The sequence below is a fragment of the Nannobrachium achirus genome (genome assembly GCF_963921795.1).
Source record: "Nannobrachium achirus genome assembly, chromosome: 18".
Taxonomy (NCBI): Eukaryota; Metazoa; Chordata; class Actinopteri; order Myctophiformes; family Myctophidae; genus Nannobrachium; species Nannobrachium achirus.
In genome coordinates this window covers 50,191,959-50,264,047 of record NC_137825.1, presented here as the reverse complement: position 1 = coordinate 50,264,047, position 72,089 = coordinate 50,191,959, and the positions used below count along the sequence as shown (strand labels likewise).

At 42.0% G+C, this 72,089-nt stretch overlaps 5 protein-coding genes across 5 annotated transcripts in view; 1 reads left to right on the top strand and 4 right to left on the bottom strand.

Moving 5' to 3' along the window:
• Window positions 1–10,353, top strand: part of LOC308303628 (troponin T, slow skeletal muscle-like) — a gene marked incomplete at its 3' end in the record, with an annotated part of 18,310 nt that extends 7,957 nt beyond the window's left edge. The window contains exons 4-8 of the mRNA XM_080748060.1: window positions 1–11; window positions 4,710–4,819; window positions 9,791–9,877; window positions 10,056–10,096; window positions 10,308–10,353. The exon at window positions 1–11 is cut by the window's left edge and continues 107 nt beyond it. Coding sequence (XP_080604186.1) covers window positions 1–11; window positions 4,710–4,819; window positions 9,791–9,877; window positions 10,056–10,096; window positions 10,308–10,353 — 295 coding nt within the window. The remainder of the gene's footprint in view (window positions 12–4,709; window positions 4,820–9,790; window positions 9,878–10,055; window positions 10,097–10,307) is intronic.
• Window positions 10,354–12,192: 1,839 nt separating this feature from the next.
• dnaaf3l (dynein axonemal assembly factor 3 like) lies at window positions 12,193–29,413 on the bottom strand (the record flags this gene model as incomplete). Its single annotated transcript, XM_080747494.1, has 11 exons — window positions 12,193–12,337; window positions 17,030–17,104; window positions 18,744–18,858; window positions 19,692–19,851; window positions 20,449–20,571; window positions 21,261–21,383; window positions 22,849–23,058; window positions 24,615–24,769; window positions 26,643–26,736; window positions 28,294–28,400; window positions 29,332–29,413. The coding sequence occupies 11 exons, from the start codon at window positions 29,411–29,413 to the stop codon at window positions 12,193–12,195; spliced, it is 1,389 nt and encodes a 462-aa protein (XP_080603620.1).
• LOC308303814 (nuclear factor 7, ovary-like) lies at window positions 14,493–15,899 on the bottom strand (the record flags this gene model as incomplete). Its single annotated transcript, XM_080748313.1, has 1 exon — window positions 14,493–15,899. One exon carries the CDS (start codon window positions 15,897–15,899, stop codon window positions 14,493–14,495), a length of 1,407 nt encoding a protein of 468 aa, XP_080604439.1.
• A 2,789-nt stretch (window positions 29,414–32,202) lies between the features above and the next one.
• On the bottom strand, window positions 32,203–48,840 carry LOC308303446 (synaptotagmin-1-like; the record flags this gene model as incomplete). Its single annotated transcript, XM_080747824.1, has 8 exons — window positions 32,203–32,412; window positions 34,376–34,509; window positions 35,162–35,276; window positions 36,440–36,607; window positions 37,978–38,145; window positions 42,256–42,357; window positions 43,376–43,551; window positions 48,801–48,840. The coding sequence occupies 8 exons, from the start codon at window positions 48,838–48,840 to the stop codon at window positions 32,203–32,205; spliced, it is 1,113 nt and encodes a 370-aa protein (XP_080603950.1).
• Window positions 48,841–57,898: 9,058 nt separating this feature from the next.
• LOC308303447 (ferritin, lower subunit) lies at window positions 57,899–62,932 on the bottom strand. The gene is made up of 5 exons (XM_080747825.1): window positions 62,767–62,932; window positions 62,164–62,270; window positions 60,331–60,477; window positions 58,880–59,005; window positions 57,899–58,254 (listed from the first exon to the last, which is right to left on the bottom strand). Exons 2-5 carry the CDS (start codon window positions 62,263–62,265, stop codon window positions 58,105–58,107), a joined length of 525 nt encoding a protein of 174 aa, XP_080603951.1. The 5' UTR covers window positions 62,266–62,270; window positions 62,767–62,932; the 3' UTR covers window positions 57,899–58,104.
• Window positions 62,933–72,089: the final 9,157 nt, after the last annotated feature.

The window sequence follows — 72,089 nt, the reverse complement described above, 5'->3', positions numbered from 1 at the left end:
GGCTAAGGTCAGTGTTGCCGTACACTCATACAGAGGTGGCCAAGACATTTGACTATAGCCATTTGACTAGAGTTTAATTTCTACATACTTTCACTAATATTGAACATGTTTTTCACGCTTGGTCGCCTAATAGAATATCAAAATTGTTTTTGTTATAGATTAAAGGGATATTACACTTTCAAAGTCATTTTATCGTCTAATCAGGCTTTTATGAACACCCTGAACAGTTTTTAATTTGCTTGATTCAATATTTAGATATTTGATGTAAATGTTACCAGGCCCGACACGCCCAGGCCCTCTCCACATACACACCCATTGTAACTTCAAACTCCATTTTAACCCTGATAAATTCATTAAAAACAACCATTATTTTTTCTGGTGACTCAAACTACCCTCCTAATACGTGAGCAGGCCGTGTTTTTTCGATAACTTTTTTCATTTATTTTTAATAATCCATTTTTGTATTAATTTTTTTTTTCCCCAAATAATTATTAAAAATTAATGAAAAAAGTTATCGAAAAAACACGGCCTGCTCACGTATTAGGAGGGTAGTATGAGTCAACAGAAAAAACAACGGGTGTTTTTAATGAATCTATCATGGTTAAAATGGAGTTTGAAGTTACAATGGGTGTGTATGTGGAGAGGGCCTGGGCGTGTCGGGCCTGGTAACATTTACATCAAATATCTAAATATTGAATCAAGCAAATTAAAAACTGTTCAGGGTGTTCATAAAAGCCTGATTAGACGATAAAATGACTTTGAAAGTGTAATATCCCTTTAAGTGGTTCATGTGTAAATAAGCCGAAAAGCTTACTATCTCCTTTTAGTTGACCGTGTACCAGTGATTTGTACCGTCATGGAACTGTATTTTTTTCCTAGAGGAACGCTCTGTGATTGGCTAGCGGTACGATTGGCGAAACTAACTCCCAAATAGCACCACTCATTGTTTTTATTCCTAAGCTTAGACCAGTGGTTCTAAACCTGTGGGTCGGGACCCCCAGGGGGGGTCACCAAAGTATTTTGGGAGGTCCCCAGATGTTTAGATAAATGTTAACATTGTTTTCTCACTCAACAGTAAACAGACCAACATACAGTAAAAGTGTATACGGGGTATCTGCACATTTCTAAAGTGACAATTTAAAGACTTTAAAGACCTATTTAGTACCTCTGGTCAAACATTGGTCAAATTGTCAAATATTACAGGCAGAAATCTTGCGAGGCGTTGTGAGCATGTAGATCTGATATTTGGAATAGATGGGGTCAAACTAAATGTAATGCCAACTCCTACAATTCCAAGTGCTCATCAGGGTGGGGGGGTTCCCCAGTTCAAATATGATTATCTTGGGGGTCGCGGCCTGAAAAGGTTGAGAACCACTGGCTTAGACCATGTTGTTTGTTTGTTTGTTTATTTAATGTAGTGGGCTCACAGTGTGTGTGTGTGTGTGTGTGTGTGTGTGTGTGTGTGTGTGTGTGTGTGTGTGTGTGTGTGTGTGTGTGTGTGTGTGCGTGTGCGTGTGCGTGTGTGGTCATTTTGTTTGGTTGCTGTTGGTAGTCATAGTCATGGCTGCCAGCTCCCACCTGATGTCATGTGGGAGTTCAGACTGCTGCAGACCGTGCTGAGTGACAGCTAGCTTGCATAACATCTTCAGGCTGGGATTTAAGTCTAGGATGTACAGGTCATCAGAAGTGAGGTATTTTTCTGTGTATCCTCCATGGATGATAATACAATCTCCCACCATGCAACAGATCATCCCATCCATCCCACAGGGGTCTTTCCCCTTGGGCTCAACCTGCTTCCAGGAAAAGGCCTCCGGACTGAATTTCCACAGATCATTGCAGTACTGGTTCCCATTCCAGCCACCAAATACGTACAGCTCTCCATTGTAGGCAAAGGCCGAATGATATGAACGTTGATTTGGGAGAAGGTGTCCAGAAGGCATGCTCAGCCAGCAGTTGGTCTCTGTGTCAAACACTGTGGTGTTGTTGTAGGAGTTCCCAGGGCGCCCCCGGCCCCCAACTACAAACATCTTTGTCCCTATGAATGTGGCAGAATGACCTTCTGAAGCAGGTGGTGGAGTTCCTCTGGTGTTAATTAAAGACCAGAGCATTATGGTGGTGTCCAACTTGTTCATGTCATTAGTATAGCCAGTCATCTGGATGCGTCCTCCGTACACATACATGACCTTCTCCAGGACACAGACTGAGTGGAGCATCCTTGCTTCTGGAATAGACCCAGACATATTGGGTTTGAACCAGCTGTGGGTGTCAACATCAAAGGCATAAAGCACATTGCAGTAAGGATCGCCTCCCCAGATGTAGACGATTTCTTCTACCAGCACAGCTGTGTGGCCCCAGCGCCCGGAGGGAACTTCAATGGGACTTCCGTTTCTCACTGGGGGCAACTTCCTCCAACGCAAAGACACTGTGTTGAAGATGTGGACTTCAATCTGATCCCTGTTGTTCAGGTAGTTGTTGTATCCTCCAAATGAGTACAGCTTGTGTCCGACTACCACAGCAGCATGGAAGCGCTCTTTACGTCGTCCTTTCAGATCTATCGTCCAGTGAAACATTTCACACAGTAGCAGCACTGCACAGTTTAATAGTTGTTGAATGACATTTAGTTTATTGGACATTTACTTTTAAAGACATTGGTTGTGTTGACAATGCTGTGATGTCATTGCGTGATGACATAGTCATGATGTCATGATTACACCGACACACAATGTGAATATTATGCAGTGTTGGAGTGATTTAACACCTGAGGCAGATTATGGGTGCGTTCGGAAATGCGCACTCAACGAACTGGTGTGCCATGTTGTCGTTCGTTTATTCGGTGCACTTGGTGCGTTGTCGTTCGGAAATCCAGTGCGCGGCGCACCGGTGTGTTGAGTGCACGCACTCACCGACCCTACTCAGAAGATTTTGACGGTGGTTTGACGGTGTGGTACGGCAGTGCGGTGTTTTGATTGGTTGGTTTTCATGGCCATGTCTCGAGCGCTTCTCAGCTGTGAACAATGGAGGAAATGACCGCAAAATGCAGCACTTGCAGTTTATTCACAGGTGACATCACAGTGATGTCAGAGACTCAGAGCAGGGATAACGCCTGACCCTGTGGTTCCCCTGACACATCACTGTGACATCACAGTGATGTCAGATACTCAGAGCAGGGATCTCCATATATGGGCATAAACAGGTGACATCACAGTGGTGTGGCTGGTTCAGACAGGGATCTCCATGTATGGGCATAAAAGGGATTGTATGTTGTGATGTCATGGGAACCACTCTATGCCCATATATGCAGATCCCTGATGTCATCAATATTAAGCCCATATCTAATAGGACTTCATATCCGTATATGGGGAACTGGCCCGACATAACTGGCCAGATGGCCAAGACATGGTGCTTGTTGCCCTGAGGCGTCTTATAGTCATAAGATATTTTGGAAGGGTTTTAGAGACAAAAGAAGTCTAACTGAGGACTATTGGGTCATTTATAACATATTGGATGCTGTTTTCAAGACAGAGGTGAAAGTCTGGTCCCAGTGAGGACCCATATCTACGTGCTGGTTTGAGCCTCGACACAGTTTGGTGTGAGACCAGGGGCGTCACAACAAGGGGTAGGAAAGTGGGACTGTGTTACTAGGGCCCAAGGTGGTGGAGGGGCCTTCATTATTTTCAGGGTTGTTAAGTAACGGATTACATGTAACGGGATTACGTAATCAGATTACAAAAAACAGGTAACTTGTAAAGTCTCTGGTTACATTTTGAAATGTGTAATCTGGATTACAGTAACGGATCTGAATGATGGGGGTTACATGCTGGATTACATTCTCCCCTTTCCCTCATCAATTTTATAAAATAGTTATAACACCAAACAATAAAATAATCAAGTCAAATCATCTTAAAGTACTGCCACTTTGTTTAAGTACATTTCTGTTGTCCTTTTCCTAATTGCATAGGCTCAATATCATTGTCTAGTTATCAATGGTAAAACTTGTTTTATTTAATTAAAGAGAATTTTGCTAAAAAGTAATCCAAAAGTAACTGAAAGTAACTAGTAGTTACTTTTTAAATTGTGATAATCAGATTACGTTACTGACTACATTTTCTTTGCAAGTAACTTGTAACTGTAGGGGATTCCTTTTTAAAAGTAACCCTAACAACCCTGATTATTTTATACTTTAACTATTGAAAAATAGCAGATATACAAGCTCACAGCGCGGCACCGAGTGCCGCACTGCGAGCTTGTAGATCTGCTATTTTTGAAAAGTCGTGGAAAATGTGTGCAAATCTTTGAATATATGTATTTTTTAAGCGAACATTTGTAACTCAAATTTTGCTTCTGGGGGGAGGGGGGGGGTCCCTGGAACTAAATATTTTGAGATGGGGGTCCGTGGCCAAATACATACCATTTTGGGGGTCCTTCACATGAAAAGGTTTGAGCTCCACTGACATCGAAACATAGGTTTAAAAAAAAAAAACATAGAAGGATTTGAATTATTCAAAGATTTTCATGATTTTTCAAAAATAGCAGATCTACAAGCTCGCAGCGCGGCACTCGGTGCCGCGCTGTGAACTTGTATATCTGCTATTTTTCAATAGTTAAAGCACAGGGGCCCCCACAGTGAATCCTTGTACCCAGGGCCCAGAATTTGGTGAGACACCCCTGCGTGAGACGTTGCTGGTTTCTCGTTGTTCACCCGCAGGTAGAGCAGAGGAAAGGGAAGAAGCAGACGGGGAGAGAGATCAAGAAGAAGACTCTGGGAGAGAGACGCAAGCCACTGAACCTCGACAACCTGAGAGAGGACGGCCTGAGGTCAGTAGAGAGAGGACTCAGATCCAGGGGCATCATAACAAGGGGTGGGAAAGTGGGACTGAGTTACCAGGGCCCAAGGTGGAGGGGCCTTAATTATTTTATACTTTAGCTATTGAAAAATAGCAGATATACAAGCTCACGCCACGCTGCGAGCTTGTAGATCTGCTATTTTTGAAAAGTCGTGAAAATGTGTGCTTTGATTATATGTATTTTTAAGCGAAATATTTGTAACTCAAATTTTGCTTCTGGGGGCGTCCCTGGAACTAAATATTTTGAGATCGGGGTCTGTGGCCCTTCTGGGTGTCCTTCACATGAAAAGGTTTGAGCAACCACTGACATAGAAACAATCAGAAGGATTTGAAATATTCAAAGACACACATTTTCAAGATTTATCAAAAATAGCAGATCTACAAGCTCGCAGCGCTGCACTCGGAGCCGCGCTGTGAGCTTGTATATCTGCTATTTTTCAATAGTTAAAGCACAAAACAATGCGTAATAATGTGTTCCCAGTCTAAATGGGGTACACTCCCTCCCCCTATGAAGACCATTCATGGGGGGCCCGCAGTGAGTCCTTGTACCCAGGGCCCAGAATTTGGTGCGACACCCCTGCAGATCCCTGTTAACTCTTTTTCCGTATGACAGATGTGCCGGAAACCTGTAAATAACCTATTACACCCTACCCTACACTAGGCTGTCAGTAGACTGATCTCCATTACAGCTAACCACATGAACCCTAGCGTCCCTATTCTGGGCATGTCACAATAGGCCAGGGGTCTTCAACGTTTTCAGGCCAAGGACCCCTTAGTTGAGAGAGAGAGATGAAGCAGGGACCCCCACAACCTGTTCATAGATTCCATATAGTTTCATTGTTTGACAGCACAATTATCAGTGTATGTTGGATTCACGTCAATTTGTGTTTTCAGATATTTAACCACTTGAGCCGTCATTACGTAATAAACTTGACCTTTTACTCCGTACTTAGTCTGCTCTTTTTCCCCAATATACCAAAGCTATTTGCCAAAAATAGAAGATCTACAAGCTCACAACGCCTCGCGCTGCAAGGCGTTGTGAGCTTGTAGATCTTCTATTTTTGGCTACATTTCTCAGAATATAGACACTAGGGTTCAAGTGGTTAATATAAAAAAGGATCACTCAAAGATTTGGAGGACCCCCTGTAGTAACTCTGAGGACCCCCTAGGGGTCCCGGACCCCCTGTTGAAGACCCATGCAATAGGCAAACGTTCATCGAAAATAAGCGTTGTGATGCGTTTCAAATTAGTATCTGGTGTTTTTCCAGAAAGGATTTTGTGTGAAGAGAAAAAAGGAAGGGACCAGTTATAGCAACGTTATGGTTGTACATAGTTAAAGGAGAATACCGGTGTCGTTTGTATTTTTTGCCGGTTGACTACATTTTCAAAAGCATACCGCACACAGTTTTGGTTGTTTTCGAATAAGTACCCAATTTCCATATTTGCAGCCTTGCTAGAGACAGGCCTCACGGAAAAATCTGTTAGAATGCCATGGAATTTGTTATGCACTTTCTTTACGTTAGCGCACAAGATATCTCAAAATCTACCGCCCATATTGACATGGAACTTGCTGAGGACAATCGTGCTCCCCAGGGAATAAATCATAGAGATTTGACCCTGTGCACCAACCTTAGTCCAAAAGGTACTTTGTTGATTCTTTTTTTATGATGCAATTTATTCTCTTTAACTTTAAAATGTAGTTTTTTGTTATATTACAGTATGTGTGATGTCCTTCTTTACCCCCCTGTGTGTTGGGAGGGGTTCCTAGTCCCGCGGATTTGTCAGTGTGGGGAAGTGGGCTTGTTTGTGAGCCTCACTGGCGCCTCAGCAGATTTTTTTCCTTTTTTTTCTGTGGCATCGGGGAAGCATTACCTCCCGTAGCTTTTGGAGGAGGTGGTGACCACTGTAAAAGGAGATGCCAGAGTGCAGAACATATCTATGACTATATGTATATATTATATCCCACTACATAATCACAATTGCACCAAAAAATTGTGTTTGTTTGTCCATCTGTAACTCCACGTTCAGCAGTTGTTCAATTGTCTAAAAAACATAATACAAAAATCAATAACGCATGTACCTTGCCCAACATCAACTTTATCACCTTCAGATGTGTCTCTACTTCTCATAATCCCAAAATGTTTAAAATTTTTTCCCACATTTTGGCCTGTAGGCGGCATATATTGCGCAATCCATAGTTGGGAGCGGAGTGTCAGGTTACAAGAGGGAAGGGGGGGGGGGGGGTCAGATGCACACACAGAGAGAGAGAGAGAGAGAGAGAGAGAGAGAGAGAGAGAGAGAGAGAGAGAGAGAGAGAGAGAGAGAGGGGGGAAGGGGGGTACAGTAAAGTACAGTAAGGTAAAGTACAGTACAGTACAGCAAAGTACAGTACAGTAAGGTAAAGTAGATTACAGTACAGTAAGGTACAGTAGAGTATGGATGGATGGATGGATGTGGATGGATGGATGGATGTGGATGGATGGATGGATGGATGTGTATGGATGTGGATGGATGGATGTGGATGGATGGATGGATGTGGATGGATGGATGGATGGATGGATGGATGGATGGATGGATGGATGGATGTGGATGGACGGATGGATGGATGTGGATGGATGGATGTGGATGGATGGATGTGGATGGATGGATGCATGTGGATGGATGGATGTGGATGGATGGATGGATGTGGATGGATGGATGGATGTGGATGGATGGATGGATGTGGATGGATGGATGAATAGATGAATGGATGTGGATGGATGGATGTGGATGGATGGATGGATGGATGTGGATGGATGGATGGATGGATGGATGGATGTGGATGGATGGATATGGATGGATGGATGGATGTGGATGGATGGATGGATGGATGTGGATGGATGTGGATGGATGGATGTGGATAGATGGATGGATGGATGGATGTGGATGGATGGATGTGGATGGATGGATGTGGATGGATGGATGGATGTGGATGGATGGATGGATGGATGGATGGATGGATGTGGATGGATGGATGGATGGATGGATGGATGGATGGATGGATGGATGTGGATGGATGGATGGATGTGGATGGATGGATGGATGGATGGATGGATGTGGATGGATGGATGGATGGATGGATGGATGTGGATGGATGGATGGATGGATGGATGGATGGATGTGGATGGATGGATGGATGTGGATGGATGGATGGATGGATGGATGGATGGATGGATGTGGATGGATGTGGATGGATGTGGATGGATGGATGGATGGATGTGGATGGATGGATATGGATGGATGTGGATGGATGGATGGATGGATGTGGATGGATGGATGTGGATGGATGGATGGATGTGGATGGATGGATGTGGATGGATGGATGTGGATGGATGGATGGATTGCCATTTACACTATTTTGCATTTTGGAAAAAACTGCATATTTAATGTTGAGCTATCCTAAATTTGTATTGCTTAGCTGCCCACTGGACTGTATCCATCTCTGGGTACAGGGGACTTTCGCATAGGAAAGGGGCCGGGCCCCCGCAGGGGGCTTTTTTCTAGTCATATATAATGTATTTATTCCGGATGGGGACCCAGGGTCCTGGAATCAATGGGGGTGAATTTATTGTAATCAATTTGTCAGGTCTCTGCAAGTTGCTTTTTATAGAATTCATTCCATATGGGGCTGTTAAGTCTGACATCATTTTGTAGGCAGAGGAGAACTTTTGGGGCCAAAAGGCCCCAGCGCCCGTGAATCTTTTTACTATTTTTACTATTTACACATTTTTCTTCTCTTTGTTGTTGAAAGGAAAGTGGTAGAATTATACTTTAGTCGTTATTTTTGTCTCGGATCTGTTGAAATAGTGAGGGACAGATATTGATAATAAATCTGCTTGGAGGTCTGACTACAAAATGATGTCACGGCTTAAAAGCCCCATTGAAACAGGGCCGGACTGGGACATAAATCCGGCGCGAACCGAACATAGATCTACAAGCCAACAACGTGTCGAGGCAGCGATGCGTTTTGTGGGCTTGTATATCAGCTGTTAAATTGTGGCCACAGTAGCCTGTGATTGGGCTACTAGGGCAATATTCAGATGATAGACAAGCCTTGTGTCCAATCACGTGATGTCTCTCTGCTCTGTAGGCCAGTGCTCAAATAATTGTAGTGGAGTAAAAGTACAATATTTGCCTCTGAGATGTGGTGGAGTAGAAGTAAAAGTACTGGAAATTGGAAAGTAAAGCACAAATACCTCGAAATTGTACTTAAAGGACGATTGATTGATTGATTGATTGATTGAAGACTTTATTAGAAGTTTGCATAGGAAAAGGTACAGTTTCATGACGGTACAGTTCACTGGTACAAGGTCTACTAAAAGGAGATCCATGAAAAGACTAAGCTTATTTCCACTGGAAACCATTGAAGTATCTCATATAACATTGAATGACAGACAAATAGAACACAGTACTATGCAGTAGATATGTAAAGAAAAAGAAAAACAGTAAGTCTAAACAAACAGTATATACAAAGAAGGGGCAGGGGAGGGTAGGGTTAGGCTAGGTTAGTTTTTTACCAGTTGCGAACGGCTGCTGCCTGTAAGTGATTTTTCAGGGCAATTTTAAAGGATGCTAGTGATCCACACTCCTTTATGACCTTCGGTAAGGCTTTCCACATTTTGTTGGTATAGCAAACGACTTCACCACTTTTCAACCTATGTTCATATAAATTGTCCTCACTAATGTCCATGATAAAATAGCAACATTTTCTGTGTCTGTGTCTCAGAGGAGGGCTGTGGGCAGGTCAGAAACCCACCGTCTTGTGACATCATCGATGGGGAAACCAAGCTAATTAGAAAATGCAGGCTTTCTATTCCTGAAAAGTTGCAATGTTGAAGTGGAAGCCATTGTTCTCGCGATAATAAAAATATAAATATGTTTTCAAAAATATTGTGTCCTAAAGGGAGCGAGCCATGGAGATGTGGGAATGGATCTACCAGCTGGAGTCTGAGAAGTTTGACCTGGCCGAGGACATGAAGAGACAGAAGTATGAGGTGAGTGCTCACGACTCCAGACATTTTTGCAAAATGTCTGTTTCTATACGCAGTATACAGTCAAATCCTCAGTGTTAATCTAGCGTTACAGTTACTGTTGATGGATTAATGCTGAGGATGTCACTGTGCTGTGTTTTTTTTTGCAACTTAAAACCTTTTTTTATATGTATGATTTCAGATCAACGTCCTCCTGAACAGAATTCAACACGCTCAAAAATTGTGAGTTGTTGTCCTGTTTATTTTTGTTTTATGCTATCGTCCTACATTTATATCTCCGTTTTTAGACGGCCACAAACATTAAAAGCAAGTGAATGCAAAACCACCGTCATTCCATATATCGTGATGCCACGTGTGTATTGATAAACATTGAATATGATTGTTAATACATTCTGCTCCAGCTCCCACCTCTCTGTCCATTTTCTCCTAACAGCAAAAAGGTTCATGGAAAAGGCAAGGTCGGAGGACGCTGGAAGTGAAGGGGATTACACACACACACAAACGCGCACGCACGCACACACGCACGCACACACACGCTAGGGCATTCACCAAATATTCGAATATTCGAATATCAAAGTCACTATTCGACGTTGTTCACCAAAGTCGAATATTCGCTTATATTATTTTATTGTTTTCTCTTTAAAAAATATATAGTTTATAAAGCTTGGCTAGATAGGAAGTCATAAGAATGAGTTGTCAATGCCCCTGATGGATGAATTTGTTAATGCTCTATACCAGGGGTTCTCAAACCTTTTTAGGCCGTGACCCCCAATATAAACATATTTGAACTGGCGACCCCCACCCTGACAAGCACTTGGAATTGTAGGTATTACATTTAATGTGACTCGGTTCCACAGATAAATATTGTGAAAATAGCTGATGTACATGCTCACAACGCCTCGCAACGCGAGGCGTTGTGAGCATGTAGATCGGCTATTTTCACAATGTTCGCCTCTTGCTTACTTAATATTTGACAGTTTGGCCAGTCCTGTCGAATATTCGACTATTCGAATACTTTGAGGTCGAATAATTCGAATACTAAAAATCACTAATCGTGAATGCCCTAACACACGCACGCACACGTGCAGGTCTCATACAAATGTTGTGACAATGTTTCAGCATTCATCCATTGAACTACTGCGAGATACAAGCTTCCGCGATGTGATTTCCACGTAACATTAATACTTGATATTATACTGTGTACAGAACAAAAGTGTTTAAATTATTGTCAATTCAAAAGGGAATTCATAACAATGGGAGGATTGTACAAAAGTAATATATCCTTTTGGAAAATACAAACGATCAGAAAGAGAATGAAGGAAGAAACGAAACATTCATGTGCAATATTAAATGAGAACAAACGTTATGTGTAAGTGAGCTCTGAATAAATGTCAGCTTTACTTTCAGACAGTTGCATCTCTACAAATAATGCTCTTTGTGATTTGACCTCTTTGTCCCTTCATGGTGAAATCCACAGTGTTTATTTATCCATTTGAAACTCTCAGAGTTACATTAACACTTTACTGTGGGTGTTTCCCAAACATTTTAGCCCTTGAATCAAAAGAGAAAGCTCTCTTCTTAATTATTATAATATTTTATATCTGGAAATTCTTAGATGTGTTTGTTTGAAAATATATACAATTCTTAAAAAAAAAAAAAAAAAAAAAAAAATATATATATATATATATAAATTCTTAAGGAAAATATGTATTTTTATTTCCCTGTAGGAAAATAAAACAGGATGACCCATAAAACTTGGTCCACGACCCACACATGGGTCCCGACCCACTGTTTGGGGAAACGGTGCACTACTGCAGTGGTTCTCAACCTGTGGGTCGGGACCCCCAGAGGTCCCAAATTATTTTGGGGGGGTCCCCAGATGATTAACTTAATGTGCAACATTGTTTTCTCACTCAGCAGTAAACAAACCAACATACAGTTTAAGTGTATAGAGGGTATATGCAGGTTCGAAAGGACTTTTTAATACCTCTAAAATGACAAATTAAACATTGGTCAAATTGTCAAATATTAGAGGCAAACATTGTGAAAATATCAGATCTACAAGCTCACAACGCCTCGCAACGCGAGGCGTTGTGAGCATGTAGATCTGATATTTTCACAATAGAACCGAGTTATACAAAATGTAATTCCTCAACTCTTGGGGGGTCCCCGGTTAAAATATGATTATTTTGGGGATTGCAGCCTGAAAAGGTTGAGAACCACCGCGTACTGTAAGGCCCTGCTAGAGATGCCGGCGATCAGAGAGCCCACAGTATATTTCGAGCTGTGCCACACGTGTCATGGACTCAGCCATGCAGTTACTCCGTCTGCAGTGAGAAGGTGGCGTGGACGTCATCGCGCTCCATCTGCCGTCCCGTCGGCGCGAAGCCAGCATCCTTAGCGATGTCCACCACTCTCTCTGCGAAGCCCGCCGCCTGCTGTTTGGTCAGGTCCAGTAGGTAACTGAGATGTACACAGTAAAGAAGGTGCTGGTTTTACAACCTAGGCATTTAGCAGATGCTCTTAGCCCAGACCGACTCTCTCACAAGTGGGAAATGGGATATAGGGCATAGCAGCGGGCACGGTTTTCTGGTGCAGCAGAATAAATGCTCCATTCATTTTTCCTATTGATATGATATGATAATGATAGTTACCTACTCCTTAACCCAGCTGAACCCTTATGAGGCAGCCCACAAGGAGTGCAAGGGGGGGAACAGTGATAGCTGGAGCGCACACACACACACACACACACACACACACACACACACACACACACACACACACACACACACACACACACACAACGTGACATAATTGGAACCACAATACCTCCAAGTAAACTGTTTTAATATTTTATTATGGTGTTATCATTTAATCAAGTGGCTGCAGGGTTCATAGTCTACCTCACCGTTCTGGTTTCATAAAACTAATGTAATATTTAAAGCTATACTGTGTAAGATTCTCAACTAGTGGTCAGTAGCCATATAGCAAACCGCGGTCGCGTTCGCGTCTTTCGCCCGTTTTTCGTACCTTCACACCCCCGCGTCTGCCTCCACAACGCCGAGAGCTATCTTTAGAGGGGTCCCTGGTTCCTGGGCGTTCAGGCATTCCGGAGAAACGGACGACTTCACCCTGCCTGGTAGGCGAGATTACTTTTTGAGTAAAGAGACACACGGCGACTACAAATATGGCGACCCCACTTCAAGACCAGGGCAGATAAGCTGTGATTGGCCGGTAGTGTACCATGTGTGCATGATCGGCGATGTGATTGGGCAACGTATACACAACGTATACAGATGATGCAGATTACGTCATCATGGCGCGAAATTCTCCCCCCCTCACGGCTCATAGAAAACATATAAAGAGAAGGCTTCAGAAGCTGAAAATAACGGAGTGGGTGTTCTAAAACTTTAGCGATTTAACAGTTAGGACAATTTTAAGATTTGTTTTATAAAAAAAGTTACATAGTAAAACTTTAACATACTGACCTCTGCTAGCCATCATATTACAACATGTCATTCTTTATATTGTCATAAAGACATTGTTCCAACGTGACGATTCTATATTAGGAAATAGTGTCAAAAGTACAGTACTGTTAAATGCAATATCATAATATCATAATAATAGTCTGATACATTTTAAAGTAAAGTATCTCGATGTTTACTACTGAGATAATTACATTTCTATAGATCCCCTAAATATTAATTACCATTATTGTTGGCACTAGTACTATTACTAATATATCATTAATACATCATCATCATCATCATCTGATGTGGCCAAATATGGGGTGTACATTGTCGCACACTTGGAGGCAATCGGTACCGAGAGTGTTCAATAAGAAGTCACTAGGTTGAGTTTCTGAGCGTTTGTTTATTTAACGAACATATCAAAAGTGTGTGATCTGTCTCATGACAGCCGGGGCTGTCAATGAGAGAAAGCACATAAGCATACGTCCGGGTCAGTTTAGTCTAGGGACAGCACGTAGCTGTCACCAGAGAATGGCCCAGCATAGTGTATGCCCGGGTGCTCCAGTCTAGTGAAGCACCCCGAATAGGAGAAAGATACAGGTATATATTGTCTGGCTCTGCCCCTTAGGCATAAGGGGACGGAGCAGCACAACAATGGCATGGAACCATACAAACAGGTTTTGTTACATACATTGATTGGTCATTGCACAACATACAATACATGATAATTACAAGGAAACCGATAATTCCAAGGAAACAGAGTGAGCAGCGAGTGGTCGTCGTGGTCAAACAAGTTACAGTCTGATCCTCTGGCTTTGAAGGTTTCGTGCGTGCGTGCGTGCGTGCGTGCGTGTGTGTCTGTGTGCGTGTGTGTTTGTGTGTGCACGTGTCCCTCAGTTCCTCAGGGTGACACAGCGTCTGCGTTAAACCAGACTAACAGCTTCTTATGGGCCTGGGTGCAGGTATGTGGTCACTCATGAGTGACCACACAGGTTTTCAGCAGCTTCCTGTAGTGTCAGTCCAGGAGGCGTTTGCGTAAGCTAGAGTAAGCATGACCTTAGACTGGACATTTATACCATATTGTACTATGTAATATAATTGTTCGAACTGATGTATAGTTACATAAATTTACTGCCACTACCACACATCTAACTACATGGTTCCAGAGTTAAACTAATCTTCCATGGTAACATCCTCAGAGGGCGAGTGTGATAATTGCCAACGAATGGAAAGAGTGTGTCAGTGAAAGTGTGTTTGAAGGTGTGAATGCGTGTGTTAGTATCAGGATCAGAGAAGGACAGCTTTCCTTTGTTCCAGTCCAGCTGGACTCTGATCTTCTCGGGGTTCTGCTTCACTGAGAGAACAGTGCGCCCTAGTGAGGAGAATGCTGTGTATTTACCTTCATATACATAGATGCTCCAGTGTTGACCCCCTCCCTTTCCCTTCCTCTGAAAAGACTCTGCTGACACACCCAGTCCCCAGCTTGTACTGTGTCCAACCTCGACATCCCAGCTGTGAGTCCCAGAGTTAAAGCCCTCAGAACCCAGGACACACCGCCAGAGGTCAAACCTCTCTGGGTTGTCAGGAAGCTGCTGTTCATCTCCACACCTCACACTGGTCAGATCATCAGACAGGATGAGTTTTGGATGGGCAGTGTTGGGGTCCAGGATGACAGGAGTGTAGCAGACAATGTCCTTCACCTTGTCGCAGACTCTGAAGGCCAGGTTCTTCAGGTGTTTGGCCTCGTCTATCAGTGCTCCTGAGACCGGCTGTGGGTCCTGCAGTGTGAACTGGGCTCTTTCCATTGTGGTCTTGTAGTTCTGCAGGAATGAGATGTGTTCAGCTCTCAGATACTCCTTTATGGCTCTGATTGTGTCTGAAAGGGTTGATATGTCTCTGTTCAGACACTCAATCTTCTCCTCCATCATCTGAGTCTTCTGCTGCTCTTCCTCCCTCAGTGCAGTGATCCTGGCCTCCTCTTCCTTTTGCAGAAACTGATGCATCTTCTTAAACCGTTCCTTCAGCTGCATCTCTGTGTGCCGGGCCCGGACCTTAATGTGTTCTGCTGTTTGGTCACAGTTTGTTTTAAGTTTATTAAAAACCTTCAGTTTCTTCTGTAAAGGCTTCAGTGATTTCTGCACTTTCTCCTTGTGATCCAGTGCAGCTTCATCGATGGGTCTGAAACGGTGGTTGGTGTGTTTTTTAGAATCTCGACACACAACACACACTGGCTGTTGACATTCCAGACAGAACAGTTTGAGTTTCTCTGCATGCAGACTGCAGAGATCCTCAACCTCAGACCCTGTTGAAGCTCTCTGCTGTCTCTCCTGTATGAAGGCCTCACACAGGTTCTTCAGAGCCAGGTTTCTGGGTGGATCCACTGAATGTCTCTCCTTACAAACTGGACATTCTTTTATTACCTTCTCTCTCCACCATTCCTGCAGACAGGCTTTACAGAAGCTGTGGCTACAGGACAGGAGAACAGGATTTTTAAAGATGTCACAACACACAGGACAGGAATAATCCTCTTCTGGGCGAGTTGCCTTGGATGCCATTTTGTCCCTGAACGAAGCAACAAACACTCTGCTCAATAAAGGAAATGAGCCAGTCAGTGGTGGTAACACTCCCTCCTCTAGAATGTTCCCTGGAGTTTACTTTCACTTTGAATGGTGGTTCTTGTTAGGTTCCAGTGGTCTGGGGCAGTATTCCCTCCTGTAGCTGTGGAAACAATGTCTGTCCTCCTCACTGGAAGATGTGTGTTTGATCTGAACGTGAATCTTATCGCCTGTCTCTGTGTGTGTGTCTGTGTGGACAGAGAAGAGTGTGCCTGACTTCTCTGTGTGCCTGACTTCCTGTTTCCTGACTGAGTCAGAGAGGGGAGGAGCTTTGACACACCACAGAGATGTTGCAACACACACACACACACACACACACACACACACACACACACACACACACACACACACACACACACACACACACACACACACACACACACACACAGTGAAACTAGCCTCAAAACTGTAGAGGGAAAACAGCTAGACCAAGTACAGAGCCAACAGTGAAGCTTAACTGTATGAAAATACATATTGTTATTATTAAAGCTGCAATATTTAACTTTAATCTGCTGTTTAGTTACTAGTAACAGTTTTGGGCTCGCTGACAATTAGGGATGCACCATCGGTATCGGCCAGATATCGGTATCGGACACTATTTGCACTTTTCGGTCAATATCGGTATCAGCAAATGAAGCTGACATTAACTGATGGCAGTAGCCGATATGTATTTGTTGTTGATAAGCATAAATAAAAGAATATTTAATTGTCATTTAATAAATAGTTTAGCGGTTTTCTTTTTTCTTTCTAATTTCACAGAATCAAAGGTTTTATGGTCATGATTCACTAGGATCCTGGATAGCTTGATTCTAGGCTTAAAAGTATTGATATAAATTGATTTTTTTTTTTGTGGCAACAGAAAACCACGCCCACCGCTATGCCCTATCAGCAATGTAAGCCTGAACCCTATAGTCAACAAAGGATGTTGGCCAATGCCATAAAATGTTAAGTGTGACTATACGTTATTTGCCATGTATTATAATAGTAGGCTATTTGGGTGTCTGTATTTGCAGCAGGTGACTGAATGGTCACCATGGTAACGAGGGGGTGTTACTATTTAAAAAACTCACTTGGCCAGTTCCACGACGAGCACAGCTCCTGGTGCTGCAATCTGTCTCAACGCAGGGTCCAACTGGTGCACCAGGCTGCAATGAAAAACACAGGCAGTGAACGCGTGGGAATGGCAATCAAAGTAGTCTGCAGAGTGGAGGAGTTGGAATGGAAATGCTGTCCTGACACATTTACATTTAGTGTGATCAGTGCCGGTTCTAGGACTCAAGTGGCCCTATGCAAGATTATAAATAATCTGTAGCATCAGATCGAAATGTTCTTTTTGGAGGCATATTGACTTGCTCATGAAGGAGGAAGGGGAGTGCATATTAAAATAATAGTGCTAGTTTTTGGACTGGGGATACATGACATAATGTAACAATATGTGTAAAAAATATCTTCTTCCTGTGATGTGGCCCCCTTATTGGTTGTGGCCCTAAGCGGCCGCTTATGTTGCTTATGCCAGGAACCGGCCCTGAGTGTGATGATGATGATGATGATGATGATGATGATGATGATGATGCACAGCAGTGGTTCTCAAACATGCCAAGGACCCCCAAATGTATTTGTGTTTGGTCACAGACCTGCATCTAAAAATATTTTGTGGACTCCATAGGATTTGCTTTAAAAAATGTAATTTTCTTTTTCAAAAACTGTCACCTTCTCAATGCTTCGAAAATAGCAGATCTGTCACGATGCGATGTGTTGGGAAGTTGGCAATTTTGGAATAGGTGAAAGTGGTCAAATGAAAACTGCGTCTACTTTTGCTGCGGACCTCCTGAAACAAACGTCACTTAGAGCAGTGGTTCTCGACCTGTGGGAAATTATTTTTTGGGGGGGGGGTCCCCAGATGTTTAGCTAACATGTTTTCTCACTCAACAGTAAACAGACCAACATACAGTACAAGTGTGTACGGGGTATCTACACATTTCTAAAGTGACAATTTTAAGGACTTTATCGACCGTTTTAGTACCTCTGGTCAAACATTGGTCAAATTGTCAAATATTACAGGCAGAAATTGTGAAAAAAGAGTTGGCATTACATTTAGGCCATGGCTACACGGAGCTGGATATTTCTGAAGCTAGACATTTTTTTGTGCTGTTGGGGCTTGCACTGCCTTGCAGCCACACGAAGCTGGATATTTTGGCCGTGAAACTGGATATTTTTTAAACCGGATAAATAAGTGGAGAGATTGAAAAATATCCGATTCACTGGATCCGTGTAGACAGGGAACCCGGATATCTCTGAAGACTTTACTGTGTGTGTGCTTGTTCGACCTAGATATCTTTGTTGTGTGGACCTAGATATTTTTCTATGTGGATATCTGAAAAAACGGGATATATGAAATATCCAGCTCCATGTGGACCTAGATATTTTTCTATGTGGATATCTGAAAAACCAGGATATATGAAATATCCAGCTCCGTGTAGCCATGGCCTTAGTTTGACCTCATCTACATGCTCTCTACATGCTCTCACAACGCCTCGCGTTGCGAGGCGTTGTGAGCATGTAGATCTGCTATTTTCACTATTTTCAGGTCAAACTAAATGTAATGCCAACTCCTACAATTCCAAGTGCTCGTCGCGGTGGGGGGGGGGGGGGGGGGTTCCCCGGTTCAAATATGATTATCTTGGGGGTCGCGGCCTGAAAAGGTTGAGAACCACTGGCTTAGAGAACCACTGTTACACCGTATGTACAAACCATGCACTCAGACTTGCAACAAATATAGCACACCTGGCGGCAACGTAGACTGTGTTGAAGAGCTGGGAGTATCTCTGCTTCCCTGGCAGTCTGGAGAGCCAATCCACCGGCAGGAACGTCACCGAGACCCCCTTCAGATGCATCAGATCTGATAAGAAACAAAGGGTTCAATAAAGACGAATATAACTAGAAAATGTGCAAATTTGTGAAATTGCAAGTGTGGTTGCCCTGTGTGTTTCAAATCATATTTTGGGGGCTATGTTTGTTTACCAGTAAGTAAATGCATCTTGTGCATTGTAATCCCCATATAGGAGTATAAGGGGGTACCCCAACAGTGCATCTATAAACTATAACAGGGCGTAACAGGGCATCATCTGGGAATCATACTTACAGTATGATTCCCGTTTTCGGGGGGAATGCCCATATATGGACATATTATATGGTCTCATGTGGTCTATGATGTCAGTCATCTCCATATTTGGGAAAAGTTAATATTAACCACTGACTTTAATTAATGTCAGTGGGGAAAATGTATTCACGAATAAATTAATATCAATTAAACAATAAAACTTTTCTCTTAGAAAAAAGCAAATTGCTAATTCCTGATGAAGCCAGTCGATTTGACATATGGCGCGAGTGTGTGGCGCGAAAACTGTGGGAGGAGTAGGAGTTAAACTTTTAGTTACTCTAGAAACAGAGAATAAAGTTAGTAAGTAATAGAGTGTGGTTGCCCTGCTGGGCAAACACACTAACTAAGCCATTGTGTGTTTCAGTGGTGTAAAGTAACTAATTTCATTTACTTAAAGGACAACTTTAGTTTTTTACAACAAGGGTTCATATTTTAGATTGTAATTAAAGAATATATAAAAGATGAGTGTTAAAATGATTTCATTTACTTCTTTCTATTCTTGTTTCTATTGTGAATCATTACATTGTGTTCTATACATTTTCTGCAATGTGCTTTTGGTAGATATGTTTTACCATGAATGTTGATGGCTTTGTGGCGAGCCTCTGGCTGCATTGATGACTCCTCTGCCATCTGGCTCCCAGTGTGTGGCTGGGAAGTAGTGGAGCGGCCCCCTCTACAGGAGAGAGAGCGGAACAACACCTGCACGTTTGCATAGGAGATGTCCTGGGCTGTCTGTGGGTGAAGGAGGCACAAACACAAGCAATTCACCCTCAACACGTGTGTACTGAAACCTAACAGTTTATTTAAACGAACTGCTGAAATAAGTGACAGCAGTGTAGTTCAGGGGTCTTCAACAGGGATTCCGGGACCCCTAGGGGGTCCTCAGAGTTACTACAGGGGGTCCTCCAAATCTTTGTGTGATAGAAGCTTGTTTTTTCCCCTTTTTTATATTAACCACTTGAACCCTAGCATCCATATTCTGAGAACTTTAGCCAAAAATAGCCGATCTACAAGCTCACAACGCCTCGCAGCGCGAGGCGTTGTGAGCTTGTAGATCGGCTATTTTTTGCTAAGATCTTTGGAGGGGGAAAAGAGCAGACTAAGTACAGTGCAAAGTCAAGTTCATTAAGTATTGACGGTTCAAGTGCACTGAAAACCCACATTAACATGAATCCAAAATACACTGATGATAGCGCTGTCAGACAATGAAACTATGGAATCTATGAACAGGTTGTGGTGGGGGTCCCTGCTTCATCTCTCTCTCAACTAAGGAGTCCTTGGCCTGAAAACGTTGAAGACCCCTGGTGTAGTTATTATATTACATTTTACCTTGACATGTTGCCCGTTCTGCGTCTGCAGCAGGGTCTTGTCATCGGTCTCGACGCCAAAGGAGAGGTATGGGCTGGACACAATGTCTCCCCAGTAGCCCCTAGCTCCCACTCTGTCACCCCTCTAACGCACGCACGCACGCACGCACGCACGCACGCACGCACGCACGCACGCACACACACACACACACACACACACACACACACACACACACACACACACACACACACACACAGTCATTGAAGGATGTAGTCGCACGACGCACGTGACATGACATCACAGCCTCAGGCACCGTGGCCATAATGGCCCAAGGTGGAGGGGCCTTAATTATTTTACACTTTAGCTATTGAAAAATAGCAGATCTACAAGCTCACAGCGCGGCAGCGAGCTTGTAGATCTGCTATTTTTGAAAAGTCGTGAAACTGTATGCAAATCTTTGAATATATGTATTTTTTAAGCGAACATTTGTAACTCAGATTTTGCTTCTGGGGGGGTCCCTGGAACTAAATATTTTGAGATGGGGGTCCGTGGCCAAATACATATCATTTTGGGGTCCTTCATTTGAGCACCACTGACACAGAAACATAGGTTTTTCAAAAAAAAACTCGAAAACTTGCACAAACTTTCGTGATTTAAAAAAAATAGCAGATCTACAAGCTTGCACCGAGTGCTGCGCTGTGAGCTTGTATATCTGCTATTTTTTCAATAGTTAATTAAAGCACAAAATAACGCAGTGAATCCTTGTACCCAGGGCCCAGAAGTAGGTGCAACACCCCTGGTCATAATACACACATGTACAGACATTTGCTTACCTGACTGAATACTCGCGTGGAGAGCAAGGTTGGGTTGGCTGTTTGGTAGATCCCTTCCCTCATCTCAAATGCCAAGCCCTTTTCCCTCCACTGAACGTACTGCAGTTTGTTGATGACGCCGCACTGAGCATAGATATTAAACAAGGAGTTGATGTAACATGGTAAATGTTGCATTCATATAGCACTTTTTATCCAAAGCGCTTTACAGAGATTTTGCATTACATTCACCCATTCACACACACATTCATACACCGATGGCGGAGGAAACCTTGCATGCAAGGCACCAACCTGCTCATCGGGAGCAGTTAGGGGTTCAGTGTCTTGCCCAAGGACACTTCGGCGGCAACTCTGGGGGAGCCCGGGATCGAACTGGGAACATCGCCGCTCCTATCCGGACGCTCTACCGGCCACTCTACCCCTGTACCACTGCGGTCCCGCCGGCAAAAATATCAAGGCAATCACCACATCATAAGACAGTGGACCCCACATTTTAATTTGTAATGGCCACAGACCCTCATTTCAAAAGATATTGTACCAGAGATCCCTATAAAAGATTTGTCAAAGTTTCTCAAGATTTGACAAAAATGTTCTCACAAAGCAATCTCATTTTCGAATAGCTAAAAAATAAAACAGGGCTATAAGTGTTTAAACTGTCCCCAGATCATACTTTGAGAACCACTATCATATTACATACTGTATGCCCGCCACTGTGTCTATTGTGGAACATTCAACAATTTCTAGAGATCTGACCATCAATCTACCAACACAGAGATAGTGATGTCGTCTCACAGCTAGAAGGTCCTGGGTTCGATTCCCTGCCGGGGGGGGGGGGGGGGGGGGGGCGCTGTGGGCGCTCGGAGCGGGTTCTCTCCTCCGCGTCATCAGCGCCCATATCCTATAGGTGGGGTTGGCAAAAGGTCCTCTCTGTGTGGAGTTTGCATGTTATCCCTTTGTCTCCGAGGGTAGGTACCCTCACAAAAAACTAATACAGTAATCCTGGTCTCTATACTGACTCCCCCTGGCCAGCCAGGGCGCCTGATGGAGGGGAAAGGAACTGGTTGGAATAACGTGTTCCTTCCACACAACTTGGACTCCTCATGCATAGTAGGAATCATGAAGTCAGTTCGTTGTCTCCCCAGGTTGGCAGAATGATTGTAGCACCCAAGATTACATTAGATCAGTGTTTCTCAAATGGGGGGTACGCAGAGGTAGGTCTATTACAGGGGGTACTTGCGGGATGGAAATTGATAGAAATGGAAAATGGAAACATTGATTTTACTGATATATTTAATGATAAAACTTGACAAATGTATGTGAACGCGCTGCTGTAAAGCTTTAAACCAAATTAAGTACGATGTTTTACTTGCAACTGTTACTGAATAGAAAACAATACATTATTTACTTTTATTTTCAACATATTGACATAAAAAGTGATCTTTTGAGAAATCGGTATATTTCGAATCAAAATGTTGTCGATTAACGGGGGTACTGAAGCCCAAAGGGTTTGAGAACCACTGCATTAGATAATTGACACCGGGGGAGAAATGGGTTACAAAATCAAGGGATAAAAAATAAATAAAAGTAATACCCCACTCTGATGCAGCTTCATGGTGAGGTCCCAGTCAAAGCAGCCCTGCCTGGAGTCATAGCGCTTCCCCAGGTGCTTCCTGACCCGGCCGTCCCAGGCCTTGGTCATGGAGACTGGGGCATCACGGCCACAAGATGCTGCTGCTGCTGCTGGTGGTGGAGGCTGGGTCCACAGCTTGAATATCCTGACCAGCTCATCACGTTCCTTATACTGTATAGAGGTGCAAACAAAATGGGATGGAGGTCTCTTACTGATATCTTTGTGCTGCAATTATACAGCAGTACAAATCTACTTGGTAAAACGAAATCAACTCAATAATATGCAATAGATATATCTGCCATTATTTTACTTTTTTAAGTAGCAGATCTGAGATGAAAAATGTAAGGGAAAATCAAGTTCTTTATTTTCAGTTTAATAAAGCTTTCCGTCATAGAACTTCTTCAGTAGCAGATCTACAAGCCCACAGCGTGCTGCGTTGTGACACATGAGCTTATATTTTTGAAGGCTTTTGTCAACGTTTTTCAAACAGATTCTAAATTATGTGGCGCTTTTAGACAACATAATCTGCCCAGACATCAGTACTAAGTGGTGGGTTTAGGAGTCAGGACCCTCCCAAATAGGGATTGCCATCTGACCCACCCAAACATTCCGGCATGGACCAGACTCTAATGTCTAGTGTAAGTACGTTTGAGAACAACGTTTAAAAGCTCACCCAAGCGGGAAGAGGTGGATCACTACAGTATGTTTCAGTGTTGATTTCGTTGACTAAAACTATGACGAAAAATGTTTGTCGACTGCGTTTCTTTCACTGACGAAAACTAAATAAAAACTAAGCTGTACGACTAAAACTAAGACTAAATATATTGACATTTTCATCAACAAAATAAAAACTAGACTAAAGCGTTAGGGAGGGTCTAGTGGGGAAGAGTGTCATTTTATGTTTGGTTGCTCTCAGGTGTTGCGTGCTGAAAAAAGCAGATCTACAAGTTCACAACGTGTCGCAGCGTGACGCGTTGTGAGCTTGTAGATCTGCTATTATCAGCACACAACTAAGTGTAAAATCAGTCATTATGATGCCATCAAGGCCTGCCAAAATACATTTCAGTTGACTAAATCAACTGTAGATTTAGTCGCCTAAAATCTTATGATATTTAGTAGACTAAAATTAGACTAAAACAAACCTTTTCAGGTGACTAAATTATATTTTATTCAAAAGACTATGACTAATACTAAATCAACATGTGCTGTCAAAAACAACACTGGTATGTATTCCAGGCCGTTCTATCAGGGGCGTCAATTGGGTATGGCAGGGGTATGCTACTGCCATACCCTGGGTCCAGGGGGGGAAATAAAGGTTACTTTTAAATCTGAATCCATGAATGTCTCTTTGTCTATCTGTGCTGGTTATTATGTTGTTAAATTACAGTAAAATAACTACAAATGCAAAATTTAACAAAATGGTCACTTTAACAAGGTATTATAATTATATTCTCCACACTTGTATTCTCCCCATCTTGACAAAATGGTATATTCCCAGGTTCCGCAGGTCAGCTAAGTTTGGCTGCACACTTGAACAACCATTCCAGGCTGCCATATCCAGCCCAAGAAACCGTAGAAACGGGGGGAAAATAGAATGTACTTCTTCAAATAAATGTATCATGCCTGTTGCTAAGGTATGGCAACAACAACAACACATTTTGCAAGACACCAGTCATGTTGCCATACCTTAGCTTTTTTCTGAACTGACGCCACTGCGTTCTATTTACCTTCAGCAGAGTGGTGTCTAGACAGGGATGTGTGGCTGTCTCCTGCATGTCGCTGACAGACAGAGAGAGCTGGGAGGCAGCCTGCGTCAGTGTCTCCTCTGTCTGGCTGCGGATCTCACTGTTCCCAAACACCTCCAGGAAAATCTCAGTCTTCTCTGTGATTGAATCATGCAGCGGTGGGATAATATTAGTAGGATAATACTGTCACAGAGCAGTCTCTTGTCAACAGACTTTCCCCATAAGACTAAATTCAGCAGTACACATTGATATATTTAAATGTATGCTACTTATAGATTACCAATCACACAGAAGGTGCACATTATGTTGTTAGTGGAAACTCTTTCATAGCTTTTTGTTTATCTGCAGTACAGGAAGGTGCTGTTATGGGGGGAGCCTGTCTGTAGTTAGGGGTATAGAGCAGTGGTTCTCAAACTTTCACATTTCAAGGTCTCCCCTTAAGTCTGACAGTGTACAAATGGAACCAAATGAACCCGTTAGTGTTCATTTGTACACTGAGTTACAGACTTCCATCCATCCATCTTCAACCGCTTATCCGGAATCGGGTCGTGGGGGTAACAACTGAGACCTCCAGATTTCCTTATCCTGAGCAACTTCCTCCACTCCCTCAGGGAGTATACCGAGGCGTTCCCAAGCCAGTTTGGAGATATAATCCCTCCATCTGGTCTTTGGTCTGCCACGGGGTCTCCTCCCAGTGGGACGTGCACCTAGGAAGGCGCTCGAGGGGCATCCGTACTAGATGCCCGAACCACCTAAGCTGACTCCTTGTAGTCAGCTTAGGTGTATAGAAGTGTAGGAGCAGCGGTTCTACTCCAAGTCTCTCTCGGGTGACTGAACTTCACACCCTATCTCTAAGGGAGATACCAGCCACCCGTCTGAGGAAACCCATTTCGGACGCTTGCACCTGCGACCTTATACTTTCGGTCATGACCCACACTTCATGACCATAGGTGAGAGTAGGAACGAAGATTGCTCGGTAGACAGAGAGCTTTGCCTTCAGACTTGTATGGGTCAATTTAGACCCCCATTAAGGAACCCACAGAGTCCCTGGAATCCACTTTGAGGACCACTGGTATAGAGCATGGCAGCAGAAGTGGTTTACTGGTGCTACTAAAAATCTCCCTTTCATTTTCCCCATAGACTTTTACAAAAATATGTATAACAATTGTGTTAAGCCTAAAACCAAGCCATCCAGGATCTCAGTGAATTATGACCATAAAACTTTTAATCCTATATAAAAACATATTTTAATATTTAATTATTTGATGTACTACATTTATAGATGCTCTAGTGGTGCCTGAAGCTCTGATTGAGGGAGTGAGGGGTGCCTGTTAATCCTGTTAGCTGATTGATTAGAACGTGGGGAGCATCTTGGGTGGTTGGCTGACCAAAAATGGAAGGGTGGTGTCTGCAGAGTATATAAAGGAAAAAGCTCAACCGGAGAGTGAGCTTCCATGGGGGAAGGTGTGACACTGTGCTCCATTAAGTTTTTGTTGGGTTTTTGGAATAGTATTTAATACAGTTGTGCATTATTGTTGTCCTGGCCTGAATCAGACAGATGAAAACCTTTATGATTCTTCTGCAAGTTCACCAGGTCTGTTCTATTTAGATTTTTCGCTGTTTTACTGACTTGCCCTGGCATTCACAAACTCACTTTGTGACAAATACAATTCTATAGAGCAACAAAATTGCACAGTGCTGTTCATAAAACTGAAGAAAAATGCACACAATACAGTGATAAAATAAAATAAAAACATTTCAAGAGAATCAACATTAAAAGTTCAACTTCTAAATTATAGTAAGGGCCTTTGACCAAATCTAGCAATAACAAGATATTAGGTCGGGAAACCAAGCAATTGGGCATGAGACTTATAACTGTACTTGCCTTGTATAAATTACAAGGTTAGTACTGTATTTAGTTGTGTAAAGGATGAATTATAACGGTGCGTAGTCACCATAAACACACACTGCCAGACCCTTAATTGACACTCATTTGCCATGTGGACTTACCATGAAGTCCCATGCTTTCTGGAGGCGTAAGAGCCAGATAGATGAGCAGCAATTGACGGGCCACCACTTCCATACTGTTTTCTATGACCCATATCTGGAGGCAAACGGAGAAAGGTCACACATTGCACCAGGGGTTTTCAAAGTGGGTGACGACGGGGCACCCTGGGGTGCCGTGACGGCAGTCCAGGGGTGCCGCGAGATAATTTGATAATATTTGTAATTTATTTGGACACTTGTTCTAACCAAAATGGCTATAATCTCAACGTTTTCCTCGCAACATGATCACTAAAATATCATCACTGTCGGGCAGAAACCTCGTATCTCCAAGTCTTTTGGTAAAGCAAAGCCCTGCTTCATCATACAAGACTGTCGCACAAAACTAGTGAAAACAGCAGATCTACAAGCGAGGCGTTGTGTGCTTGTAGATCGGCTGTTTTCACTAGTTTAGTACATTTTATAAATGATAAATACAAAACGAACGGTTTTGGACACGCAAGGTTTCCACCCAACAACGACAATATGCTATAAATATAAGGCGCTGGGAGTGAAAATTATAATGTAGGGGTGCATCGGATTAAAACAATATTTATGGGTGCCCTGAGACGAAAACGTTTGGGAACCCCTGCATTACACAATAGGTCAGTGGGCTAAATGATTGATAGTTAGGAACCAAATGGACCCTTACAGGTCTGTAACTCATGAGTGTACAAAAGGTGTACATTTGTACACACTCTGGGGGTCCGAGGCCTAATGTATACCAACATTGTTTTCTCACTCAACTGTAAACAAACCAAACATAAAGTTTAAGTGTATAGAGGGTATCTGCACATTTCTAAAGTGACATTTAAGGAATTTTGAATACCTCTAAAATTACAAATTAAATATTGGCCAAATTGTCACATATTAGAGGCAGGAATTGTGAAAATAGACAATCTACATGCTCACAACGCATGTATACCTGCTATTTTCACAATAGAACCGTGTTATACAAAATGTAATGCCTCAACTCTTGGTGCTCGTCAGGGTGGGGGGTCCCCAGTTAAAATGTGATTATTTTGGGGGTTGCGGCCTGAAAAGGTTGAGAACCACTGCGTTAGGCTACAGCTGTCGATCCACATTCGTTTACGTTAGGCTCACATGAAGGGGCGTCACAAGGGGTAGGAAAGTGGGACTGAGTTACCAGGGCCCAAGGTGGAGGGGCCCTAGTAACTTTAGCTATTGAAAAATAGCAGATATACAAGCTCACAGCGCGGCGCAAGCTTGTAGATCTGCTATTTTTGAAAAGTCTTGAAAATGTGTGCAAATATTTGAATATGTATTTTTTAAGGGAACATTTGTAACTCAAATTTTGCTTCCGGGGTAGTCCCTGGAACTAAATATTTTGAGATGGGGGTCCGTGGCGAAATTCATATAATTTTGGGGGTCCTTCACATGAAAAAGTTTGAGCATCACTGACATGGAAACATGGGTTTCTTGCACACATTTTCACAATTTTTCAAAAATAGCAGATCTACAAGCTTGCAGCGCGGCACTCGGTGCCGCGCTGTGAGCTTGTATATCTGCTATTTTTCAATAGTTAACATTCATGGGGGGCCCACAGTGAATCCTTGTACCCAGGGCCCAGAATTTGGTGTGACGCCCCTGGGCTCACATGAAGGGTATCGCTGTCCCTCAAGCCGCTGATGGTCTTCAGAATGTGACGAGGATCTGCGCTGCCAACCAGCAAGAGGTTGACCTCCCCCTGCTGTCTCTCAGGACCTGGGGGGAGAGAGACATTGAGAGGGTGAGAGAGAGTGCAGAGTGAGAGAGGCTACTATGTATTTGTATTTGATCACAAAGTTGCAATGTTACAAAGGTCTTCACATTTCTTTATTCTGAGGCCTATGTTCATTGTAAATAGTTGTTATTATTAAGTTATTAACAGTGCAGTCTGTTTGTATTATTTTTAGTTTACACTTGCTTTGGCAATAATTGTTTGCCATGCCAATAATAATTCCATTTAAAGGAGTAGTTCACCCTCAAAATGACTTTTTTTCTATTGATTACTCACGCCAGGGAGACTTGAGTTCAAGAATATTTTTTGGGGTTTTGTCGTATTCCGAAGACAAAAATGTGATTACAATAAATGTATTGTAATCAGTAATCACATTTTTGTAAATTTACCATAATCATTTTTTTTGTCTTGGGAATACGACAAATACAAAAATAATTATTGAACTGAATTGAAAGTCTCCATGGCATGAGTAAAAAAGTCATTTTGGGGGTGAAGTACTCCTTTAAATTGAGGGAGGGGGGGGGGGGGGGCTACCACACCCACATCAAACATCTTAAGACCACAAAAGCCCGAATTGTGGTCCTTTGTATTCAGTCAATTATTTAACTCTGACTCAACATCCACCTCAGTTATTTCATTTTAATTTTAATTTTTTTGCACATCAATAACAATTGTATCCACATTTAATGGAACGTGCTTGATTGATTGATTGATAGAATACTTTATTAAAGGTTTGAATAGGCTATAGGAAAAGGTACAGGACAGTACAGTTTACTGGTACAAGGTCAACTAAAAGGATAAAGACGACAAGAAAACTTTTGGGCTTATCATGGGGTCCCTTGAATACAAAATAGAGCTGAAAACATCTAGGCACAACAACAATAAAGATCACATTATAGTGCATGTTAACCTCACCTGTATTCAGCAGGTCTCGTGCAGGGCTAAATCCCCACCAGGTGATACAGCCGGGGCCGTCTAGAGTTTGTCCTGTGCTCATCATGCAGACTGTAAAAAAATAAATAAATCCGCTACTCTGTGCAAGTATAGCTGCTGATCGAGTAAAACAAATTTACTCCAGATTAATATTAGAGCAAGCTATTGTTTTGAATGGATCTAGGAAACATTAAAAGACAAACTTCGTTTACCTTGAGTCAGTGAATGTTTTCCTTAGTTGCTTACAAATCCCTAGCTTGGAGAAGCTGAATGTTTGGAATGTGTTGCTAGGCAATAGTATCCCAATAAGGACAACTTGCGCCCCCTGTCTGTGGGAGTCCCTCATGTCTGTTGACTGTTCCATACAGCAGTGGTTCTGAAACTTTTTCATGTCAAGGATCCCCAAATTGAGTAATTGACACATATGAGCGGACCCCCATTTGAAAAGATTTGCCAGGGACCCCCATAAGTGAAGATATTTACGGCTTTAGCAGTGATTCTCACCCATTTTAATTTCAAGCATCCCCGTTTGACATGCTTTAAGGCTACCACCATTTAATGGCATTTCTATCTCTGAGACCCAATTTATTTTGTAAAATCAATGTTAATTTAACTCTGAGAGTGTACACGTGGAACCAAATGGTTCCATTTGTACACTCTCCGAGTTACTGTACTGTACATACCCATAAGGGTCCATTTGGCTTCTATCATTTGGAACTCCCCCAGCAGGACCCCTGGGGGTCCCCGAACCCCACTTTGAGACAATGCCATACAGAGGGAAAATTCTGGTGATGTGAGGTTACCATACAGATAAGTAAAAAACTGTTTGGTTTTGAAGTTTTGGTTTATTATCAAGTTATTTATTTGGACCATTTGTGAAACCTTAAAACTGTCATTCTGTATTTCTCACAAATTGATTACAGCATCACAACACACGCAGGCCAAATGAAAGTTGACAATGAGGAACTAACAATCCCTTCTTGTATTAATCCTATATAATTATATTTAGGAACTAGCATTTGCAGATCTAGCCTATATACCGGTATGTGTTCATATATAGTTTTATAAATAGTTTTTAAACACACAAATGTCAACAAATGTTAACAATTTATTTATGCACACACTGAAGGATGAGGACGATTAGGCCTACTGAAGGTGAAGGACATTCACAGAATTATTGACCAGTGGCATCAGTCTTCACAATACAAAACATTATTACAGCAGTTCTCAGGGGTACACGTGCACACACGCACGCGCGCGCGCGCACACACACACACACACACACACAACTCAGTCGACTTCATTACACAAGTCGACTCCCACCAGAGAAAGTCGAAAGTCGAAGTTGAAAAATACTTTCTATTGTGAAAATAGAAGATCTACTTCTCGCATCGCGAGGCGTTGTGAGCATGTATATCGTCTATTTTCACAATTTCTGCCTCTATATATTTGACAATTTGGACAATGTTTAATTTGTCATTAAAAAGTCCTTAAATTGGCACTTTAGAAATGTGAAGATACAACTTAAACTTTATGTTGGTTTGTTTACTGTTGAGTGAGAAAACAATATTGCACATTAACTTAATCATCTGGGGACCCCCCCAAAATAATTGGGGGATCGTGTGTGATGTGATGACGTCATCAAACGATAAAGTCGACTTCAACTCAACTTTTTACTGAGTCGAGTGGACTTGCAAAAATCACAAGTCGTTAATGCACTAGCACACACACACACACACACACACACACTCCAAACTTCTCCAAAGAACAGAGCGAAAGATATGGCAACATAACAAGTGGAGTGAGTGGGTAAACATTAGGATGAACAAACATTAGGATGGTAAAACAGTGCAAACCTTTCAGGTCGAGACCCAAAAGAGAGATTAGACGTTGCCCGGGGGCCGGGGCCCAAACAAGTGAAAATAGCAGATCTGCATGCGCGTGCCACGTTGTGAGCTTGCAGTTCTGCTATTTTCAACCCTTCTTAAACATTGTGTTTTGTACTTTATAACTTTGTCTTTATTGTAGATTGCACTTTTATATAACATGTAAATACAGTTAAACCAAAAGAAAAAGTAGAACATTACAGGTGTTCACATTATATACCTTCATATTTGTGTCTTTTTTTTTTACTTTAGGGACTTTCTTTGATTCTTTTTATTTTATTCACAAAATCTTTTTTGGAAAAATGTTGGAATTGGTTTGCGGATCATGAGAAAATGTGTGGATTTTTGTGAAAAGTCACAGAAAATCATTTAAAATAATACTTTTAGGACAACATTTACAACACAAAAAATAAAGGGATATTCACTCGCGACCCATGGAAATGGATCCGCGACCCACAAATGGGTCCCGATCCATTGCTTGGGAAAGTTAAAACAGTGGTCCTCAACCTTTTCAGGCCGTGACCCTCAAAATAATCATATTTGAACTGGGGACGCCAAGCACTAATAGTTGAGGCATTACATTTTGTATGGTTCTTTTGTGAAAATAGCAGATCTACATGCTCACAACGCCTCGCAACGCGAGGCGTTGTGAGCATGTAGATCTGCTATTTTCACAATGTCTGCCTCTAATATTTGACAATTTGGACAATGTTTAATTAGTCATTTTAGAGGTATTAAAAACTCCTTAAATTGTCACTTTAGAAATGTGCAGATACCATCTATTCACTTAAAACCTTATGTTGGTTTGTTTGCAGTTGAGTGAGAAAACAACGTTGCACATTAAGTTAAACATCTGGGGACCCCCCCAAAATAACCCCACTTGAGGGTCCCGACCCACAGGTTGAGAACCACTGAGTTAAAACAATGCATTTTGAGGACAATTTGAAACGTCGGACGACGAGCGCCACTAGCGAGGTTTGGCCTTCAGAGCTTCGTCCACCTCCTCCACGGGCAGCAGGGTGTGCCACTGGGCGACGGGGCGCCTGGGGTTGGCCAGCATGTCTGACCAGTGGCGAAGGCCCACGCCGGTGGCCCCGTAGCCCATGAAGGTCTTGCCGATGGGGTCGTTGCTCCCCAGCTTGTCGTAGTCGAACACGGTTATGACCACCTGCACTTTCTGAAGAAGAAAGCAAAAACCCGGATTTATATGGCACGGATTTACACTGTCAGCCGCCAAATCCAGCCTGAATCAGATCTGCCACATGTAGTCAGGGAATTTTAATAAAACCTGGGAATAAATTCCTTTCCAAACAGTTTTCTTCACCAATGTGTTCGTAAAGGTGTCCAGTAACATATCTAACAAAGATTGAAATTCAACATCCCTATAGCAAAATGTTTGACAGCTAGGGTCATTCTGGGTCTCATTCACTATACACACTGTACTATAAGGGAAAAAAATCACTCCCAAAAATATGCTTTAAGTAGCATGTTAGGGGTCTAACTAGGTGTTTTTAATTATTCTGAATCCATTGCAAGCATTTGTTTTGCACGAAAAACATTCATTGGGCCAAAAACAGATGCAAAAAAACGATGGTTTAGAGACGAGTCATCACTTTTCACAAGGTGTATGGGGTCCATTCTTGGCCCAAGGAATGTTTTTCGTGCAAAACAAATGCTTGCAATGGATTCAGAATAATTTAACTCACCTAGTTAGACCCCTCACATCCCACTTAAAGCATATTTTTGGGAGTGATTTTTTTCCCTTATAGTACAGTGTATATAGTGAATGAGACCCAGAATTACCCTAGCTGTCAAATATTTTGCTAGGGATGTTGAATTTCAATCTTTGTTGTTACTAGACACCTTTACGAACACATTGGTGAAGAAATTGTTTGGTAAGGAATTTATTCCCAGATTTGACAGGTATTCTGCTAATTTTCCCTGACTAATGATTGGATTGGAATCCTATTGGTTTAAATGGTCACATGGAACAAATCAGATTCCAATCTGGATGTGACACAGATCTGATTCAGGCTGGATTTGGCTGCCAGTGTAAATGGGGCCTAATTTGCAGGACATAGCTGGTTGAAAAAACATTTTTCATTTGAGAAAGACCACTGCACAGTGCACACCAGGGATGGGATGATAATCGTTATTATCGTTTATCGTGATAAATAACACTCACGATAATCGTATCGTGGGGATTTAAATGTATCGCGAAATGATCCTCCGTCATGCACTGGGATCAATTCACCTTTTATTTGCCGAGCTGCATATCCTGTACCACTTGAACTCACTGTAATTGGTCAAACAGACCTGGAAATAACCAACTTTTTTTCACTCTCTACCAAATCTCTTTGCCCAAAAAATAGCCGATCTACATGCTCACAACGCGGCGAGTTGTGACGCGTTGTGAGCTTGTAGATCTGCTCGATCCAGGATAATGGATGTTGGTGATATTTTGATTATCGTGATAATATCGTGTAAACAAAAGAAAAAGAAATGGTCAAAATAATCACGACGTGACATTTTTGTATCATCCCATCTCTAGTGCAGGGGTTCCCAAACTTTTTTTCTCAGGGCACCCCATAAATATGTTTTTAATCCGAGGTACCCCTTCATTATAATTTTCACTCCCAGCACCTTATATTTATAGCATATCGTCGTTGTCGGGTGGAAACCTTGTATGTCCAAAACCGTTCGTTTTGTATTTATCATCTATAAAATAAACTAGTGAAAACAGCAGATCTACAAGCACACAACGCCTCGCATCATAGTTTTGTGCGACGGTCTTGTATGATGAAGCAGGGCTTTGCTCTACCAAAAGATGTACTACACATTTGACACTTGGATACGAGGTGACGATATCTTAGGGATTATGTTGCGAGGAAAACGTTGAGATAATAGCCATTTTGGTTAGAACTGACTGAAAATAACTTCGTACTTCAAGTTTAAAATGATACTAAATATTTTTTCAAGTGTCCAAATAAATTCCAAATATTATCAAATGATCTCGCGGCACCCCTAGACTGCCGTCGTGGCACCCCAGGGTGCCCCGTCACCCACTTTGAAAACCCCTGCTCTAGCGCACACAGTTTTGACAGTCTCCAACTGATGATCGGCCTGGTTAAACAGCTGACCTGTATCTGCTCAAACGGGACCTCGAAGCTGAAACTCTCGTTGAAGTAAGGGTTGAGCGTGTTCTTCTTGACCGTGGTCTTCTTTTTCTTGATTCTCTTCCCGTTTTGCTGTAGGACAATCTTCACAAATGGATCTGATGGAAGAGTGGGAGATGTTTCAATGCTTGGTCACTGCGTGTTGCTTCAATGAAGGTGTTGATTTCGTCGACTAAAACTATGACGAAAAATGTTTGTCGACTGTGTTTTTTTTCACTGACGAAAACGAAATAAAAACTTAACAAAAACTAAGCTGTGGTGACTAAAACTAAGACTACCGGTAAATATATTGACAATTTCGTCAACAAAGTAAAAACTAGACTAAAACGTTAGGGAGGGACTAGTGAGGAATAGAGTAAATTTATGTTTGGTTGCTCTCAGGTGTTGCGTGCTGAAAATAGCCGATCTACAAGCTCACAACGCGTCGCAGAGCTTGTAGATCTGCTATTTTCAGCACACAACCACGTGTAAAATCAGTCATTACGATGCCATCAAGACCTGCCAAAATACATTTTAGTCGACTAAATCCACTGTAGATTCAGTCGCCTAAAATCTTATGATATTTAGTCGACTAAAATTAGACTAAAACTAATACTTTTCAGGTGACTAAATCATGACTAAAACTAAATGACATTTTATTCAAAAGACTAAAACTAAATCAAAATTTGCTGTCAAAAACAACACTGTTCAATGACGGTGACGAGGGATGAAGCACAAACCAAAGCATTCGCGGTGAAATATATTGATTACCTGATAAACCACCAACGTCCATCTTCTTCAGGTTCTTTGCCTCCATGATGTTGACAGTCAGTTTGCCAGCAGTGGGTACATAGCGCAGCGAGATGCAAATGTCGCCCAGTTTCTCTTGCTGAAAGGAACACATTTGGACAGTAATATACACAGCTGCATTTTCTGTGTAGAGTTGGGACGTTCGCAAACAAATCGAGTCTTTTGAACGGCTCTTTGAAATGAGCGATGGGATCCGGTTTCGCAGTAGGGAGCCGTTCCTTTTGTAAATGAAGAGTGGTGGGAAAAGTACTCAATTTCTTTACATATTTAAAAATATCAATACTGCAATCAATGTGGAAATACTCTGCCACAAGCAGAAGTTTGGAATTAAAATGTACTTGAGTAAAAGTACAAAAGTATTGGCATCAAAATGCACTTAAAGTACCAATAGTACAAAGTACTCATTATGCAGAATGTCACATTTCACAAGTTTTCCAATGAATAAAATGTAGAAAAATCATTTGAAAATAGCCGATCTACAGATCGGCTATTTTCAAATGGCAGAAATGTATCCTATGGCCAAAATATATAGGCCTATAGGGTTGAAGTGATTTGCAATCATAATCAAAATCTACAAAGTAACCAGTAAACTAAAATGAGCCAGTTTTTTGGAACGGCTCTCAGAGATCCGGCTCACTTCCAAGAACCATAAATCCCATCTCTAATAATGTGTGCGCTGTGCGTGTGTGTCAAAAGTAGGGCATTCACGAATAGTGATTTTTAGTATTCGAATTATTCGACCTCAAAGTATTCGAATAGTCGAATATTCGACAGGACTGGCCAAACTGTCAAATATTAAGTAAAGCAAGAGGCGATCATTGTGAAAATAGCCGATCTACATGCTCACAACGCCTCGCGTTGCGAGGCGTTGTCAGCATGTAGATCTGCTATTTTCACAATATTTATCTGCGGAACCGAGTCACATTAAATGTAATAACTACAATTCCAAGTGCTTGTCAGGGTGGAGGGGTCCCCAGTTCAAATATGTTTATTTTGGGGGTCACAGCCTAAAAAGGTTTGAAAACTCATTCTTATGACTTCCTATCTAGCCAAGCTTTATAAACTATATCTTTTTTAAAGAGAAAACAATAACAAAATTAAAAAAAAAAAAAAAAGAAATAAGCAAATATTCGACTTCGGTGAACAACGCCGAATAGTGACTTTGATATTCGAATATTCGAATATTTGAATATTTGGTGAATGCCCTAGCGTGCAGTGTCAAAAGTGTCATCATATTACCTCCTCCTTCTCGCCACTCTCCAAGTCTCTCCATTGCTGCATGGGCTGGCCCAGGTCCACACTGTTCATGGGGATCTTAATCTCCCCGATCATGTCGTGTTTGGAGAAGCGGTCAAAGTCAAAGACTTGCAACACCAAGGTCTTCCCGCCCAACTCTGCATATGGAATCTGGAAGAGGTAGGTAGTTAACAAAAGAGAAATACAGTATGCATAATTCCATTATTAAAATGCATACATGATGTCAAAGAACACAATTTTGGCAATATTTTACAGTTTAAAGGAGTAGTTCACCCCCAAAATGACTTTTTTTCTTATTGATTAGTCACACCATGGAGACTTCAATAATATATTTTTGTATTCGTTGCATTCCTAAGACAAAGAATATATACAGTATATCATAGTAGATTTACCCCCATTGATTCTGGATGGGGACCCAAATGCATGGGCCTGGATGGGGACCCAAATGCATGGCCCTGGATGGGGACCCACATGCATTTGGGTCAGCATCAATGGGGGTAAATTTAGGGTCAAGAGTCAAGTCAATTTACCCCCATTGATTCTCACAAAAAATGCATTTGGTTCCCCATCCAGGCCCATGCATTTGGGTCCCCATCCAGAATCAATGGGGGTAAATTTACTCTAATACATTTTTTGTCTTTTTTGAATGCGATAAATACCAAAAAATATTATTGAACTCAAGTCTCCATGGCGTGACTATAGAAAAGAAAAGTCATTTTGGGGTGAACTACTCCTTTAACAAATAACAAAGCACATTTAGTGAGGGCACAAACAGGGGATAAGGAGGGATCTCTTTCCTTGGGAGGGATGAGGGTGGGAGGCAGAGAGGTACCTTAACAGACGCCATTCAAGGAATGAGAGACTAAAGACGAGGGGAAGCAGAGACATTGGGCCAGACCTCTGCCAGACAACCTGGAATATCGACACAAGTAGTGACAGAGACGCACAACGACAAAGGGAGACGACCAACCAACCAATAAAAGCCAGGCGATATCTAATATTAACCCATTTAGACCGGGTATGCGTTAATGCGTATTATTATTTTATGCTTTAACTATAAAAAAATAGCAGATCTACAAGCTCACATCGCGGCACCGAGTGCCGCGCTGCGAGCTTGTAGATCTTCTATTTTTGAAAAATCATGGCAATTTGTGCAAGTGTTTGAATATTTTGACCCGATTCTATATGTGTCTTCTAAATCCTTCTAAAGTTTTTTGAAAAACACGTTTCTACGTCAGTGGTTCTCAAACGGTTTCATGTCAAGGACCCCTAGAATTATATGTATTTGGCCGCCGACCCCCGTCTCAAACTATTTAGTATCAGGGACCCCCCCCCCCCCCCCCCCCCCAGAAGCAAATATTTGAGTTGCAAATGTTCACTTTAAAAATGAGATAGTCAAAGATTTGCACAAATAGTCGTGATTTTTCAAAAATAGCAGATCTACAAGCTAGTTAAAGCATTCAATAATTCAAAGGCCTAGATTTAAACAACGTCCCACTGACGGACAGTGTCGTACGTACCTTGAAGATGAAGGTCTCGTTGAAAACCGGGCACAAGTTCTTGCGCTGCACCTTGGTTTCGTACTTCTTCTTCTTATCCGGTAACAGGAAGACTTTGACGTAAGGATCGGACGTGCCGCCCATATCCATGGCAGCAAGGTCCTGAGCCTGAAGGATTCCTACGATGAGCTGGGGATGGGACGGTAATCGTTATTATCGCTATAAAAAAACACTCACAATAATCGTATCGTGGAGATTTCATTTATCATGAAATCGTCCTCCGTCATGCACTGGGTTCAATTCACCTTTTATTTGCCGAGCTGCATATCCGGTAGGCCTACCAATTAAACCCTCTGTAATTGGTAATAGTAACAGACCTGGAAATAACGTACCCCGTAATTGCCGGACAACCAGTAAGACTCCCTAATCGGGAGATAAGCGACCGTTGGTCGCTTATCTCCACAAATAGGCCAAAAGTTTGTTTTACCAATTATTACACTCTATGTGAACATTTACATCAACAAATCCCAAGTACTATGCAGAACGACCCATTTCAAGTTTTTAATGTACAACAATATTTAGAAAATAGGTCTACAAGCTGACAGTCCTCGTCCCTTATATTCCCATAGGTTATATGGAGATCTCAGTGTTTGTCAGTCCTTGTTCATTTATGCCCATATATGGACATCTCTATATCTACTGTAACAGTCCTTGTCCCTTTATGCCCATATATGGAGATCTCTTAACTGTAAGTCCTTGTCCCTTTTATGCCCATATATGGATATTCCTGATGTCATCAGTATATGAACATATATGGGCTTTCTGATATGCCCATATATGGAGATCTCTTAACTGTAAGCCCTTGTCCCTTTTATGCCCATATATGGATATCCCTGATGTCATCCGTATATGCCCATATATGGGCTTTCTAATATGCCCATATATGGAGATCTCTGTATCTCCATATATGGGTATAAAAGGATACTTCAGGTCTGACATCAGGTTTGTTTATTGCGACCGTAAGGTCGCAGTTTAGTATGAAAACCTCCACCGGCCGTCCGTCGGTCACACGTGCGGTCGACCGCACGTCACACGTGCGGTCGACGTGTGATGAGGTCACGATGAGTCATCTATGCCCAAATATAGATTTCTAGGTCAGATGGCCCATAGAGTTTGTGATGTCAAACCTAGCAACCCAATATAAACAAACCTGATGTCAGACCTGAAGTATCCTTTTATACCCATATATGGAGATACAGAGATCTCCATATATGGGCATATTAGAAAGCCCATATATGGGCATATACGGATGACATCAGGGATATCCATATATGGGCATAAAAGGGACAAGGGCTTACAGTTAAGAGATCTCCATATATGGGCATATCAGAAAGCCCATATATGTTCATATACTGATGACATCAGGAATATCCATATATGGGCATAAAAGGGACAAGGACTTACAGTTAAGAGATCTCCATATATGGGCATAAAGGGACAAGGACTGTTACAGTAGATATAGAGATGTCCATATATGGGCATAAATGAACAAGGACTGACAAACACTGAGATCTCCATATAACCTATGGGAATATAAGGGACGAGGACTGTCAGCTTGTAGACCTATTTTCTAAATATTGTTGTACATTAAAAACTTGAAATGGGTCGTTCTGCATAGTAGGCCTACTTGGGATTTGTTGATGTAAATGTTCACATAGAGTGTAATAATTGGTAAAACAAACTTTTGGCCTATTTGTGGAGATAAGCGACCAACGGTCGCTTATCTCCCGATTAGGGAGTCTTACTGGTATGAAAACCTCCACCGGCCGTCCGTCGGTCACACGTGCGGTCGACCGCGCGTCACACGTGCGGTCGACGTGTGATGAGGTCACGATGAGTCATCTATGCCCAAATATAGATTTCTAGGTCAGATGGCCCATAGAGTTTGTGATGTCAAACCTAGCAACCCAATATAAACAAACCTGATGTCAGACCTGAAGTATCCTTTTATACCCATATATGGAGATACAGAGATCTCCATATATGGGCATATTAGAAAGCCCATATATGGGCATATACGGATGACATCAGGGATATCCATATATGGGCATAAAAGGGACAAGGGCTTACAGTTAAGAGATCTCCATATATGGGCATATCAGAAAGCCCATATATGTTCATATACTGATGACATCAGGAATATCCATATATGGGCATAAAAGGGACAAGGACTTACAGTTAAGAGATCTCCATATATGGGCATAAAGGGACAAGGACTGTTACAGTAGATATAGAGATGTCCATATATGGGCATAAATGAACAAGGACTGACAAACACTGAGATCTCCATATAACCTATGGGAATATAAGGGACGAGGACTGTCAGCTTGTAGACCTATTTTCTAAATATTGTTGTACATTAAAAACTTGAAATGGGTCGTTCTGCATAGTACTTGGGATTTGTTGATGTAAATGTTCACATAGAGTGTAATAATTGGTAAAACAAACTTTTGGCCTATTTGTGGAGATAAGCGACCAACGGTCGCTTATCTCCCGATTAGGGAGTCTTACTGGTTGCGACCGTAAGATCGCAGTTTAGTATGAAAACCTCCACCGGCCGTCCGTCGGTCACACGTGCGGTCGACCGCACGTCACACGTGCGGTCGACGTGTGATGAGGTCACGATGAGTCATCTATGCCCAAATATAGATTTCTAGGTCAGATGGCCCATAGAGTTTGTGATGTCAAACCTAGCGAAATCTATATTTGGGCATAGATGACTCATCGTGACCTCATCACACGTCGACCGCACGTGTGACGTGCGGTCGACCGCACGTGTGACCGACGGACGGCCGGTGGAGGTTTTCATACTAAACTGCGACCTTACGGTCGCAATAAGCCGCAGGGTTTTTCCCCTGTTATGAACCCTGCAGCTTATAAATCGGTGCAGCTTATACAAAGATTTTTACAGCTAACGGCCAGTTAGTTAGTTTTACAATGGTCTTTAACAAGGATTTCTATATAGATTTTTACAGCTAACGGCCACCAGGGGCGCTCTAGCGGGAAGCAGGAAGGACACCTGCGGCTTATAGTCAGGTGCGGCTTTTATATGTAAACATTTTTTCCCTAAATGTATCTGGTGCGGCTTATATTCAGGTGTGGCTTATAGTCCAGCAATTACAGTACTTACATACAGTCTTTTTTCACTCTCTACTAAATCTCTTTGCTAAAAAATAGCTGATCTACAAGCTCATAACGCGCAGCGATGCGTTGTGAGCCTGTATCTGATATTTTTTGGCAAATTCCGCCCCAAGATAATTGATGTTGGGGATATTAGAGGTTATCTTACCCACAAACAGCCAGAGGTCAGCGGTGCTCAGTGAAACCATTTAGCCCTGAGTAAGTAAGTAATGCCATAATGTCTATAGTCTATAGCTGTTGTCACATTGTTGATATTGTGACATCACATTGTTGTGACATGCATCACCTCATCAAAGATCAAACCCTGGATATCCATATATGGAGCTGACCTCTACATCTGATTCCCAGATGATGCTCTGTTAGGGCTACCACACTAATAGAATCCCTTTGATGCCCATCAATATTATGGACATATCTGGGAAAGCCCATATATGGACATATCGTGTCAGTTTAACCAGTGTGGTTGCCGCGACACGAGTCACACTTGCAAATTAATTACGTCCTTGTCCTTGTTTTTATGACCATATATGGAGATCCCTGTACTCTACATTTGATTCCCAGATGGAGACGACTGGATCATCACCTAGATCTCCATATATGGAGCTGACCTCTACATCTGATTCCCAGATGATGCCCTTAGGGCAACCACACTGCGCAACCTCGCCCTTTAGGGCGAGGTCGCTTTTAGTCCTTAGGTGTCTTACTGGTTGTATAAGTCAGTGTTTCTCAACCACTGTGCCTGGGGACCTTTGGTGTGCCCCTGAGAAGGGTCAAGTGTGCCCCTTGAAACTGCTTGAAAGCCAGTATTGTATTTATCATTTAAAAAATGATTTAAACTAGTGAACAGCCGATCTACAAGCACAGTGCTTGTAGATCTGCTGTTTTCACTACTGTTGTGCGACAGCCTTGTATGATGAAGCAGGGCTTTACTTTGCGAAGAAACGTACAAATTTGAAACTTGGAGATACAAGGTTTTATGTTGGTGTGCCCATGGATTCTTGGGACATGAAAAGTGTGCCCATGCAGAAAAAAGGTTGAGAAACACTGGTATAAGTCATGGAAAGGGATGGGAAGGGACTTCCGTGTCTTCAGGCCTACCTGGGTGTCAGTGAAATTGTAGTCCAAGGAGAACTCCAGTTTACCCAGTTTCTCCTGTTCTTTCTCCTCTTCCTCGCCCTCCTTCTTCTCCTCTCCCTCTCCCTGCGTGACAGAGCAACATCTGAGCAACACAGTACCAAATACAGAACACTATCATTGTAATGATTATCATTGCAGAAAGAAAGATGATTAGAGAATGAGCAGAGAATGTTAGAGAGGCAGGGGCTGACATTTCTAAAAGGGCCTTTTGGTGAAATTATCGAAAATAGCAGACCAGCTATTTTCGATGCTTGATGCTTTTCAATGCTTGATTTCTACACAGAGTAGGAATGGGACGATAAGCGATATTATCGCTTTATATATTATGGGACGACTTGTAGATCTGCTATTTCTTTGTAAATGTTCCGCCCCAGGATAATGGCTTTTGATTATTGCGTTAATATCGTAAATCGCGATTTCTTTTGTCACAATAATCGTGATATGAAATGTTCATATCGTCCCATCCCTAACACAGTGAGGGCAATTCTTTCAACATATGTTACCCAGCATATAGCAGAGGGGCAGTCATTTCGGAAAGCACAGCTTTAGACCAGCCCTGAAATTACTTTTTTTTTTCTAAAATGTGATAAAGCTACTTTTCACTTAAACGCCAGAGCTTAACTCTGCATGTAAATAAGACTTTTTTAAATTAATGTGAAGAGAATCCTCACATTTTGCAGGTTACATTTCATCTAAAAGGCTTCTCAGATCTAATATTGCTGCATGGCATATCTACAAAACTGTTGGGTCAATCCTCACAACCAATATATAATTTTGTAGCTATGATTCCCAGCTTTCAAATGAAATGAAAAAATGAAAATGAAAAAAAAATTCAATGACTAGCCCTCAGCTGTGTTCGGACACATATGATGCTGCGTTCAAGTTCAGGAGAGTTTGGACAAGGCTCTTGAATGCTGCCTTCAGGTATGGCATGGAAAGAGGGTATTTGCATTTCTTTCACCATAGTAAACACTGCATTCATGGTCTGGAGAGGGCAGTTTTTACAGGCGGATAAAAAGGTGATGCACACGCCTGTCTGAGCCTACCTGGTTTGTTGTGAAACAAACGTTTTTTCCCCTACCTTTTCTCCAGCCTCTCCGTCCCCTTCCTTGGCCTTTCTCCGGCGGCCACCCTTCGTCTCTCTCACTTTCTTTGGCTTCTTCTTTTTGCCAAAGCATTTCTTGAAAAAGCAGAAGACGCAGCAGCCCACCAAGGCCAGCACCAAGACCACGATGGCACCCACCGCCCACATGGGGACTGAGGAGGAGAAACAGTCGGGTATTGAGATAAAGCAGGGGCGTCAATTGGGTATGGCAGGGGTATGCAGCTGCCATACCCTGGGTCCAGGGGGGGAAATGAAAGTTACTTTTAAATATAAATCCACAATGTCTCTTTGTCTATCTGTGCTGGTTATTATGTTGTTAAATTACAGTAAAATAACTACAAATGCAACATTTAACAAAATGGTCACTTTAACAAGGTATTATAATTATATTCTACACACTTGTATTCTCCCCATCTTGACAGAATGGTATATTCCCAGGTTCCGCAGGTCAGCTGCACAGGTGCAATGCATTATTGTTAACTGTGGCACGGGGGGGGGAATGGATTCTATTTCTTAAAACCAGTAAGACTCCCTAATCGGGAGATAAGCGACCGTAGGTCGCTTATCTCCACAAATAGGGCAAAAGTTTGTTTTTCCAAAATCTTTCTGATCCATGTTGATGACATGAGTGTAGACATGCTGTGTAGTGATTTTCGTGATTTTAGGGCAAAATCTGTAGGAGCAGTGTCCAAAAATGTGTTTTTAAAAATCGGCCTGAAGGTGGCGCTATATGGGACAGATTCATGGTGATGGGATGAGTGTAGACATACTGTGTAGCGATTTGCGTGATTTTAGGGCAAAAACTGTAGGAGCAGTGTCCAAAAATGTGTTCGGTGTTCGGCCTCATGGTGGCGCTAGAAGAGGGCCATGTGAGAAATGAGGGGTGGGGTGTCCGCGTTGCCTTGGCGGACGAATAGGTACCGGCCCCGGCTCTCCCGGACCCTCCTAGCCCGAGTTACGGCATTTTATGTGAGCTGCAGTGGAGGGGGTCCTCCACTGGGGGCGCCACCACTTTTGCATCCGTTCTGGAGCAGCAGGAGTCGGTGGTCCCCGGGAATTCCCCGTGAGCAGCCCCGTTGGGGTGGTCATTTGGTCATTTTTGCACATTTGGTCATTTTTTACATCTGGGGGTCCCCCAGGGACCTGGGGGTCCCTGGAGCTCCGGGGGTCCTTGGAGGTTGTAGTTTGACAGCCAAGGAGCGTGTGTGCAAAATTTGGCATGGATCGGGGCAACGGTTGCGGAGATATGAGCAGGGCAATAGTGTGACGTGTGAGGTGTGACAGACAGACGGACAGACAGACAGACAGACAGACTGACAGTTTGTGCATGTTTTGATAGTAAGTGCGACCTACGGTCGCAATAAATGTATCATGCCTGTTGCTAAGGTATGGCAACACGACTGGTGTCTTGACACCAGTCATGTTGCCATACCTTAGCTTTTTTCTGAACTGACGCCACTGAGATAAAGATGGAAGCACGTTTGTTATAGGGGTCACCAATATGTCCATACTCCGACAAATGTGTCCGTGGTAGAGACTTGTCCTTGTCCGTGGCACATTTTAGATTTTCTGTTTTACATAACATTATGTTCTTATTTTGATCATAATACCCAATTAAGGTACTAAATACGTCAAGTCTCCAGGTTTTACTCAGAATATGTATGACACTGATTTACTACAACGCACAGGCACATTATCACTGGTACTAGTGGTTCTCAAACGTTTTATTTGCAAGGACCCCCGTCCCCCACAGCTCTGAGAGTGTAAAATTTACAATTACATTTTGTATCCTCTCAGAATTACATACCTGTTCGCATGTATGGTCATGCATAAGCCCCTTTTCGACAGCAGCTTTAGCACCACACTACACGATACTACACCGCACCACACCGCACCACATAAAAAATATCTACATTTTCCATTACACAAAAGTATCCCTATCGAAACAAATTGACCCTTTTAGCTGTGATTATATACAATAAACGTTTGTATTACAACTATCCAAAATTATAATACACTATAATGGATTATAACTGTGATTATAATACACTATAACGTATTAATGTATTTCTATGATAATTATAATACACTATAGCCTAATAGATTATAAAAGTGGTTATAACACAATATGAAGTGTTTGGCCCTGTTTGGTCTAGCTCAGACCTACTCTAGATTGGATCCTTTTTAGTACCACGTTTAGTACCGCTTTCACACCACTCTACCCAGGTCTTTGTAGTGGAAAACCTGGCACAAGTGGGCGGTGTGGAGTGATGTGGTGTTGGGCCATGTCAGTATTCATATTTCATATTTGTCATATTTGTCATATTTGACAAAAATATCCACCACAAGCCAACATGGCAATGACCCCTGGTTCGACATGGTGGCAAGTATCCAGGGACATGCTGGGCCCCTGATTAGGCCCGGGAAAAAGAGTTGGAGAGGCCCTCATTGCGCGCTATAGAGAGAGATCTCTCTCTATACCGCTGCTGCTGCTGCTACTCAAAGATTTGTGACAAAGTGACAAGCCAGTGGGTGGAAACCTTGTATGTCCAAAACCATTTGTTTTGTATTTATCATTTTAAAAAATATTTAAACTAGTGAAAACAGCCGATCTACAAACACACAACGCGTGTGCTTGTAGATCTGCTGTTTTCACTACTTTTTTGCGACGGCCTTGTAAGATGAAGCATGGCTTTGCTTTGCGAAAAAATTTACAAATTCGAAACTTGAAGATACAAGGTTTCTGCCCGACAGTGACGATTTACTTTGTAAGCCCCCAAAATGGAACGAAGGCCGACATTTTATTATTATTTTTTTTCCTAATGGCCGGCCTGGACCGGCCGGGAATGAACCGGTCGTTCGGGAGTTGCACCGCTTTTCCCAATGGCCAGCACGTCCCTGCAAGTATCATCTTTGCATTATTCACAACTGAGTACATATGATATGAACAGAGGGATCAGAGCTATGATGATATACTTGTACAGTGGGAGAATGAGGAGAAGTTGAATTTCATGAAGCAACATGCCTAGCACAGCTAGTACTGTACTGTCTTACCAATAATCCCTTATTATCCCAACCCCAAACCACCGTGTAAACAGTGCTAAATTATGCTATGGTTGCTTCTCTGCATTCAATATTTTGAGATCCAAAATAAAACATTCCGATTTTCAATGGGATTCAAATCTAACCACAAATGCTTGAGATTACTTTTTTATTATTTATTTCTACAGCACAAAATGTTTTACTCTACAGTCAAATCAACATTTGTGAAAATAAATTGCATTTCCAAATCTCCAGATCCAAGGTCTTATAAGTAAGCTGTGATATGAAAAACTCCCATACCTACTGGGAGAAATACAACAATGTTCGAACACAGCAGCAAGATTTGTGAACTGTTGCGACAAAAGAAGGCTAGAAACACAACCACCCTAAGGACTACAAACCATGTATTGACATCTAGACATACTGCACAAACAGTATGAAACAGAGCTGCTACCTTAAAATGCATTTTGAGAAAAAAGAATGCTGTTATTTGTTCCAAAAGCTTTATACCCTGTGTATACATATCGAATGTCACAATGAGACATAGCTCTGTTTATACAATGCTGTACCCCCTCCCAATGTATATTATGTTCCCCATTTTCAACTGTTTTTATTGTATTTGTGACACTTGCTTTGGCAATGTAAACGTATGTTTTCTAATACCAATAAAGCTCCATTGAATTGAATTGAATTGATATTATCGAGAGACGTACAAACTCAAATCGGCTCAAATGATTGTGACAGTGAATGATGTGTGAATGGTGTGGACTTATAAAAGGTTTATTTGTGCGTTTACACCTTGTTGAACTTTGTTTCCTCGTATTTGTCTTTCCACTCATGTAGGAACACACATGAACTCGGCGACACACATCTTCAGCGACATTCATATACTGTATAATTACATAATCATACCCAGGAGCAGTATAAACACAGTCTTCTGCTGTCTACGGCTAAGCAACATAGGGCTAAGTACTCAAGTAGTGGGGATTAGGTTGATGCTAGTTGTTGATGGAGGGGAGAAATGTACTCATTTACTCAAACAGATTTTCACAGCCATAAAAACAAGTCTTCTGGTGTTTTTTTTAATTTTTTACTAGGAATGCCCTATAAGCCATCCTATTGTATGTACTATGCATGACTTCAAGCAGTGTTTGACAGCACATTTTGATTTAGTTTTAGTCATAGTCTTTTGAATAAAATCTAATTTAGTTTTAGTCATAATTTAGTCTCCTGAAAACGTTTAGTTTTTGTCTAATTTTAGTCAACTAAATATCATGAGATTTTAGTTGACTAAATCTAAGTTGATTGAGTCAACTAACATGTATTTTGGCAGGCCTTGATGGCATCGTAATGACTGATTTTACACTTGGTTGCATGCTGAAAATAGCCAATCTACAAGCTCACAACGCGTCGCAGGAGCTTGTAGATCTGCTATTTTCAGCACGCAACACCTGAGAGCAACCAAACATAAAATGACTCTCCTCTCCACTTGTCCCTCCCTAATGTTTTAGTCTAGTTTTTATTTTGTTGACGAAATTGTCAATATATTTAGTCTTAGTTCTAGTCATCACAGCTTAGTTTTTATTTCGTTTTTATTTAGTTTTCGTCATTGAAAAAGACGCAGTCAACAAACATTTTTCATCATAGTTTTAGTCAACAAAATCAACACTGACTTCAAGCTAAAATATTGCTACTTTCACAGGACACCTTCATATTATGTGTTTTCCGGTTCAAATCTGCTGCCTATCAAACAAAGCCATGGGAAAACTCACTGGAACAGGAAACCAGAGGTGTCAATTGGGTATGGCAAGGTATGGCAGCTGCCATACCTTGGCTACAGGGGAAAACATTTAATGTACTTCTTAAAACAAATTCATCATGCCTGTTGCTAAGGTATGGCAACATGACTGGTGTCTTGCACATGCGTGAAGGCACGTGTGCAAGACACCAGTCATGTTGCCATACCTTAGCTTTTGCTGAACTGACGCCACTGCCAGAAACCACTTTCAGGAACCCAGGCCTGCATTTTCTTGTCAAGGACCTCCAAATTGATATGTAAATAGCAGCGAACCGGACCCTCATTTGAAAAGATTCTGTGCCAGGAAGCATCTCAACATGAGAGCTTGTGGAGTGAAGTATTTTCACCGAAAAATAATGTGTTTACATTTTGTATTTTGCGAAGAAGGCCTCTGTGGAACCCCGGCCTCGATGGCCGCTAAGGTTCCCCGGACCCCACTTTAAGAACAAGTAGACTACTAGTATACACCCTCAACAGTATGGCTTGGCACAGTAACATGGATATAAACAGTAATTATTGACATAACCACTTAATTGAAAAAAAGAAGAAGCAAAGACTCACGTGGCAGCCTTTCCAACTCATTCATGAACTTGTTCTTCATGTGGTCGTACTCGTGGTGTGGGTGGTGCTCTGTCTGGGTGTGGTGGTCATGGTGGACAGGTTCTGGTGTCGCCTCCTTCACCTCGGATTCGGAGTGTTCTTCCACGGCCCGCCGGGCGCGCACCCCGACACTAGCCAGCCTCATGTCAGCTGTAAAACAGTATAGCGGGGCAGTTAAGGAGAACAATACTTCAGTTCTGGAAAGAAGCACCAAAATTTGACAGAGTGTACCTCTTGGGTCATTCTTTAGAAAAATCACATTAGACACTTAATTTTCAAAATGGCCGCCAGTTTTAAAGATGGCCACCTTTTTGGATGTTTTACAGAACGCCAGCCAGTTAATATCGAATTTTCATAATATTAGAGATGTTTTGTAGGTTTTAAAACATCCTGAGTTCATTTATTACACTTTTAAAGCAGCCAGAATAACCTTTCTGACTTTTGGTTGGGGTCTTTCCTCACCTGGGACCCCCCAGACAGACCCCTGAGCCTATTTCAGTAATCGCTCTGCTCCTGCTCCAGAACAATGTTAAATTAGACCTGAAATATGCTCTGAAATCAAAAATGACTAGTAGCAAATAACAGAGGTCTTCCACGGGGGGTCCGGGACCCCTGGGGGGGTCCTCAGAGCTACTACAGAGGGCCTGCCAAATCTCGATGAGATCTTTTTTTTTTTTTACATTTGGAACTTCGAATGTTTTTATGTATCCTGGTTTTATGTATTGTACTTTGATGGTTTATTAGTATTCTCAGTATTATTTATAATGTTTTTGTGTTAAACAGTTATGGTTGACAGCTATTGCAATAATGAAGGTATTTGTTATTGTCACCCCAAAACCCTCACCTTATCCTCTTATAGAGCCCATGGTCAATTACGCCCAAAGAGATTCACTAAAATACAGTATTTTCAGACATGCAGGATATATTCGTCTTCATCATCATCATCTTCAATGTCCAACCTAATAGTGTTGACACAGTCTCCACCATAGCATAGAGTGAAAGGCAGGTTATTTGAGCAGCTGCACCGTCCCTTACAACCTGCTTTGCAGACACATTTGATGAGCTCAAGTACTGCCTTTGGAGCAGGGAGAGCAAGAAACCTGACTGGAATATACCCTCCACTCTTTGAATTCCATCTATTTGCTTCGATTGGTGGAAGCACAGGGCAATTTGTCAGGTATGATTTATCCTGTATTGTGACGGAGTTGGCACGGAGGTAATGTGGTAGCAGTGCAGCACGAGTTGGAGGTAGCATCTCACCCTCTAAGTTCTTTGACAGAAATAGTTCCCATCTGAGTAATCCCAGGGTTGTTGGACCTTTTGAACTGTAAACATGGCATGCAAAATGTTCCGACTGCAATGTTGATGGAAGCTCACCAGGAGGAATGGCCAATGACCTTGCCATGGTCCTTGAAGCGGTTAATGGCTTGGTCATCATCAAGTAGGCATTGACCCATGTCTTTTTGGTGATTCCAACAAATGTTCTTCCCCAGTCAGCACCTGAAAAACTACCGGTATGTACGCAAAGGAACCCTTGACATTTGTAACATCCAATAACTTGAACTCACTCGAATATATCAATTTCCTTTTTTGTACCGGAGGCAAGGACTTGATAAGGAATCGGGGTATCAGCCTCTTCATGTGTTTGCACTTCCTCAAAATCATGTCCCTTGATTAAGGTATCGTATTATGATGCCTACTTTGCCTGACAAATTGCCCTGAGCTTCCATCAATTGAAAAACAAAAAAAAAATAGATGGAATTCAGAGAGTGGAGGGTATGTTCCGGTCAGGTTTCTTGCCCTCCCTGGTCCAAAGGCAGTACTCAAATGTGGCTGAAACAAAGGTTACAAGGGACGGTGCACAGACAATTGGACTCGAGTCATGATGACTCGACTTGACTCGGACTCGAGTCGCAAATTTGACGACTTGCGACTTAACTCGGACATAAGGGCAAAAACTTGAGACTCGACGACTTGGAAGACAATGACTCCCGACTCGACTTGAGACACGCTGACTCGGACGACTTGCCGCTACACCACTCACCAAAGCAGTCGTGAACGCCACGCTAGGTTCACACTTTTATTGATTTGATTGATTAGAGACAGGCATGTAAGCGAGAGCACAAGCACGGAAGCAGCCAAACACAATGATCAGATATGCATGGTATTTTTTGACATTTACTTTAGGAAGAAAGATTTCGCTCTTCAAGATATAAACCTGAGATATAACCTGTGACTCGACTTGAAAAGCTTGTGACTTGACTCGACTTGACAACCTTGTGACTCGACTCGACGCGACGCGACGCGACGCGACTTGACATGACATGACAACCTTGTGACTCGACTCGACTTGACAACCTTGTGACTCGACTCAACTTGACAACCTTGTGACTCGACTCGACTTGCCCACAACAGAAAAAACTTGAGACTTGCTTGAGACTTGGACCAAATGACTTGCGACTCGCTTGGGACTTGGATCAGAGGGACTTGTCTGGACTTGTCTGACGGTGCAGCTGCTCAAACAATAACCTGCCTTGCACTCCTCCCTGCAAATGCTATAGTGGAAATTGTCAACACTATTAGGGAGGACATGTATAGTAGTGAATTTCTTTGGGTACAATTGACCGTGAGCTCTTTAAGAGGATAGGGTGCGGGTTTTGGCGTGACGATAACAAAGAGGTGTGTGTGTGTGTGTGTGTGTGTGTGTGCGCAGTGCAATAAATGGACATGTTAGTTTGCGTGCCCAAAGTGAGAAGTTGCAATACCTTAATTCTTGCAATCCCTGCAGTAACACCTATGAACCTGTCTGTCTAACACAATTCTTTTTTATAAATAATACTGAGAATACTAATAAAAACAGTTTCAAATGTAAAAAAAGATTCCGCAGGCCCCCTGTAGTAACTCTGAGGACCCCCTAGGGGTCCCGGACCCCCTGTGGAAGACCCCTGGGTATTTGCTACTACTCATTTTTGCTTTCAGATCCCAGTTACAACAACTTTAATGCTTCAGTTATGATCTAATTTAACATTGCTCTGGAGCAGGAACAAAGCGATTACTGAGATAGGCTCAGGGGTCTGTTTGGGGGGTCCCAGGTGAGGAAACCCAACCAAAAGTCAGAAAGTTTATTCTGGCTGCTTTAAAAGTGTAATAAATGAACTCAGGATGTTTTAAAACCTACAAAACAACTCTAATGTTATGAAAATTGGACATTAACTGGCTGGCGTACTGTTCAGAGGCAGCCATCTTGGAAACATGGCAGCCATTTTGATTTTTCAGTGTCTAACGTGTTTTATCATAGGAACAACCTCTAAGGAGTACTTGTGAAAAGTTTTAGGTTTCTTTCCACTTGTGAAGTATTTTAGTGCAAAAATGCATTTATCTGCCCCGCTAGTAGTTCAGGGTTCCCCAATTAGTTTTCCCCAAGGGCCGAATTATATGGGACCAAGCTGAGGGCCACAACATTGCAGGGGGCGAAGGTGGTGTTCCCACTACTCCAGCGACAGTTTACGTCGTTGTCAGGTGAAAATCTTGTATGTCCAAAACCGTTCGTTTTGAATTTATCATATTAAAAATGATTTAAACTAGTGAAAACAGACGATCTACAAGCACAATTGTGTGCTTGTAGATCTGCTGTTTTCACTACTTTTGTGCGACTGCCTTGTATGATTTGCGAAAGAACTTACAAATTTGGAGATACGAGATTTGTACCCAGCAAAGACGATATACTAGTGTTGTTGCTGCTCTTATACCACAATTATTACTGGGGTTGGTGGGGGCCAGACAGTAGCCCCCCGCGGGCTGCAAATGGCCCACGGGCCGCCTATTGGGGAACCCTGCAGTAGTTATTTGGTGTTAACAGTTAACAGGCTGAGTGCAGCAGTCACTCGAGATTCTGTACATTAGCTATGGCACTGGTTCCAAAACACTGGGTCATTTTTGGTTTCCTACATTTGTAATCATTATTTCAAAACATTTCCAAAAGACATTCCCCAAAAAAGCAAACATTTTCATGAATGAAAAATAAATTCAATGAAGAAATCAAAGAAATTACAGAAAATTAGAAAACCAATGTTTAAGAAGTAGACCTAGTGAAAATAGCTGATCTATAAGCTCACAACGCAGTGCGAGGCGACGCGTTGTGACCTTGTATATCTGCTGTTTTCACTGGGTGTCACTCTCCATTCCGACATGTCGCCACTCCGAAATTGACTTCTTATTGTCGGAGTGGCGACACTTCCATAGAGGTTAAGTTTAGGGTTAGGGTTAGAGATAGGGTTAGTGTCTGAATGGAGACATGTCGGAAAGGAGACATCAGACATGTCGGAGTGGACTATAGCTTGGGTACCGGACAAAAGTCTAATTTCTCTTTTGGATCTCGAGCTAAAAGGTTTGGGAACCAGTGAGTTATAGGATATATTCTTCGGTATAGTGTGAAAGGAGAAACTGAATTGCATAATCCGTATATGCTTATGCGTCATGTCTAGTAGCATAGCTTCATCATACAGTGCAGGACATCTCTAAGCCAGATGCTCAACATGGCTGACCTTAATCCCTCTGTTTTTGCACCCCACCCCACCCATAACCACCACAGGCACGTGCACACATGCACATCAAAGGGGGCTTAAGCCTCTGCCCTTTCAACCGCCTGTAAAAAGGTGCCCTCTCCAGAGAATGCAATTTTCACAATGGTGAAAGAAACACAAATGTCCTCTTTCCATGCCATACCTGAAGGCAGCATTCAAGAGAACTGCCTTGTCCAAACTCTCCTGAACTTGAATGCAGCATCTTATGTTGAAAGAATTGCCCTCTCTGTGTAGAAATCCATGCTGTACGCCACATCTCCAGTATTCACTTGATTATGTTAGTTTAGTGTGGTATGAAGTACTGAAAATAGCCAACCTCCAAGCTCGCAACGCGCTGCGACGCGTTGTGAGCTATTTTCAATATTTCCACCAAAAGGCCCTTTTAGAAATCTCAGCCCCTGCCTCTCTAACATTCTCTGCACGTCCCTGACCCACCATGTCTAACCTCTTCCATTGCCTCTCTTATTTCTCTATTTCTCACCTCATCGGCATGTCATTGGAGTGAATGTCGTTGCTATGTATGATATTAAACCACACACATTGACCCCTTAGATAAATAATGAATGGCCTCCTGCATCCATTTAACCCCACCAAAATCAGCATCCTTATACCTCATCATCTCTAAGAGTTCTGTAGGCCACCAAAGAACGAGTGGGATTTATATTCCAGCCATAGCTAAACCACAGTAGGTTATTGCATTACAATAGTCCCTACATTTTTGCAGTGGAAAAATATATTCAAAGAATTATATGAAGAGTTGAATATATGCATTCCCCCACACTGGCAGGGATTTACATAAAATAAATCAAATACAATTCTTTTTAATATGCTGTTCTCATTGCTGGACCAATTTAATGTCAATATGTTTTTAGCTCACATTATGATGCAACTGTCTGCTGTTCATTCATAAGGCAAATACATATTTCATTCAAACAAATACAATATTTACCTTACCTGGTAACCTATTCCTTTAAACGCCTCTATGTATTGACAAATGGAACGACTTTAATGTCAGAGTATATATATATATTTTTTGGTTTCCCTCGGAGTCCTTACACACCCATTGTCTCCGTGCTCATCAAGCTGCCACCGGCCGTGACTCCCTCCCTGACCAAGTTAAAGCACTGGCAAATCACTAAAGCAGCGTTGGGATTTAATCCCCAACCCTACCCACCACCTCCCCCCAATATGGACTCGTGCATGTCGAAATCACATCTGTTGCTTGATATCACGGCTGCAAGGCACACGAGAGAGACTTCTGCCTTCAGTTCTACAGCTTTTCTTCACTTAAAACCCATTTAGAACGGGTACACATTATTGTATTATTATTTTATGCATTGACTATTGAAAAATAGCAGATATACAAGCTCACAGCGCGGCACCGAGTGCCGCACTGCGAGCTTGTAGATCTGCTATTTTTGAAAAATCTTGAAATTTAGGATTTTGACCCGATTCTATAAGTGTCTTTTGAATCCTTCTAAGGTTTTTTGAAAAAACCTATGTTTCTATGTCAGCAATCTGGCCAGCCATCGTCAAAGAAAAGGTCCTTTTCACTTAACTGGAGCTCAGTTAGTCTGTTCTTGAGAGACTACTATGTCAGTGGTGCTTAAACCTTTTCATGTGAAGGACCCCCAAAATTATATTTATTTGGCCACAGACCCCCATCTCAAAATATTTAGTTCCAGGGACCCCCCAGAAGCAAGATTTGATTTACAAACGTTCGCTTTGAAAATACATATATTCAAAGATTTGCACACATTTTCACGACTTTTTCAAAAATAGCAGATCTACAAGCTTGCAGCTGTGAGCTTGTATATCTGCTATTTTTCACTGGTTAAAGCATTCAATAATTCTAGGCCTAGATGGATTAAAGAAAAGGACCCAACCTAACTGACCAGTTTAAGGATCTCCTTTGTTGAAATTCAGGAGTGACTGCTCACTCATTTTCAATGCTGTTGTGGTGGCAGTGAGATTGAAGTGCGTCTGTCAGTCCCATCTCTTGCTAATCCCTTGGCGTGGCTGTCCTGGGCTGGTGGTCATCTCTTTACACACTGCTTTCACTGAGTGAACAGGCCATCCTTTGGCTTATAGCATGTCACTGGACAACTAAACACACATCCTTAAGAGCGCTATGAGGGGCAAGCAGCTTCACACAAACTGCCATAACTCTATACCCCAGTAAAAAGAATAACCGGAAGGGTCCATTTGAACACTCAGTTACAAATAGATAAACTAACAGAAGAATGTACTGTGCATCTGCACATGTTGACAGCTCCATCCCATCGCCTATTCTAATTGTTAAGAAGTGATGGAAATGAAAAACGTTTGCTACAACATAAAATATCCAAGTGGATTTTTAAATACTTTCAAAGTGACCTATCGTTACATTTTGTGCAAATTTGGGGTGTTAATCTGCCCCTTGGGTGGACGTTTTGCATGTCTTTCCAACACCCTCACCTTCCTAGCCAAGTAACCAAGAATGTCATGGTTAGTAGTCCTAAGGAATGTAATAAGGTGAGCAGGCAACACCAGGAGTTGCTTTCAAATTAAATAAACATAAACATGACAAGGTCTTGATCAGATCAGATCAACATGAAAGAGATGAGCTAAGTATTTGTATTATTATTCATGGGTTCTATATGATGTTGTTCACACAGTATGAAGTCAAGTTTATAGTAGAGCATCACTGGAAAAAAACGAAACATTGGTCCAACTGTGATGCACATTGTTGACAACCACTATGCAAGTGAAGCTTGCTCTTGCAACATGCAATTTACTGAAAAACATCACTGACTTGACCGCCCCCTCTTTTTTTTTTTAACTGTAGGCCATCCAGACGACTCGTGTTAAATATTAAGCACCCACCCAACTATGATGACATAGCATTTTCTAGTCCCAAAGTCCCAGTGTTATCTATATGATGTCCTATATGTGCATACATGAGATAGGGTGTGTGTAGTCAGTTGAGATGACCGTTTCTGTCTGGCTCGTGGTATCTCACTTGCAGCACAAAAATATGGTCACCATAAACTGATACATGGGCAACTGGCGGCCCGGGGGCCACATGCGGCCCCCACCTTCACTTAATGCGGCCCGCAGGTTAATACTGGAATACTGATATATTAATAATATTATTGATTTCAGCTGTTACAATTCCAAAAATTACCTGCTTTAAGTCAATATTAGTAGCTTTTTTTATGTCCAATGTATTTGTATTTTAGGTTCATAAAGTTAACATGAGTATATAACTAAATGCGTTTGAACGGTAGATAGAAATGTTACATTTCAGGATTCCAATTAAAAAACAACAAAATAATATTCAGGATTCCAATTCAAAAACAAAAAATTATTCAGGATTCCAATTCAAAAGAAGCAAAAATAGCCGATCTACAAGCTCAAAACGCATCGCAGCGCGATGCGTTTTGAGCTTGTAGATCGGCTATTTTTGCTTCTTTTGTATGAGATACTAGAATGACAAAGTAGGACTTGGCAATATGCATTGTGGCCCTCTGGAGTGAAGGTGGAAATATAGTAGCCCTCACCATCATCAAAGTTGCCCACCCCTGCCATAAACTGATACATGTTTCTTACTTCTGGAATATTTTTTTTAAACTTTATGAATTGCTTGTTTAGGATATATTTTTTATTGTTGTATTTTGTAAAGTTATTATATTACGGCAAAGTATATTATATTATATTTTGCCGTTTTTCAGTGGGGCCCTGGCTCCACTGCAAGCATGAATTAAATAAACTCAAATCAAATCGTAATAAAAAGATGTATGCAGACAAAAGTCAAAACAAAACAAGTCTTAATATAATCTTACTTTAATCAATGAAAATTGTACTTTCTTCTGTTTGATCTGAAAAATGTCAAACTCTTCAAAGCATTTCAATTGACCCAAACTCTAGTAGTACTGCATTGACCAAAGTACTGTAGATAAAGACAAATGGACCTTTTAACAAACTATGAGATATGAAATCATGCAGGAATGTAAACAAGCGGATCTGGAAAAGAGTTCTTTTTTAACGGCTTAGAAACATGACAAGGTTTAGCACCAGGCGAGTGAGGTCATTTGAGCAACTGTTGAGGTATTTAACGTGACTTTAGTTTATGCTACTGTGGTTGAGTGCTCAGTCAGGGGACGGATGTGACCAGGGGCATCACACCAAATTCTGGGCCCTGGGTACAAGGATTCACTGCGGGCCCCCCCATGAATGTTAACTATTGAAAAATAGCAGATATACAAGCTCACAGCGCGGCACCGAGTGCCGCGCTGCGAGCTTGTATATCTGCTATTTTTGAAAAATCGTGAAAATGTGTGCAAGAAACCTGTCAAGGACCCCCAAGATGATATGTTTTTGGCCACGGACCCCGATCTCAAAATATTTAGTTCCAGGGACTACCCCGGAAGCAAAATTTGAGTTACATATGTTCGCTTAAAAAATACAAATATAAATTCAAAGATTTGCACACATTTTCACGACTTTTCAAAAATAGCAGATCTACAAGCTTGCAGCGCGGCACTCGGTGCCGCGCTGTGAGCTTGTATATCTGCTATTTTTTAATAGCTATAGGTACTAGGGCCCCTCAACCTTGGGCCCTTGTGACGCCCCTGGATGTGACAGCCTTGAAAAAAAAAAAAACGTGGATGATTCCTGTCTTCCTACACTTCCATGGGTCTTTACAGGGTGTGTTTGTCAAACAGGTACTCTCCCATAGAGCCGTGGGTCTCGGAGGAGGTGAGACGGGTCAGACTGCCGATGTAGTCTCCCAGCTTCTTGATGGTGTCGTGGCTGTCGGTGAGGAAGTGCCCCTCGAGGAAGTCACACAGCTGCAGAGCAAATAAGACACGCGGCATGCAGTTACAACGTGCTCCGACACACTACGAGTGCAGCAAGTAAGCATGGGCTGTAGAGCAGTGGTTCTCAAACCTTTTCACGTCAACGACCCCCCAAATTTATATAAAAAAAAACTAAATAAAAGAACTCTAGGCACAGTTTTGAAAATGGCAGATCTACAAGCTCATATCCTTGCCTCACATCGCAATGTGTTATGAGCTTGTAGATGTATACAGGATTAAAGTTACATTTATTTTTATGCTCTATTAAAACTTTTTTCTGGGGACCCCCTGCAGTGTTCATTTTGACAGCAAATTCAGATTTAGTGGTCTTTTGAATAACACACATTTAGTCTTAATCTTCTGAAATTGTTTAGTCTTAGGGTCAAACAAGGTCTTAGTCAACAAAATTAACACCGACCCCCTGGAACCCCCTCAAGGACCTCTGGCGGAAGTCTTATAGTTTGACTACCACACTGTACATCATGTATGTTATATCTAACCAGTTTATGTCCTCATAATCGGTCACAGAGTGACACATTAAACAGGGCAAAAGGTTCATTATATCACATAATGTTACTTTCTGAAATATGTGTAAAATACAATAGCTTGGACTTACATGAGCGTCGCCATGGTTACCAGCTCTGCGGTGCACCTCGATGATAAAGGTGTTAAGGGACTTCTGGTAGTCGAGAGAAAAGGACATTGCATCCAGGCCACCTCTCCAATCCTGTCGGCTTGGTTTCTACAAGAAAAAAAGTTTCAACTTCAATCAATCAACCAGAAATACACGAGATGAAAAGGTGAGAAAATGACCGTGTAAAGAAAAAGGTCAGAGGAAATGGCCTTAAATACTTAAAGCCCTTTATAGATACGTTATACCCCCTCTACACCAAATCTCTTTGAATAGCCAACATACAAGCTCACAATGCATCACATTGTGACTGTATGACCAATTTATTCTAAGAAATTCAGAATATCTAATAACTATTAATTTACCGAATGTCTGTCCGTCGTCTGACCGTCTGTCTGCATGCTGACATCACTGATACTACACAGTGTCACTGCCATGGTAACAATGCCCAACTGACATCACTGACCGACATCACTACAGTGCCCAAATTTGAAGATGACCTTACAGACTGGCCTGGACATGGAACACCATACATGGGCATAAAAGAGTGCCAGCCAGACAGACGGATACAATGGGTATTTGTACAACTGGACATCGATGGTGACTGTTCTGCCCAACGGCTACCGGTCTGGGTTCTCCAACATTACTTCTGAGACTCCTATAAATTCAATCCCTCATCGCACACCCCCGGGCACAGGACTAGTTATTGTATTATAATTTGGAAGAATTAATAGGAGCAATAGTCTGGAAACAAATATGTTGTCCACGCTCCCTTTTCCTTTTCCCACACTTATCCAGATCTGGAAATTCAAATCAAATTCCATACTTTCCAAAACCAGGGTGCCATGAAAACATGTGATGCAGGGTTCCCACACATTTTTACCAATTAATTTCCAAAACTTTTCCAAAACTTTTCCAGAATATTTAACCCAATTTACAGGACTATATAACAATAATTCACCTCAATAATAAGTCGCTTACCCCTATGCACAATGCCCAAAGACAGGTAGTGTATGCCAGTGGTTCTCAACCTTTTCAGGCTGTGACCCCCGAAATAATAATATTTTAACTGGGGACCCGGCACCCTGAAGAGTAGAGGAATTTTGTATAACACGGTTTTATTGTGAAAATAGCCGATCTACATGCTCACAACGCCTCGCGTTGCGAGGCGTTGTGAGCATGTAGATCTGCCATTTTCACAATTTCTGCCTCTAATTTTGACAATTTCGCCAATGTTTAATTTGTCATTTCAGAGGTATTAACAAAATCAATAACCAAAGACAATGCATAGCTATTTTTTCCAGGACCTTCCAGTACCCTTGATAAATTCCAAAACTTTTCCAGTACTGGAAAAATATTTTTCTAATTTCAAAATATTTCCAGGAATTTCATGACCGTGGGAACCCTGAACATGTGATGGGCCATGGGCAACTAACCAGGATTGTGTTCAGCAGGATCCGGCCACCTCTCATGTTCTGATACTCCAGTAGCTTCTCTGCTTGCTCCCTCTCCTTCACCGACCGCTCCAGGAAAAAGCTGGAGAAATTCGACAGGGCAACGTCATCCCTGTCGAAATACATCCCCTACAGGAGAGAAAATGTGTTGTGTTGTGTTAAATGATAGATGATAGCCAGTCGCAACAAAGACATTTCTGTAAGAACGTGCATTAACATGTTTTGTCTGTCCAGCAGAAAGTACCCCCCCGCCTCCATTTCATTTATTTCGCTCGTTTATCAGCTAATTAGTATGGTTGCCCGACAGGACAACACACTGTAGTCCATTGTTGATTTTGTCGACTAAAACTATGACCAAAAATGTTTGTCGACTGCGTTTTTTTCACTGACGAAAACTAAATAAACTAGACCAGGTCAACCTGGTTGTGCCAGACCCCCTGTCTGTCATCATCATTTATGACATCATGCCTTTTGTAGGCATGTCATCATCATGTCATCATCATATATACCCTTTATATAGAAAACCCGGACCGACATTTGCTTATGTAGGCCTACCCATTTCATGGGTCTGGCAAAAACTAAATAAAAATTAAGCTGTGATGACTAAAACTAAGACTAAATATATTGACAATTTTGTCCAAAGTGGAGAAGAGAGTCGTCGTTTTATGTTTGGTTGCTCTCAGGTGTTGTGTGCTGAAAATAGCCGATCTACAAGCTCAAAACGCGCCACGCTGCGTAAAATGTGTACAATCAGTCATTATGATGCCAACAAGGCCTGCCAAAATACATTTTAGTTTACTAAACCAACTGTAGATATAGTCGACCTTAAACGTATGATATTTAGTCGACAAAAATTTGACTAAAACTTTTCAGGTGACTAAATTATGACTAAAATTAAATGACATTTTATACACAAGACTATGACTAAAACTAAATCGAAATTTCCTTTCAAAAAAACATTGCTGTAGTCCTGGGGAAACTTTATTTGCCATTGGAAATTGATGGAAATCAGATGCAATTGGAAATTGAAGGAAAAACATTTGAGGAGTGCTAGCTCGAGTTCTGGTTGAGCTTCACATGACAGTTAACTTGCTGCAGAACATAGTCAGTAGTCACAGCAACCACACTTGCAATTTCCAATTGCGTCTTTCTAGTCATTATCACCATCACTTCTGTCATGTGAATGTGCATCAACCTTGGCAGGTTGATGAAAAGCAAGTAGGCCTACATACATGTCACTAAGAAATCACGACTTTGAAAGGGCACACAAAGCCTGCAAAGAATCAATTGCATATACACTCAAAACTTACAGTAAGTTCACACAGTCAGTCACACTTCTGGCAGGCACCGATGCACAAATCTAAGCATTCTGAAACATCGCTGACATCATTGGTTTCAATGATTTGCCAATAAACAGCTTTTTTAAAGATATGACTGAATGCACAAGTTGTTAGGTTTCCAAAGTCAGTTGGATTCTAGATCTAGAAGGATGTCAAACTACGTGAAAAGCTCAACATCAAAGCAGCTTTTTGCAGCCACTGAAGACAGCATCTTTATTTACACATTTGGGTGGTGCAAGTCCATTGACATTTTCAAAAAGCTAATAATGACTGACTCTAATGCATAAGCACACCACTTTCCCAAACAAGACATTCTTGGTTAACATGTCACAATGAAGGTAGGTAGGCCTACTAGGATATTGATGTAACCTTTTATCTAGAATGTCAGGAATTAACACAGACTCAAAGCATTTGCATGACAAAATGATTCTCACTCACAATACACTTCTCTAGACAAGGAATTGAGAGATCCTACCAGAGAAAGGTAGGTGTAGGATGTAGTCAACTTGAGGTTGATGAGTTTGTTGATGTCGTCTTCACTCTCGGAGTGGAAGTTTTGCTTCACCGTGGACTGCATGGTTTCTGAAGAGGAAAGGAAAAACTGTTTAGCAATTGAGATCAGCAAAAAACAAAACGGTTCGATGCATTGCACGCGAGTAGTAGCTTATATATCTGCTATTTTAGAAGAATTAAGGTTTTAGACCACGTGTTGATAAGAAACAGTGAAATAATATACCGACACTGACGGTCTAGAGACAGATCTGTGTGTGTGTGTGTGTCTTGTTGACGGATGCTCCGAGTCTGCTCTCACACTCTCAAGTGTAGATAACAACACCTTTTATGCAGACGCACACTGTTAATATAACAGCTTCAAGAACATAACAGAACGGCGTCACGAGAGAGTTTATAAGGTGAATGGGTTCAAGCCAAGGTGGGTTGTGTCTGATCACAGTACAAAGACCGAGACCCGATTTCATACAGTTTACAATATATCACATAACATAACAGTGATGATTGTTGTGTTCAAATTAAAACAATGCATGGTGCCCTTGTCCCTTGTTTTTATAGTGTCACTTACTCGCTTTGGCCCCAAGAAAGCAATCCGCCGTGACAGTGTTGTTAGCTGTTAACTTGTTACAGACTGGACACTTCGACGAGGCACGATCTTTGTTTGTTATACGGTAATAATTATATCATAACCACTAAGAAATAAGAAGCATCAGTCGTCCGACTAGCTTGCTAAGCTAACTGGAACCATAGGGCGACTGGGCGAGCGAGCGAATAGAATAAAGATGCATAGGTTAAGTACGTGACGTAACAAACAATCGGATATACAGTACGTGTGGTGTGTGTGCGGCGTGTGGCTAGTATGGGGGGGGGGGGGTACATATTTTTGTATAACTCTTTATTAATTTAGACTTTAAACGATAAACATGTCGCATCAGTCTGAAGTACTTCCGCATGGTAGTGACGTCAGTGACTAGACCTTGTTGTTACATAAACCAGCAGCTTGATCTTATGATAAAGAGATATCTACCGCCATCTGCAGTATTGAAGATGTATAACATCCCTAAAAGTAAAAGCCATGTTCATGTCATGCCATCTTACACCACTGACTCTGGGACAGGTTAATATAAGCATGACAATGCCATGCTTATATTAACAGTGGTGTAAGAAGTTATTTTGCTTATGTAAAAGTAGCAATAGCCTACCACAATGTAGACAATGTAATACTTCAGGGGTGTCACACCAAATTCTGGGCCCTGGGTACAAGGATTCACCCCATGAATGTTCTTCATGGGGTGGGTTAACCCATTTAGACTGGGATTGCATTATTACGCATTATTTTGTGCTTTAACTATTGAAAAATAGCAGATAAGCTACGAGCTTGTAGATTTGCTATTTTTTTTTAATTGTGACATTTTGTGCAAGTCTGAATATTTTTGACCCGATTCTATAATGTCTTCTAAATCCTCCTAAGGTTTTTTGAAAAACCTATGTTTCTATCTCAGTGGTGCTCAAACCTTTTCACGTGAAGGACCTCCAAAATGTATTTGGCCACGGACCCCATCTCAAAATATTTAGTTCCAGGGACCCCCCAGAAGCAAAATTGGAGTTACAAATGTTCGCTTAAAAAATACATATTCAAAGATTTTCACACATTTTCACAACTTTTCAAAAATAGCATATCTACAAGCTCGCAGCGCGGCACTCAGTGCAGCACTGCATGCTTGTATATCTGCTATTTTTCTATAGCTAAAGTATAAAATAATTAAGGCCCCTCCACCTTGGGCCCTGGTAACTCAGTCCCACTTCTCCCCCCCCTTGTGACGCCCCTGGCCTACTCTAGTATTTAATACTCTTATACAAATAAAAGTACTGTATTGAGCAAAGTCTACTTGAGCAAAGGTATAAAAGTAAGTAGTATTGGCATCAAATGTTTCCCAGATAAATCTTTAAAAAATTGCAGATTTAGGCTACATGCTCACAATGCATTGCATTGTGATGTGTGAGCTTGTAAAATTGCTTTCTGATTACTAAACGCATGTTTTGTATTAATAATCTAAATTAACTAAGTCTGTCAAACAATTTGTAATATTCAATAACTTCAATAATTTGTTTTTTTTTTTACCTTTTTTTTTGTAAACCTGTGATGTGACAATAAAGCTGATTCTCAAATTGCACTTGTACAGGGTACTAAGGGTAGTAAACAATGTCCTGATAATTGATTGATTGAAAACTTTATTAGAAGTTTGCATAGGAAAAGGTACAGTTTCATGACAGTAGCTCAGTTTTGGGCTTATTTAAATTGGGTTCCCTGAAAATATGCGCTGTGATTGGCCAGTAGTCACTTTCAGTGGTAGCCTCCGCTATCCGCACTTCCGCCCTCCCTTTTTTACAGGTCACTCCAATGAATTGCAGCGGTGAATGATGTATCTAGATTTTTATATCTATGCGGGAGGAAACGCACACGCCCAAATGCAGTGTCCAAATGCGGAAGTAGAGCGGTCTTCCGCACAACTGAACTCACATGATTTAGGATGGAGGGTGTCTAGTCACATCACACACACACAAACAAACTAAAAACCACTGAATTTTCTAGGGAACTGAACTTCTGGTGCCTTGGTTTATTATTGGGTAATTCTAGGAATATTGGACTTTTCAGGCGGTTCACCTACGGAACTCAGGGCTTTAAGACACAACCAGTCTTTGCATCCACAAAGGTTGTTTTAGAGTGGCCATCAATGAGGAAGCCATATGTTCATTGATCATGCATCAGAGGACAGATCTAGCCTGGAATCAGACAAATCCGCCAGTGCATAGAAATTGCCCTTGGATGATTTGGGTCTGGCCCTGCTCAATTGTGAATCCATTTCCTCTCCCTGAAGAATTGGGTGACCAATCAGGGCCCAGTATTGGTCTGATAACCAATTGTGTCCATAGCCATTTGTTTAACCCGCCCCATAAAAAAAAAAAACTTCCATATAGAAGTACCAGACTCATCCACGCAGTGATAATGGGTGCGTTCGGAAACCTGCACCGGGTGTGTGCTCAGTGTAGTGAGTGCAGTGGGCATGACGTTAAAGTGCGTTCAGTGTGGCTTGTTTACGAGCGACCAGTTAAGAGAGGCAGGTGTGCGCTTTGTCAAAAATGACAGTTACAACAATTTATACCGATGTGAATTATTATAGTTAAATTGGTATCATATCTGAATGCAGAGCTGATATTACTTAACAATCAAACATTGCTGGATGATTGACAAAACTCTCTCAGCGGTAATGCATTTTCGTATATCATATTGTCTGGTTTCTTATAGGTTGTCTTCATCAGGTCTTGAGTTGGACTCCAGGAAATTCAAGATGCACTGGTGCAGGAATGTATACTGATAGTGGGGTGCCTCGAAACACAGTCATTTCAAATTTGTGTTAAAGTTTATTTTTCACTTCCAATTTGTAGATTATGGTCTATAGAGCAATTTTGGTTCGAGTGTCAAGACACCAGATTGAAGAAAAATATATTTGTATATAAAATAATATTGGAAATAAGATTTATTTTACAGGTCTTAATTTTCCCACAATTGCTTGTGCAATATTATAGTTTTCTATTGCTATATCAAGTCAATACTGTGTGAGGAATCAATTGGAGTCAAATATTTGTTTTGAATATTCTGATATTTCACACAAATTAGACAATAACATGGTTATTACACTCAACATCAACAATACAGTTACATTTGTTTTAACTGTACCACAATATAGTACCATTGGCTTTAACAACTACTAGAACAATATTTTAACAAATAATAAACATTCTAATATATATATATATATATAGTCTGCTCTGGTCTAGCAAGTTCTCACAAGTACATTTGCACAGACGTGTGCATTTCAACATTTCTTTCTTGCAACTGCACCGAGTGCAGGTTGGCATACAAGCACGTTTACAAGTGAACTCCACACTTTAATATATCCTTGGCAAGGGGCAGAGTGCATGGTCCAAATGGGACCACTAATCCCATAATCAGTGGGACTGTGGACGGGCATCATGGACCTGAATGAATGAATGACATAGTACTACAATACATATTCATGCAGATACATAGTTATGTGTGGTCGCCCAGGCGCTTGCTTGGAAGACGCTTCTGTTCAGATGTTGATCCAAAGCATCAGTTGGGGGGGAATCCTTTGCACGTCCCTAGTTTTATGTGAGAATTGTGTCATTCGAACATGATCAACATCATTTCCCACTTTTTTCAGCCTTGGAGATGCTTGTGTTGGAGTGTCAGCGAGGGTTACAAATTCTTCCATGGGGGATGGCACTTTGCGCATCACCTTGTAGCAGGATCGCTTACCCTGCCATGGATTTGAATGACAATGTGCTGTCTGAGCCAGTGAATGTACGGATAGAGCCATGCCCTTGCATGTTGTCATGCCCAGGTTTGTGGTGATGGTATTCAAGGAGATCATTCTAGTAATCTTTCCAGCTTTGAAGGAGATCGAGATTTCCGCGGCCACATTCAGAGCCTGGATGTGATTTCTGTTGAAGAGGTTTCTGTTGAGGAGGAGTTAGTTGTGCCAATTGTTTATGACTTTTGTTATTGATGGTGGAGTACTGAAATTGGCAAAAGTTTCTGGCAAACATTGACAACAAGAAGGAGCTGTTAAGTAAGAAGGAGCTGTCCTCATTCCTTTCAAGTAAGTTGTTAACAGATTCACAGTTTCCAGATGACAAGGATGTCTACATTACTGCAGGTGATCAAGTCCACCACGTTGGAAACAGTCCACCAACAATGGATCAATGCAATCATGAGGAAGCTGACACTTGTTTCCTAGTAGGCCTACATCTTCTCTATGCCCTCCAAACATCATCACTTGGGATGGTGCATACTGGAGACACAGATGTTGTTGTAGTGCTTCTGTGTAATTTTCATCATATACAGGCTCTGAATGCGGCCATCTCTCTCTAGGTCGTCCTTAGACGAGCCTTCCATCGTCGCTTCCAGTCATCCCGGTTTTCCATACATCCGGCCAGCTCCTTGGTACTTTGCGCCGATGCGTCTTTCTTGAGTACATCCACATATGTTAGTGTGGGACGTCCTCGTGACCGGTGCCCATGTGTTGGTTCCCACAGCACCAGTTTACTGGCTGGCAGCTCTTGTTGTCTTTGGCAGTGTCCTGCAAGTCTCATTCTCCTGGCTGCTATTTTATCGCTCACCCTTAATATTCCAGCATACAGATTCTTGTTGCTGTCTGACATGTGAACTCTTGCTGATGTTGATCACTACACGTAACATTCTGGTGTAGCACCCGTCTAGAGACTTCTGCAGAGCAAGGTCCAGCATTCACTGCCATATAGGAGAACAGACTCTACCATCACATAGAAGAAGCTGAGTTTGGTTTGTCGGGGGAGGTTGGAGTTCCATACACTAGCCATGCCATTAAGGGCCCTCCATGCAAGTGCCTTCCTCACTTAAAGATCTTGCTCTGTAGAGTTGACCCATGAGCCCAGGTACTTGAAGTCCTTGACTCCCTTCAGAGCAGTGCCTCCTGTTGTTGTGAGAGGTAGTGATGTGTCGTTCACGAGTGATTCGTTCATAAGATTCGAATCATTAGCATGACTCGTGAACGATTCGTTCAAATCCCTGAAATGGGTCGTTCACACTTTCGTTCACACCCCCGCCCCTCCCCCTAAAAGCCCCGGCCGGCAGACAGGACGCGAGGGCGGGCTGTACTCGCGACGTAATAAAAACGCTCCCGCGATTGTGTTTTTCACGGGACGATCACACTATGAACGAATCATTTGAACGAATCTTTTGAACGGATCATTACCATGAACGTGAACGAAATGATCCGATCACTGAAATGAACGGGATTGCCCATCACTAGTGAGAGGTGGATGTTCTGAGACGATCTTATAGGTGATCACCTCAGTTTTCTTGGCATTGGTTGGAGAGTAGGCTGATGTCATCCGCGTAGTCTAGGTCTGTCAAGACTACTGCAGGGTGCCGTCTTGAGGCCAAGATCCTGCTCTTGTCTACTGATGGCCTTCCTGACCGCATAATCCAGGACTATGACAAAGAGGAAGGGGGCTAGGGTGTCTCCTTGCAGTACCCCAGCCAGGATGTCAAACTCCTCACTGTTGCCATCTGGGGTCACCACCTTGGCCCGTGTTCCTGCATACATGGTCTCTATTGCCCGGAGTAGGTTGGGAGGGACACCGTAGGCCTTCAGGATCTTCATCATGGTGCCTCTGTGTATTGAGTCAAAAGCCTTTTTGAAGTCAATAAAGCACAATACAGCCGTCAGGTTGTTCTTCTTCACCTCCTCGATCAGTCTTCTCAAGGCCAAGATCTGGGCTACTGTGGTTCTCTCCTCTCGAAAGCTGTTTTGGTATTCCCTCAAGTGAGGGTCGATTGCATGCCGAATCCGGTTTAGTATCAGCTGTGGAATTCTGGATCTCCTTCAAAGCTGTAAAGACTACTAGAATGATCTCCTTGAATACCATCGCCACAAACCTGGGCATGACAACATGCAAGGGCATGGCTCTATCCATGCATTCACTGGCTCAGACAGCACATCGTCATTCAAATTCAAGGGTAAGTGATCCTGCTGCAAGGTGATGTGCAAAGTGCCATCACTCATGTAGCAATCTGTAACCCTCGCCGACACTCCAACATAAGCATCTCCAAGGCTGAAAAAAAGTCTGTAAGCTGTACCCTGATGACTCAAACGAGGGCAATGATGTTGATTGTGTTTTGAATTCTCACAGAAAACTAGGGATGTGGAAAGAATTCCACCCCCGCAACTGATGCTTTGGATCAACATCTGAACAGTCTTCCAAGCAAGTGCCTGGGCAACAGCACATATGTATGTATCTGCATATGTGTAGTAGTACTCTGTCAATCAAAACCTCCACCGGCTGTCAGTCACGTCACACGTCACACTTTTGCCCTACTCATATCTCCGCCACCGTTACCCCGATCCATGCCAAACATTGCACACACACTCCTTGGCTGCAAAACCACAACCTCCACCCCTCATTTCTCACATGGCCCTCCTCTAGCGCCACCATGAGGCCGATTCTTGCAAAACACATTTTTGGACACTGCTCCAACAGATTCTGCCCTAAAATCACACAAAGCGGTACACAGTATCTCTATAGTCATGTCATCAACATGGATCAGTCCCATTTCCCATATTCCCTCCTGATTGGCTACCTTTGCCTTCTAAAGTTTGTGTATGCGACATGACGGTCGCTTATCTCCCGATTAGGAAGTCTTACTGGTTCATTCAGGTCCATGATGCCCGTCCACAGTCCCACTGTTTATGGGATTAGTGGTCCCATTTGGACCACTCTGCCCCTTGCCAAGGATATATTAAAATGTGAAGTGCACTGTCTTGTAAAAGTGCTTGTATGCCAACCTGCACTCGGTGCAGTTACATGAAGGAAAAGTTGAAATGCACACATCTGTGCAAATGTAGGCCTACTTGTGAGAACTAGCTAGACCAGAGCAGACTGTATATAGGTGTTAGATTGATTTTGTCTTTGTTAAAATATTGTTCAAGTAGTTGTTAAAGCCAATGGCACTATATTGTGGTACAGTAAAAAATGTAACCATATGTTTTGTATGAGTGTAATAATAGTCTCATTGTGTGAAATATCATAATATTCAAAACAAATATTTGACTCCAATTGATTCCCCACACAGTATTGACTTGATATAGCAATAAAAAATATATATTACACAGCAGTTGTGGGAAAACTAAGACACTGTTCAAAAAACACAATTCCGATTTTGTTCATTTTGGAAATAGGGCAAAAAATATATTTTTCTTCAATCTACTGTCTTGACACTCGAACCTTAATTGTTCTATAGACCTACAAGAATCTACAAATTGGAAGTGAAAAATAAACTTTAACACAAATTTGAAATGAAAACAAAAAATTACATGTACAAGGAACCCCACTATGAGACTGAAAGTAAGAATAGACCTGAGTTACTGGAATATCCTTGTATAAGCTACACCTGGGCATCAAATTTATTTATGCTCGTTGCTCACAGTAGCTTATATGATGATGAATCAACACATCATCATCATCATCATCATCAGCATTATACACGCCAGCAAGCAACATTCCAATGATCCGGACAACATTCCAATGGTCCGACACACTTCAAATCTGTATCAGTACTATCTGTACCTACAATATCTGACAACACCTCTGTTACGCACCAGGCTAGGGGTCCCTAGGTGTAACATAACAAAATGGACTCCCTCCTTCCCAGCCCCCAAACACATCCAGCCAACACCAGTTTAAAAGCAACAAAAACATGGATTTATTAAGATTGGCAGACTTAAAAGCATGTTACATCAGGGTGGGCCCTGAACAAAAAATCGTAACCCAAAAATAAAGACATTACTTCCTAACACAACCAATAGGTAACCCACCCCTACATTACCACGTCTGCACTTCACTTCACCCATAGTAACACAGACAGCTAAAATCATGCTAACATAGTGTTGGAGGCTGGCAAAAAGGAAGACATCTTCAAGCTGGTGCCAGCCAGCTTTATAGATCAGCCCAGAGCAGTCTAAGGAGAGTGGCGTCACGCTTTGAACTCGCCGCAGACCGGAAGTGGCTTCGCATGGCGTCCTAGCGAGCCTCTGCCCTGTCCGCCCCATTCTAGCAGAGTCATTAATTCGCTGGTAAGTAGACCAAATCACGTCTTTTTCACAATGTTAACGCATTCACGGGGCTCTCTAAGGTATATAACATTATTAAAAGAGTGAAAAAGACGTGATTTAGTCTACTTACCAGCGAGTGAAAAATGAATGGGGGCGGACGGGGCAGAGGCTCGCTAAGAATGAGAACAGGCTCCAGTAAGCTAGACTAAGTTAGCTTCCCACCATAGAGTAAATAGGCTTTCCACGCTTACTATGGGAGTCGACGTAAGTGACGTAACTCTCTCTCTCTAGGGGTCTAATGCACCAATGTGGAGAAATACAGGTAGAAAATACATATATGACCCTTTAGGGCCATAACATAACCTCTCATAAACATAGCCACCATGACAGACTAACCTGGACGCTTTGCGCTGTCCACATTTTATACGTTAAGACTCTGTGCACCACATTTAATGCACAACATTTCCCAGTCCTGAGCGAGTCCTGCAGCCAGTGCCCGGTAGCCACCATTAGCTACAATGGCTAATAGTAATTTACACTGTGGCCACTTGCTCTGTTTGTGCCGTCACTCGCGATATATCTGCCACACACCACTCATGCTAATATTTCCTTTTTTGTGGCCTATGTTCTTTGCTGCTTCCCCTGACATTTATGTACCTGCAAGATGAACAGTTTGTATAAAAGTAATTATTTCACGGTGGAATCAACGGAAGTGGTCCTACGTCAAAATCATCACGAAGATCTCCAATTTCACTATTGCTTCACGCAGAGAGAGAGAGAGAGAGAGAGAGAGAGAGAGAGAGAGAGAGAGAGAGGGGGGTTTTTGATTTGATTTGAAGACTTTATTAGAAGTTTGCATAGGAAAAGGTACAGTTTCATGACGGTACAGTTCACTGGTACAAGCCTAAGGTCTACTAAAAGGAGATCCTAGAAAAGAAAGACTAAGCTTATTTCCACAGGAAACCACTATCTCATATAACATTGAATGACAGACGAATAGAACACAGTACTATGCAGTAGATATATGTAAAGAAAAAAAAATGAAAGAACAAAAAAAAAAGAAAACAGTAAGTCTAAACAAACAGTAAGTATATACAAAGAAGGGGCAGGGGAGGGTAGGGCTGGGCTAGGTTTGTTGTTTTTACCAGTTGCGAAAGGCTGCTGCCTGTAAGTGGTTTTTCAGGGCAATTTTAAAGGATGCTAGGGATCCACA

Bases quoted from the DNA above. Each gene is read 5' to 3' on its own strand.
- LOC308303447 (XM_080747825.1), bottom strand. From the start codon at position 62,265: ATGCAGTCCACGGTGAAGCAAAACTTCCACTCCGAGAGTGAAGACGAC. The intron at 60,478-62,163 runs GTAGGATCTCTC...TCTCTCCTGTAG, and splicing joins CCTACACCTACCTTTCTCTG to GGGATGTATTTCGACAGGGA. The intron at 59,006-60,330 runs GTTAGTTGCCCA...TTTTTCTTGTAG, and splicing joins TCCTGCTGAACACAATCCTG to AAACCAAGCCGACAGGATTG.